The sequence below is a fragment of the Daucus carota genome, chromosome 1, assembly GCF_001625215.2.
Source record: "Daucus carota subsp. sativus chromosome 1, DH1 v3.0, whole genome shotgun sequence".
NCBI lineage: Eukaryota > Viridiplantae > Streptophyta > Magnoliopsida > Apiales > Apiaceae > Daucus > Daucus carota.
In genome coordinates this window covers 23,969,992-24,041,688 of record NC_030381.2, presented here as the reverse complement: position 1 = coordinate 24,041,688, position 71,697 = coordinate 23,969,992, and the positions used below count along the sequence as shown (strand labels likewise).

The window sequence follows — 71,697 nt, the reverse complement described above, 5'->3', positions numbered from 1 at the left end:
TTTCAGCCCTAACCCTAATTCATGTCTCCATCTTCATAGCAACCTCGAGCTAGTCATACTATGAGACTTGTAATGAATTATTCACTTATTACTTTTTTATTCTTCAGTTGTCGCTGTCCGTTCCTCGCTCCATTCCTATGAATTCTAAGTATTGAATCATCTTCTTCTTATAACCAATTCTTTCCTTATACCAGGTTGTCACTTCTTCTTTATCATATTCTTTCCAAGCCGTTTTAGCCACCATCCAATTTCCCGTTTTAGCCACCATCCAATTTCCACACACACATCTCTCTCTGCTATCAAATTTGTCTTTACCGGGAAGCAAAAAAGAACAAATGAATTAGGGCTATATACAATAAAACATAAAATAGTGAATGTGTATATATAGAGATGGGTAGAAGACAGTTACAATACCATTTTATCATGTTATTTTAACTTAACCCTTGCCAATTTAGACGATATTGACAGAAAGGGTTTACACTGTCACCTCAAAATTTGTTAGAGATGCACTTTGTTAACGGATGCAATGTGCAATTTTCTAAGGTAACAAAGTGCAGTTGGTCCAGACGAGATGGATGCATTTTGCTGATTACTACTTAGATCTGATCCTGTTGAGAGAATTTTGACATTAGAAGAGCAAAGTAGTTGTGGTAGAGTACACGGTTGTCATGTTGATAATTCAAGTCAAGTCGATGAAGGTACAACTTGTTGACTGGTGACAAACTAGTCGATAAATTAATAATAATAAATTAAATAATTATGTATATGATTTCTCATTAAAATTCCAACATTCTTGTACATATATTGCTTACGATTTACAAATTAGATATTCTAATTATAAGCATAAGCATCTCTTTAATTTTCATTCCATACGCGCGCCCGCGCACACACACACATATGAGTTTCTTATTATCTATACATACAGAAAGACACACACACAAGTTTCAATCCAATGTAAATTTAATGTATAATGAAAGAAAGAAAAAGAAAACTAAGATTTGCATGTTGCATGTTGTTGCTCTTGACTAGTCTTGAGTTGGATTTTAGAAAATGTTTCTCTTTAAGAAAACAAATTGACCAGATTTTGCAATTTTTGATGAGTTGACCGACTAGTCTGACAGGTTGACCAACTAGTCATCCTAGTCGACCGACTGGTCGACCTCTCTACTCGATCAATTGAATCCGACTAGTCGAGTGCCATGACAACAATGGCCGAGAATGAAAACTAGAACTGTGAATATAGAATTCATTTTTTTTCATACATTTAAATAAAAGTGGAATGTAAAATGTCACTTTTTTTATTGATGTTTGTATTCCTGAATGTTCTTGTTTTTGGATTTTATAACAAAGGAAGACCTACCATTTGATATATCTGAATTCCGAGGCCAAATTGAACCATCAATCTACAATATAAAATCTGTTTCATTTCCTAATTTTATTTACTTGATCTTCTTTTTTTGGACAATGGCTCGTAAACATATATGTGGAGGCCGCCTGAACGCCTAACTGGCCAAAGGCAGTTGCCTAGGCATCTAATTATATGTAAAGCATTCATGTCTATGTATATTTATATAATAATTTCATTAATTTCTAAAAATAATAAATGATACTAATTATCTCTTAATAAACTTAAATAAATTTATAATTTTTTAGGTTTTCGAAGATTTAAGAATGTTATAATTAGCTTGCAAGGGTTTAACTATAATGTGTCATGTTTGGAATAAGACTACTGAAAGATACATTTTAACAGCTACAAGCGAAGTTTACTTCAATTTTTCAAGAGTAATCAGTATATATAGCTGAACGTTAGTTTGCCTGATGGACCTATTGTGCACCTAGGCTGCCTTTCCTAGAGCTTATTGGGGATCACTTTAAGCGGGGAGCTTAAAGTTATTTTTTGACTTCAAGTTGAAAAATGTTTGTTTGTGTAATAAATCAGAAACTTGGTATAAGGTAAAAAACAACGTAATGCTAGAAGTTGGTAGGAGGTACTTTTTTGAATAAATTATTTGATTTTTATAATTTTAAATGATAAAAGCTTAAAACAATCAAATAGACAACCTATCAGATTATTTTTTTGTTATTAATTTTTTAACAAGTCATAAGATCCTCATAAATATAAATTTACCCAAACAGATGCAAATTTAAATTTTGACTTCTAACTTATCACTTTGTATCTTAAGCAATTATTTTCAGACCCAAATTGGCTCTAGCTGACACCTTGACTCATGTAGGTATTGAGATGCAAGATGATCTGTGGTGTAATTATGCACATTTCTAAAGAAGTTTTTTGGAATCTGATTAGAAGAATATGTTTACAGGTTGTTGATAAGCTTCATTGGTATGCTGAAGACGGGGACATGGTGAGGATCCCCCCCCCCCCCCCCCCCCCCCCCCCTCTCACTCTCTCACATACACAGACACACACACACACTCTATGATTATAAATGAATCGAGTACTAATTGCTTGAGATTGTTTTGAGACTCAAGATGATTTATGTATATATTGTTGATTGTCCAGGCTGATTCTATTGAACTTAAGCCTTTGCATGATTCCTGCTAGTGTTATTACACAATGGGATGTTTGTTGTAATCTGCTGTCTGCAGGATGATTTATGGTTATAGATAACTCGTCTAAACTAGAATGATTTAATTTGAACCTAATATCTCTTGAATTGATAATATTTACTACAACGTGACTTCCAGCATTACTTCAAATATGTGTATCTGTGTATGGATATAATCCTATACATTTTCAAAACACCAACTGTGTATTTGCACATCTATGGTTTATGCTTTATAGTAGATGTTAAGGCATAGATATGCATGAAAGTATGTCTGAATAATTCTGTAAAAATACGCTAGTAAAACTTTTGGGCTAGTCTGTTGTGTATTTCATATATCTGATTACCTGTTTTGTTTGTTTATACAGATTGTTGATTTCTGTTGTGGTGCAAATGACTTTAGCTGTCTCATGAAAAAAAAGCTCGAGGATGCTGGGAAGAAATGTTACTTCAAGAACTATGATGTCATGCAACCAAAGGTGAGCTCATCAAAATATTTCATATTGTATATATTTGTTCCATAGTGGTAGAGGTCTATTCCACAGATATTTTGTTAGGGCACAGAAGAACATGCAAGTGGTTTGGTATTTTACTCATTATCTTCTGAAAAGTAAGTGCTCTTGCCTTTATGACGCATGTGCGAAGCAAGACTGGGCAAAAGATTTGTGAATTGCTAGCCAAGTCATAAGTATTTGATTTGGAAATACATCACACTTAACTGCAAAAACCCTCAAAACTAACTCGCAGAGAATTATCAGTTTATTTAGATGACAGGACAGAGTTACCTACTCCCCATTTAGCATATCCTCAGGAAATGCAACTGTTGACTCGCTTAGAATTTTCCTCAACTCTTGTAGATAAGTTGATAAAAAGGAAGGTAGAGATTTGAGGGCCTGAAGATCCACTGTAAATATTTAGACATCAAAGGTGTTGAACTGATTGATCACCTCTGAATTATATCTATTTTGTTCAGTGACTAAGCCAACACACCTTCATATTTTAACTATTTCAACCAGAAACAAATGTCTCTTTGGACGTATATATATTATAAAAAATACTGTCGTGCTCCTGTCAGCGTCTTTCACACACTACATGTGTACAGATATTACAAATTTCAGAAGTGGTTCTATTCATCATCAGTTCCTAATATTTGCTTCTGTCCTCTTATTGCAGAATGATTTCAATTTTGAGAAGAGGGACTGGATGACCGTTGATCCAAATGAATTGCCATCAGGGTCAAAATTGGTGAGAAGCAATTTATTATGTAGTAGATTGAAATTCTCTGTAATTCACTTTACTATATTAATAGCCATTTTCAGAATTGAATGCTGGAAAAATGTAAAATATTAGGAAATAATTTAGTTTTATCATCCTAATTGCATGTAGTCTATCTAAAGAGATATTGGATGACCATTGTCTCGGCACATAACTGGGATGTAGCTTATGTTACCAGGACTCAGGTACTGGTGTTGGACAGACACGAGTGAAGATCCAAGAGTCAGATTCTTGGTTTTAAACTATTTAGGATTCTTGTACGTGTAATGAAAATTGGACACAGGAACTAGGCTGTAAACCTAAGTAAAACTTTATATAGACTGTACATTCGTATAAGTCTAATACACACAAATCATAAGCACTTATTTTGTATGTAAATTGTGAAATAAAATAAAAAGAATAACATAGAAACAAGTCATCCGTGGACCATGATCTCTAGAAACAAGTTGTATGAACACCTTTTGCATTGGGATGTGTAAGATGAGTGTCTGGTTTTGATAAGAAGGATCTGACTCCGATACCATGCCCACACCAGTGTCACGCCGTTGACCCAAGTATTATTGTCATGTACTGTGGACTCGAGTATGAAGACAAAATTGGAGAGTCCGTGTCGCGGAGGATGTAGTAAATATCTCAACAGCTGACTTCTGTGTCTGTCTCTGTAAATATTACTCAATAATCCAATTGCTGGGAGTGTATCTCTGCGGCATCCACCTAAGGTCTTTTGTCATCATATCTTTTTGGTCATTCTTGATAATATCTTTTAGTGAACCTTTTTTCTTTCTGTGCAGTTAATAAGTCCTCCATGAAGATATATCTTAACTGCAATTTCACCTTGGTTATATTCTGACGTTACAATGAACTCTAAATAATAGATATAGATATAAAAATTCGATCCCTAAATCTTTTGAATCTGATCTCAGATTTTGAAATGGTATTTTGTGGTCCTCTTAAGCTGCTTCCTACTAGACATGCGTTTTTCAGTCTCTTTTTTCACCTCTGATGAAACTTTTGGACAGCCCTTTGCATTTCTTCAACCTCCAGTTACATGTTCTTTCACTCTGTAAGCTCCTCTGGTTGTTTGTTTCCCTTTTTGACGTTGTTGAAAGCTTTTCTGTCGCTTCGCGCTTAGGCGCGCTTTGTGCTTCAAGGCCACAAGCACGCGCCTGATTGAAGTTGCTTCGCCTTGGCATAGGTGAGGCACTAAGGGCGCGCTTAGCGCCTAGGCGAGCTTTTCACAACACTGGGTTAGCGGAGTCGAGTATTGAGGAATCTCTTCACATTTGATGAGTTTCAGTGTCAACTAATCAAAGAACAAGGAAGCTCACTTGAAATAATAATTCACTGCTTGAGATTGAAAGTTTGTCCATTGACAGTCAGAGTTTGTACTTTTTATAATTCCTGTTTCAGTTGTTTTGCCAAATTTAACATTGAAAGTTTGTATGGCGTGCTTAAATTTTTAACTATCCCTATGTTAATCTGTAAAAGATTGTTACTTTTCAAGCTCTGGCACTAACTTATATTACTATTTCACATCTTCATTTTATGTGTCTTGACTAGATAATGGGGCTAAACCCACCTTTTGGTGTCAAGTCTGCTCTTGCAAACAAATTTATCGATAAGGCTCTCAAATTTAGGCCGAAACTTATTGCTCTTATTGTTCCTCCAGAGACTGAAAGGTAGTTTATTAATAAGCTTAATACTAATATTTGCTCTCTGCTATCTGTATTTTGTGAATATATGTATCATGTGTTCCTTCTTCACCAGGTTAGATACAAAAGATCCTCCATATGACTTGGTTTTTGAGGATAGTGAATTACTGGCTGGCAAGGTAAGAAAATTGTCTAATGTTTTCTTCTTACTAAATCATTTTAATTTCATCATTTATGATGCTTATTTTTCTTAGCATATGTTTGTGTTTCTTCCTTTTCAGTCCTTTTATTTGCCAGGCTCTGTTGATGTAAATGACAAACAAATGGACCAGTGGAATGCGAAGCCTCCACCACTGTCCTTTTGGAGCCGGAAGGACTGGACTGATAAACACCATGTGATTGCTAAAAAGTATGGTGACTTGCACACGAGGCAAGAAATATTGAAGAGGGATGATACTTTCAAAGATTTGTACACCCATGAGTATCCACCAGAGGATAAAAGGCTTTCTAAGGATATCCCCATGCAGTCATATACAACTGAAAAGGCTGAACAACGAAAAGAAACAGCAACCAGTGTGGCAGAGAGTCACAAAGAAGGGCTCCTTTCTAATTTAGGTGGTTCAGGATGTGAGATAAACGACAGGCGCAAGAATCAATTTGATGAGAAATCAATTAAGAAATGCGGTGATGAAAACCAGAGATTAGGATCAGGTGAGTTATTACAGGAGCAAAAATGGAGAAGAGGATCAGATGCAACATCACTAGAAGACAAACAGAAAAAGCGAGGATCAAGTGGCGTATTAGTGGAAGACAAACAGAAATTAAAAGCATCTGGTGAGATGTTGCAGGAGGACAAGAAGAAAATAGGGGGATCAGGTGAATCTTCTTTGGAAAAACTGAGGCAAAGGGGACCGGTTGAGGTATTCTCAGAGGACAGGAATAAAATTGGAGAATCAGTTAAAAGGTCGGTAGAACTGAGAAAGACTAGGACAGACGAGATATCTATGGACAAAAAAAGAAAAGGTTCACATGACATATCACCAGACGGTAAAAATAAAAGAAGAGAAATTAATGAGGTGGAGGTCAGACATGATAGAAGAGGATCACATGAGATATCACCAGACGACAAAAAAATAAAAGGGTCATATGAGATGTCCCCAGAGGTCAGACAGAAAGTAATCGGGTCACGGGAATTATCACCAATTGGAATGCAGAACAGCAGTTTTCTGCGTCGCCAATATCAGCCCTTGGAGACCACTTCACTTGCAGGCATTCAGCCCGAAAAGTATCAGCACTTTGATGTTAGGGTACCTGGATCACAGCAGTTTGGAGCAAGATATGATGGGGTAAGGGAGGATGCCATGCCCTATAGGTACGAAGCTATACATGACAATCATTATCAAAGCTCATTGTATGAAAATAGGATTTCAGAAGCGCAGTTTCCAGGATATCAGAGGGAGGGCATTGATTATCATGGTTATATGCCACACATTGAGAATCCGCCATGTCAAAGAAGCGGCTATTTTGGTAGCCATGATCCTAGAATTACCACTCCATATGAGAATTTTGGCCCAGCTACTAATCTATCATATAATAGAAACACCACGTCAGCAACACAGCGGTATGCCCCTCGGCTTGATGAGTTAAACCAGCCTAGAGCAAACAATATAGGGCCTGATCCAGCTTTTCCGACAGGTGGTGTGTATGATCCTCGGGCACCCAGACAATACTTGGACCCGAATGGATATCCTCCTGGTCCTTATTTCAGGCAGTAATTCAGAAGGGGTGCTGCATAAGTGCCTTAAAGAAGCTTAACTGTATCTTGGACATGGCTGTTGTTTGAACATAGCTTTTCCAGATCATATTTGTGGATTAACCTTTAGAACACTTGTCATATTGCTGTGCATTAACTTGTTATATTGCTAGGGGCAAGAATGTTGACATTTTTTTATTATCATTTCATTTCTCATTTTTTCATTTGTGAAATGTGTATAAGTTTCTAATTTTTTTTTATTCATCTGTGATTTAAAATATTATGAGGCAGTATCAGTGGGAAAGTGAAAATATTGGTAAAAATCCGTCTCTTATTCAACGCCTCCTATTCATAGTTCTCCCCGTATAGTATATATGTTTTGAAATATAAATCAAATTATATAAATAGGAAAGCGGTCCACTGACTAGTGGTGAATGTTTGAGCATCAGGACCTGACGGTTTAAATCTTGCATTTTTTCAGCAATTTTGGCCGAGCTTGGGAAGGGATATTTTGATACATGTAAGGAGTGGTTCAATCAGTGTATGTTTCCTGCAACATTAAACGAGACTAATGTAGTACTCATTCCAAAAAAGGAGAATGCGGGTCGCATGACAAATTTAAGACTCATTGCTTTGTGTAGTGTTTTATATAAGATCCTTGCGAAGGTGTTGGCAAATAGGTTGAAGATGATCCTACCCGTGCTTATTTCTGAACATCAATCTACTTTTGTTCCTGGAAGAAATATAAGAGATAATGTCCTGGTGGCTTTTGAGCTTATTCATCATACGAAGCAAAAACAAACGGGTAGCATCGGAGAGGTAACTCTCAAATTGGACATAAGCAAGGCTTACGATGGAGTTGACCGGAGGTTTTTTCAACAAAGAATGCAACAGTGGGTTTTTGTGGAAGATGGGTTAGATGGATTATGACTACAGTGCGATACTCGATATGCTTTAATGGCTCTAGCTAGCTCCAGTGGTTCACCTTTGAGGTAGCAGATGGGTTTTTGTGAAAGATGGGTTAGATGTATTATGACTACAGTGCGATACTCGATATGCTTTAATGGCTCTAACTAGGTCCAGTGGTTCTCCTTCGAGGTCTATGGCAGGAGATCTCCTATCTTCGTACCTATTTTTACTATGCGTAGAAGGTTTATCTAAAGCTATTAGCAATGCGTAAGCTGGTAATAAGATCTGTGATTGTAAAGTACGTCGCAAGACACCTGCTATAACACAATTACTCTTTGCAGATGATAGTTTCCTTTTTCATTCGAGCAGACCAAGAGGAAGCAAGTGAAATTAAGAGTATTTTTAACAATTACGTGTTGCTATCTCGCAAGGCTGTAAACTTCCAGGGTTCGGGTATTTTTTTCAGTTCAAATGTTCGAACAGATAAACAAGAAGAAATATCGGATATTCTTGGAGTCTATAATGAATTATCAAAAAGTAACTATCTTGGGCTACCATCTATGGTAGGGAGGTCTAGGGAGTCGGTGTTTAAATTTCTTGTCGATAGAATATGGAAGAGAATCAAAGGGTGGAACGCATAGCTCGGCAAGGTTGTGCTAATTAAAAATGTTGCATCAACAATCCCGTCTTACTGTATGTCCTGCTTTCTTATCCCTAAAACTCTTAGTCAGAAATTGAGCTTATGCTCAATGGCTTTGGTGGAGCTCCAATGCGACTCGCACCAGCGGAATACACTGGATGTCATGGGAGAATATGAGTATGACAAAAGCAAAAGGGAGGGGGGTCTTCGCAGTTTGCATGGTTTTAATATAAGCCATTTTGGGAAGCAAGTCTGGAATTTCATTCATAACCTCACATGTTAGCTGCAAGGGTTTTCAAAGCCAGATATTATCCTCAGACTCACATTCTGTTAGCGAAACGAAGTGATGGTTCCAGTTTTGTGTGTTCTGGCATTTATGCAGCTAAAGATGTTAGCCCTTGATTTGATCAATAGACTTTAAGCGGAGTTTTATCTATTGTTCAATCAAATGTCGGATAAGCTAAAATTGACAACAAATAAACTCAGCTCTTATTGATCACTATAAGAACTGTTACAATACTATCTCAAGAAAAACAATGTTCTCAAGAGCTGCTAGGTTACACAAATATTACTCGTGTTGTGCTTCTTACTCATAAGAATTACAACAAAAGTATATCGAGTAATAAGCACAACAGAAGTATATATCTATAAATAAGTTATATCGTATCAATCTTCTTTCTTTCCTTCTCAAACTCAATCTCTAGATACTGATTGTTCCTTGTCATCAGTTGCTGATACGGCCATCAGTTTCTGTCAACTGCATTGTTCCTTGTCGCTTCATTGTGATGATCTCCTGATGCATAAATGAATCTTCCTACGTAACAATCTCACCTAATTTATACTTTGTGAAATAAAGCATAAATTCAACTAATTCATTGATGCCAAAACCTCCTCAAAATTTGTGAAGCAAGTCATATCATCATCATGAGTTTCAATTCATTGTACCTTTGTGTTCCAAGATTGATTTCTGCGTTTGTTCTCTGATAGCTTGTTTATAGCTTCCATTGATTTCTTCGTAGAAGCTTAAGATCTTTATTTTCTTTTACATCCAAAAACCCATCTGCATCAATGGTAGATGTTATTACATTATCTTGATGTATGATGTTAGATTTTATTTAATATAGTTCTCCAGGCACTTTCTGTAGGATAAATCCTCTTGCCGTCACTCTTGTGAAGGATAGCAAATCTATAAGCTAAGTCTTAGATTATGATGTAATCGATTAGGATTATCTACAAAATCAGTTCTGTTTATGCTTGTAATCATCTCAGTTTATTAAAGGAATAAAATTTTATTGTGATGGTTTTTTTTGTTTGAACTGTTTTGATAATTTATTTGATTATGTTGTTGAAGCTATTCGCATTCTACATTAATGCATATTTTTCTGAACAGATGGATGTCCTTAATGAATTAAGTTTAATTTGAAATTGTTATGATGATGTTTAAAGCTGTGTTGAATATCAAAGTACAGTTCAAGATCACACTTTTCAAGACTACTCAATACAAGTATCGAGAAAAGAAAAACTGATGGAAACGAAGACAAAACTAATTATCAATAAAGAAAGGTCAAATCCAATCAAGTTATATTGCGACTCTTTACTGTGGACTAAATTATTCATGCTTATTGATCAGTTACTGAAAGAATTCGGTCTTAACTGAACTTAATAGTTCATTTCTGATTCAAACACAAGTTCAAATTTATTCAACAATATTCGCTAAGAAATCATAATTTTTCATCAGAAGTGATGTTTAACTATCCACTATCGATACTATGAATAAAGATATTGTATATCTTAATTTCTAACCAAAGTATCATTAGAAAATTCATAAAACACATATCCACCTCTATCTTATCTCAAAATAATTCAGTTAAATTTTTTTACATGACAGATGAGAATTATGAGAGATTTACAAGACAGATTATATACAGAGATGGAAAAGTGGGCGCTGAACGTGAGATCCTGATGAAATATTGATAGAAGATCAGATCTTGATCAAATTATTAGATCCCGATGAGTACTGATGAAAATTATGATACTGATGATTGTTTACTGATGGTGAAATAATCAATGGTGAAGATATTTCGGAATTTCACAATTCAGATCCTGCTTCTTTAAATTGATAAACAACACATGGGCGATGACAATGATAACTATCGATGATATATTGAAATCTGATGACAAACGCTATGGAATTTAATGATGAAATTTCTATAAACATACAGACTGCTATTGAGGAAATCACACAAGAACCTTCACTTCAAAGTAGTGGAGTAGATCATATCTATCCTCAAATCCCACAAGAACCTACATTTCAAAGTGATGTAGCAGATTAAGCAGAAGCTGGAGTAAGCACACAAGAACCTGTTTCTCAAAGTGAAACAGAAGCTCATTCTCAAACTCCAAGGCACAAAAGAACCTGATTCTCAAAGTGAACCAGCATCCACAAATTGTATGTGCATGACAAAGCCAGTTGTTTAATTAATTTCAAATATTGATGATATGGAAATTCATGGAACTACTTTTCAAAGGTACAATACTATACTCTCAAAATGATTATAAATAGATTTTTTTGATAAAAAAAAACCTTATTTATACGACTGATCACAATTCTCTTAGCCACCTCTTTTTTTTTTTTTTTTTGATTTGATGAGAGACTGAGTCTTTTCATGTGAGTTTGTGTGAAAAACATTTAGTGAAAAGATTTAATGAGAGGCAGTCTCCTGTACTGGCAAAAGGAGAGGTAGTTGTGATAAAGAGAATTTTATTCTGACAGGTAGAGTTAGTTATCACTCTTTGCAGTGGTATATGTATATTTTGTGAGAAGTGATGAGATCACTTGAAAAGAACAGAGAAAATTAGGATATTTCAACACGAATTTTCGCAGATTATATTCTTCTACTACTAATAAATGGACACTTACCTTGGTCACTGAAAGCCAAAAAGGGGAAGCTAAAGACAGGTTATTCAAGAAAAGATCAAGTGGTTTTCAGAATATAATGGAAATGAAGCTGAGAACAAAACTAAAGTTTTCAAGAAAGAAGGAATTGCTGACAAAGAATGAATTCAATTTGGCAGAATTCAATTGGAAACTATAAAGAAGCTGAATAAAACAAGGCAGATGTCAATCTTGGAATTAACAGGTATAAGAATTCAAACTCATGATGATGATACAACTTACATCACAAATTTTGAAGAAGTTTTTGGCATCAATGAATCAGTGGAATTTATGCTTCATTACACAAAGTATAAATTGGGAGAGATTGTTACGTAGGAAGATTCATATATGCGTCAAGAGATCATTATAATGAAACGACAAGGAATAAGACAGTTGACAGAAACTGATGTCCGCATCGAAAACTAATGGAACCTCATCAGCATGCGGATACTTGGTCAGTATCAAGTATCATTAGTATCTGGAGATCGAGTTTGACGAGGAAACAAAGAAGATTGATACTAAATAGATTATTTATAGAGAGGTATTCTATCACACATGATATACATAGAAAAAGATTATTATTGATAGAGAATATCTTGTTAGTAATTGTAGTCGCTTAGAGATTAGGTTTTGCTAGAAGCAAGAATACATAACACGAGTAATATCAGTGTAACCTAGAAGCTCTTGTAAACGGCTGTGTTTCTTGAGAGAGTTTTGTAATAGTTCTTATATAATCAATAAGAGCTGAGTTGATTTGTGAGTTGATTGTTTATTAATTCTTATCAGTTCGACATTCGATTAAAAGTAGAGCAATTCCGCTTTAGTCTATTGTGTGAAACCTCGACCTAACATATTTATACTTGTCCTATTATTATAATAAATATATAATTAAGTTAAGTGTATTATTATATTTCAATTAGAAAATATACTTTAAACTTGAATCTTTTCTGAAAATCACAATATATATTACATAGAATTACTGCCAAGTTTTTAAAAATTAAAATTTAATTTTAAAAAATTTAATGCACATAATTCATTTTTATTATTAGCATGTTTTGAGTATATCTTTTTTTTTGATAAGCAACACTAATATATTAATTAATTAAAGTGGGTAAACACCCCACTTTAATAAGCATCCACAAATTTAGGGCTAGGCCCTCGAATAAAAATCTGAATATTACAACCCAACAAAGGGCTATAACTCTTCGCAGAGAGCAATAGAATCCATCCAGAGATAAATATAGATTAAAAACAGACGACCGAACCCTAATCAATGTCAAGGAGGTCGCCTCCCGCCTCTGGATTTTCCTCAGCTGGCTCTGTTGCTGCACTGGCTTCTCCCTCTGCCTCATTGGCCTCCCCATGCCCTTCCTCCAGCTCAACTTCCTCCTCCTGAAGCAGCAAGTATTCATCTTCATCCAACACCTGGAAATTTCCCCCAATGAAACCCAGGCCCATGTCAAGATGCCAGAGTTCACTGACACGCCCGAATGGCCTGTACATACGCACCTCGGAACTTGGAGGCAGCACCATCCTCTGCTAGGTATCGGGCCAACTGGTTCAGACTTGCCCTTATATGCCTTTTCCTGAGGACCAGTGATCGGTCCTTGAGCCTCTGGTTCAGTTGGTGAATCACCCCTGCATGCTTTAGGTCCACAAACCATCTCTAGTCGTCCCAATCTCTGAGTGCTTCCCTTGAGTCAATTTCCAGCTCCAGCCTATTCCGCCCTATCTTATATGCCAGTTGCAAACCCAACATCATCGCCCACAACTCGTTAGCCCTTCTGTAGAGATTGCCCAGGGTGCCAGTAATCATAGCCAGAATGACCTCGTCTTCATCTCTAATCACGATTTCCACCCCTGTGGTGTTGCCATTAGGGAGTGGAGCATCATAATACACAGCATGCACATTGGTCTTTACAAAACCAATGCTAGGGAAGTCCCAACCCAATTCTATGATGAAAAAGAAAGAAGAAGATGAGAAGAGTGGACAAGCGAGAGAAGAGAGGGTCTTAAGAATAGGTGAGAAGATAAGATAGGTGAGAGGTTCTTATCTAAATTCGATCCAAATTTCCAATAAATTTGGATTGAATTTAGATAAGATATTAACACCAGGCGTGTAAAATGCTAGCTCTATTGGCTCCTTAGGCTGCCAATTCATGGGCTGGTAACAGGTTTTCTCTGGGGATATAAGCTACTTTAAAATTTGGGCTTTTTATTAATTCAACCCAATCTGCATGATCATGGTTAAAGCCACTTCCCGCTCTAGCCTTCTGGAAGTCATCTACCAGAGACATATAGTCTGTTTTAATTTGAAGACGTCCCTGAATGGTCCTTTGAGTGATAAAGGATTTAAAAGCAAATAGGATAGCATCTCTTTCTGCTTCCTTTGGGGAGGTAGCATTAGAAGGACCTGAAAATATAAAGAGCAAATTTTTCTCCCTATCCATAATACATCCTCCAATGCCAGCTTTGTGAGTAGAATTAATGAATTTCCATGAAGCATCTGTGAAGGCCTGGAATTCTGCATTCCACCATACCAGGTCTTGATAAAGCCCATGCTTGTTGTGTAACATAGTTGCACCTGCTGGATTTACTTGCCACAAGTTGAATAACTCTTCTGGGAAGTTTAACTCTGCTTGCAACCATTTAAAAATCCTATATTTAGTCATGTTTTGAGTATATCTAATATTTAAGAATTTGTCAGGGAAATACTAAATTCCAATACTACTTCCCAACGGAAAATTTATAATTAATTATTAAATTGTACAAATTTATTGTTAGGATCTATGGGTGATAGACTGCAGTCAACTTACATTTTTATTTACTTGGATTTTTCTAAGTAGAACATACTATCACAACCAGAGTATGTCTTTGTATTGTTTTCATAACTGTCATGTAATTAAAATGTACTTGGGAAGAAGTTTATTATACTGTTCATGCCCCAAGACGCACATCGGAATGACAATAAGAATAAAGGACTGCTACTGTCAGATGGTTGACAACAGTACTACAAAAGACAGACAATTGCAGGTCACGACAGATAGTTTGTATCTGACAGTAACATTGGCTGATTCTCGGCAGACGGCAAGTTTCCGCATGCATGACATCAGGACTTAGCGTTCCTAATAGAAGCGTACACAAGAAGTCATTGTCATCCCAATCATTGTTTGACAGCAATTTCTGGTGTCTCTATGTCACTGTCATCGGAGATACAGGATTGGATTTGATCTTTCATCAAGTCAACCCTGTGGCAGATAAAGATGTTCAAGGTTCAGGATGCTACAGAAAGTTGTTTTTGTAGCACACCTGTAAAGTCTACAATAGAAACTCAAAGATATACAAAAGTCGTGGATAGTCGCTGGAAAGGTGTCAAGTCACTATCCAGTGGGATTTGCAAAGGTCAAAATAGAATGTTTCCTGGATTGCTTTTCATACAATATAATATCTATTTGATTAGCATTTTAGGAAAGTCAAATGGGATGCAAACTACAAGTAGTCGGAAAAGCAAAATCTACTTATAGACTTACAGAATCCGTGGTGACTATGATATGTTTACTCTGATATATATATAGGAAGATATCATAAGCAAGCAAGAAATCTACATCTGTATCTCTTGAGAAGAACTGAAGCTCGAGAAACTTTTTCATGAGGTTGTAGCAAAATAATGAAATAAATAATCCATTTATTTTGTGAAGTTAAACTATTGTGTTCTTCATTGCTTGCATCAAAATATACTGATAAACTTAAATCTTATATTTGTTGTTGAATTAAAATTTGAAATTATTAATATTGCATTGAAAGCCCATTCTACAATACACCCGAGAACCAACATTTATACTAATGAGATGATATATTTTTTATATATTGTTATTTTGAAACTGAATAGTCGATGCGTAATTTAGGTCCCATTTGACTTATCTTAATTTTCAGAAATAAAAAATTTTGAAAAAGTGATGTAAGTCTGTACATTTTCTATAGATAAGTATTTTTGCAATTAAAGAATTTTAAACATATTCTCATTATTTAATTCTAAAAGGAAATATATTGGGGATAATTGACATAATTTAATAAAAAATACTTATTGCTTATAAATGAGAAGTGAATTTTATTTAATGTGTTTAAATATTTTTTGGTATTTACTACTTATTGGATATAAAAAATAAGGCTTTTTTCAAACATATCCAAATTATAAAAATTAATTTTAAAAATACTTTTAGGAATATTTTTTTTTCAAAAATAACGACTTTTAAAAAATGATTTCAAAAATACGGTTTGCAACCGTTGCAAACGACCAACCAAAATCAACCACACATATAATTTTAAAAATTAATATGATTTTCAACAATTTCAACCATATTTACAACCGATCAACCAAAACAATCAAAATGAACTGCAAATACAACTTTAAAATTTTAAGAAAATACGCTTACACTCCCTTAAAATATAATGAATACATTACAACATATCCAAAGAATACATTATAACATTTCCTATGCCTAAGCATTAGAATATCCCCACAACCAAATCATCTTTTTCAATCTTAATGGTTTCATCTGTGCACAAATTCAAACTCCAACCTCTCTAACCAAACTCACCGCCCAATTTCTCCACCTCCATCATTTCTCTGCATCGCTTCTAAATCTAGACTCCACCACATCCCTTTCGGCCAAATACAAATCTAAAGCCGCCTTCGATCTCATCAAATCCAAAAAATACCAAGAAACCATTCTCGAATCTGTCGCATCGCAGCGTTAACTCCAGACACCCACTTAATCGTCTCATTTTCTCAAAAACGATCTTGAAACTCTCTGAATCAAACTACTGTGAGAGCATCAAAGAGTTCTTGAATGAGTTTCAGTCGCGCCTTAATCTAAAGAACTAAAATTTTTGTCACATTGTGTTGAAATCAATTTTTCAAAAATTACATCAAGTTACATTTTTAATCGCAAAAATTGCAAATCATATTTTTAAAAATAAAAATTTTAAGAATATGTTACAAAGTAACAATCTATTTGATAATACTCTTAAAAAGATAGTATTTTGATTAATTTTTCTAAAATTTATTATAAACTATGTTCAAAGTGGCTCTCTACATATTTGTAAAATTAAATTTCAAATATAAAAATAAATCATTAAAAAAAATTAAAAATTTTAATTTCTCAAATTATGACTTAAAAAACAAAAATTAAATCACAAAATTATTAAAAACGACACAAATAAACCATTTCTCAATCTAGACTTATAAGCCCCGCCGTTGTCTTTCTAAAATTAAATTCTTGTTTTCATGAAGTAAGTCGAGTCAAACGTCCCTTTACCTATTTTAATTTTATTGCAAAATGAAAACATAACCTTACTTTTCCATTTCTGTTAAAAAAAAAATAGCAGCAGCACTAAGAAAAAAGTTGTGCTGAAAACCAAATTGAGAGACAACCCCAAAGTGTTGTTATTGCAAGTCCATCGTTATTATATTCCCATTCAAATCCACCCCTTTACTTTCTTTCTTAAATTCTCCTGCTAAAAATCGAATCTTTACAATTCTTGAATCTTGATCATTTGGTTGTTCAAATTAAAGGGTTGCTGAAATAACACTTTAATCATAAATATATACACAAATATAGACACACAATCTTGAAATCTTGATGAAGGGGATGGAGAGTTTGCAGGATCTGATAGAAGAAGTAAAGCTTCGAACTGTGTGGTGGGCCCTTTGTATTTTTGCTGTTTCTTACTTCTTAACACGTGAGTCTCTCTTTTATGTTCTTCTGTCTGCTTTTGTTGGTATTTATTTGCTAGCTCATGTGTATAGTTTATGTTTATATAGTTGTTTGAGTAGAAGTTTGTTAGTAGAAGGGGATGTATTGGATTGAGGAGGCTGTTGGGTTGACATTTATGCATAGTCTCCGTTCCTAGAAACTCGATACAATTTGTTGATATCAATTTGTAAACCATTCCCTTCGGGTGAAGCAAAGACACCCAAAAACGGAGAGAGATAGTTTGTACTGGTTAAAGTGATTGTATGTAAAGGCCATTATTTGATAAAAACACTCTTTTATAAAGAATTAGAAAGAAAAAACTTATAATCTAGCGCTAAAATCTCATTTATATGTTGAATTCAACAAAAACTAGGTTATTTTTAATTCAAAAAAAGCAGAATCTAGCTTGAAATGACGAAAAATATTAGCTTAAACATAACATGATCACATTACATGTAAAATTCATTATGATGAAAATAGATATCAGTTTCCATGCTAGATTCTATGGCATATTCTTCATTAGATTTTGTATGTTACCTTGTCATTTTAATCTTAACCATCTGATATATCTAAAAAATGAAGGGTGATAATGGCGTTCTTTCTTCTTTTATATATAACGGTGTTCTCTCTAGAATGCAGCTCTAGATATAATTTGTCACTACAATAAACATTGACTTAGATCAGACTTTTATAGTCATATTATAAAATTTTCTAACTATTTGAAGTAAAAAAGAACATATAACTGCACTTTAACCCTTGTACGTCTATAGGCGAATCCTGTTTATCATAACTTATATAAATTTTTGTTTGCCGGCTAAGAAACAGGCAATAATCATGTGACAACACTAAAAGACCATATCAACCTTAATTTTCGAAATGTTTTACAGTCGCAACTTGCAAGTTACGTAAATCAAAAGGGATCCAAAATTTGTATTTACATTTTTTGTATGACACTTTCTAGTAATGGTTTCAAAAATTGAGGATTGAGGTATTTTTCTTAACACCTAGAAATAATGAGTTAAAACTTTCTCTATGCACAGAGTCTGGCTTATATAATGCCATCATCTTTATCTTCTCTTTTATATCAACGTGAACTCTTTCTAATTTTTCTCACCGTCTGCCATGCAGATACAAGTAAATCAATGTGGATGAATATCCCTATATCTGTTCTTATGGTCTCTGGTTTACGAATCTTATTAAACGAGATAGATTTCCATTGGAAGGTTCGAAATATCCAACAAAAAACATATCTATCCCACTTAGAAAAGAAGCAGTTATCTGTTAATGATTCCGAGCTTCCTGCCTTGCCAACCCCTCCTAAACGGAAGAAAAAAATTGATTCTCCCATAATAGAGGCTGCAATGGAGGAGTTTATTGACAAACTTCTGCAGGATTTTGTCGTAGATTTGTGGTATTCAGAAATAACACCTGATAAAGAGGCCCCTGAACTGATACGCGCAGTTGTCATGGATGTTCTTGCTGATGTATCTGGTCGAGTCAAAGAGATAAACTTGGTTGAACTATTGACAAGGTTGTATTTCAAGCGTGTATCTCAATTTATTTGATGTAATAGTGATCCTTTAAGTGAACAAAACCCATTATTTTGTCAATGTTTCAGGGATGTTGTGGACCTTGTAGGGGACCATATAGATCTCTTTAGAAAAAATCAAACTGCTATTGGCATTGATATCATGCAAACTTTGTCATCTGAGGAACGCGATGAGAGATTGAAGCAGCAACTTAGGGCCTCTAAGGACCTTCACCCGGCCTTGAAGTCTCCAGATTGTGAGTACAAGGTGTGAGTAAAGTGTTTTCATGCAACATATTTCTCATAATTTTCACTTTCACACTATCAAACATTATATGCTCTTGTAGGCTCTTCAACGCCTTATGGGTGGAGTCTTAGCTGTAGCACTTAAGCCACGGGAAGCTAAAAGCCCCCTCATCCGGTGCATTGCTCGGGAGCTTTTAACATGTTTGGTGATGCAACCACTTTTAAATTTAGCAAGCCCCAAGTAAGTTGTACTGGCAGTTCTTGATGCTTTCTTGGTGTTTCATGTTTTGTGGAAGTTAAAAGGAATAATAACCAAGATATGTGGGTGACAGAGTTCTACAGCTTTCGTATTTTTACTTATCATGTGAGCATCTCTGCGTAGCTAAATACTTAGTGATAATCCTATAATCTGATTCAACAGTCTGCAGAAATTCTGTTATAATGTTCTTTACAACTCGTGGGGGAGGTTGAAATGATTTACTTGATAATAAGTAAAAACGATAGCAAAGTATGGTATGGGACTTTCAGTGTTGTTTACCATCTAGTGTAGTTCGTCAGTGCTTAGTATTGACTATGACTCTATGAGCCCAGATTACTTTGTGAATTTGCTTGTGGGTAGAAAGCTAGCTGGGGTTTGCAGTCACAGTGTTACATAACATCCATTTCTTTTAGTCCTGGTTGGTATGATGGATGCTCGGAATCAAATTCTTCGACATGTGCGCGCGCGAACGCGCTTAATTTGTTCCATGTGATATTCATGATCATTGATTTTTATTTTTCCGAATGAAGTGGGGAACTGAGATTTATTATCAAATCTAATTATTAGCATGTTTACTGGACTTCCACTATGGGGTATATGTGAAATGGAACAATATGAACTTCGTTGTGTTTGTAATTTTTATATTTAGTTTGTTTTAACACATTTAACATTTTGCTCGAACTCTCCACTCTAATAATATTTAGTGGCCACATGGATGAGTATGGATTTATCGGTTTTCTTATATTGGTATAATTTATATGTATGTATGCTCTTTGTAGATTATAACTTTAAAATATCCGTTGTTCCACAGGTATATCAACGAATTGATTGAATACATATACCTTGCTATTAAAGATTATGGTTTTGAACAGGCAGGTGATGGTTCACCTGTTGCAGAAGGTCATATGCGTGATCATGTTCTTGCAGACTCTCAACAACATAGCTCAGAGTCCATGAGTATTAATGGAGCTCCATGCAATCAAGGGACTAATTTTTCATTTTCAAAGTGCGACAATGCAAAAGAATTATCAGTGGCGGGTTCAGGCACCCGTCATGAAGAGTCTGTGCAGCATATATCTGCCGAATGGGCTCGACCTCTTGATGCAGCAAGTCAGCGCAGGACAGAAGTTCTTATGCCTGAAAATCTTGAAAACATGTGGACAAAAGGAAGAAATTATCAGAACAAGGTCAAGAAAGGCCCTAATACTGGAATCCAGGCTGCAAAGAGTTTAGAAGTTAATAGTGTCGTACTATTAAAAGATAACGAAAGAGGATCACTCGCTCACAAACCAGAATTTTCTACAAAAAACCAAGCTAAAGCTTCAGGTCAAACACCATCTGGCCATCTTCCAGATTTTCGTCTATATAGTCAGAAGGAAAATCCAGAGGATCTTTCTTGGGAACCAGGCAGGGTTGCATCTTTTATAGGTGGTTGCAGTGTTGATGAATTTAGTGATGCCCTTGTTGCCACCGGAAACAGGAGTAAGATGAAAAAATCAAATAGCACTTCTGATTTGGTTATTTTACCAGATAGGGGTGCTGATGTTTCAAGCAAAATTGGCGGACCAATCATATCAGAGTTCTACAGTCCTGATTCGGGTGGGCATAATCAAGTAGTTACTGTTAATAGCGCTTCCCTTATGGTGTTATCTAGTGAGCCACATGCACCCAAGCTTAAGTGCCGGGTATGATTAGTGTTCTCTTGTTTCTTGTTAAATGTTTTTGTCGTGTAGGTAGTAAGAGCACTTGCACAAAATTTCAGAGCAGTAATTGTAGGTTGAAAGCAGCATCTCCAGACCATGCACATGTGTGTTATATATATTTCTTTTGTGCCATATGTATCACTTCTGATTTTAGTTTCTTTTCAGGTTATAGGAGCATATTTCGAGAAAGTTGGGTCAAAATCTTTTGCTGTTTATTCAATTGCTGTGACGGATAATGAAAACAACACTTGGTTTGTTAAGCGGAGGTCTTGTTCTGGCTAATTTTCTTTAATTACTAATTAGTTACTAGCTGTAATTTATATTCTTTCATATTCTTTGCTAATGATGAAGGCATTTTACTTTATTTTCTTCACTTCATATATTTTTTCAATTATTCAATTTTTGAAAAGTTGATACAGCTTTCCACCATCTTAATTCTATAATTTGTATTTGTATATCTCATATAAACTAGCAGTACTATGTCAACAGATATAGAAACTTTGAAAGATTGCATCGCCATCTCAAGGACATTCCTAATTATACTCTGAATTTGCCTCCCAAAAGAATCTTCTCTTCGAGCACTGAGGACACTTTTGTGCATCGACGCTGCATTCAGCTTGACAAGTATTTGCAAGTAATTTACTTCCTACCCTGTGTAGCTTTTACAACTCATTTATTATTTTCTGATTTGTTTGGGTGTATACTGTTTCTTTAAGGATCTACTGTCGATAGCTAATGTAGCAGAGCAACATGAAGTGTGGGATTTCTTAAGTGTTTCATCAAAGGTGAGAATCCTTTCTTTTCTTGATGTTGGTCTCTCGTTTCACAGAAAAAGAGCCTCACTTTATGTTAATGTTAATCTTCTGTTTAATTTTGATTAATGATGTGAAATAATTAAATAATATTAAAGGACCAATTTTATGGTTAGATGTTACACATACTGTCACAATGTTTAGTTGATAAAAATTAAACAAGTTCACAATTATATTGCATACCAGTCTTTAAAATTGGCGAATCAGAAAATATAACATAGGTTTTCTTCTTTAATCTGTGTAGGGGTGTGGGACTATCTTTTATTTTTTTTCGTTATTGTAAACTTTTCTACTGTTATATTGATACAACTATATTTTCTTTTGTGAAGAATTATTCTTTTGGAAAGTCTCCTTCTGTGATGCGAACCTTGGCAGGTAAGTTTATTCATTTTTTTGAATACTACAATGTACCTTGATACTCTGTAGTCACTAGTCTCCACATTTTTGATGGAGAAAAGGTTAAAAATATGACAAATGTTTTTGTGGTTGTTTTAATAAGTATATAAGTAGTTATTCACAAATTGCCTTCAGGGTGAAATAACTTGCCTAAATTCCAAAACCACATAAAATGATTACTTGACCTTATAAATATATAATCACTTAACATATTTTGATGCCACATACTATAGTTAATCAAGTATCTTTACAAGTATGATGAAGATATAAGCAAAATACAAATATATCTCCTAAAATCAGAAGTGCATAATTGACATTGGGTTTAGGACTCTAAAACAGCTATCCAACAATAATGACTTAGCCAACTATGTTCATAGTAAATCATTGGATTCATTAGAATATTAAAATATAATACGAAGTATTAAGGTAGAAAAAATCTTATGTTTTTAATGTTAAAATCTCCAAGCAAAAGTTCCTTCTCTCTTCTTGGCTTCTCCTCTCTGGGGCTATATTGATAAATAATCTATGACACAGGATGTAGAATGTTGAATATGGGATAAACTAAATACTACCAACAATCCCCAGTAGAACCATTGAGAATATAGAACTTTTATATTATTATGTGAGAAGAAACGCTAAAGCTCTGATCTACATACAATCATTTAGTGGGGGTAAAAATCCTAGGGCAAGGAGAACACAGAACGAACTTGAATGAGAGAAACGACACTCGAGCAGTACGGAATGACCGAAAATTCTGTCATTTTACCTCAAGTAATTTAACTCTTCGAGAAAATAAGATCAGCATCCCTCAAGGGAAGAAGGACTATTCCATATAACTACGCTAATTAATGATGTTTCTAGTTTCCATTCAATATTTGTTTTTATTTGATCATTTGCCTATATATATTTAAACATAATTTTATTTGAGTTTACCAAAAAAATATTATTTTATTTGTTGAGTGCCACCGCAGTCGAATCCCCATATTTTTAATTCATCAAATCTTCGCATATAGAGATATACAGAGTTCTACTAGTACCATATTTTTGCTGTTTTTATGTGTAACGTCAGAAGTGAAATGCTTTTAATGTGTCGTATTTGACAGTTGTTATGGTCTAAAATTCAAAATTGTTTAAGAAGCATTAGATCATTATTATTAATACATATAAAATGGTTACTAACAGAGGTTGCTAGTTGATTGTGTAATGTGTAGAGAATTACATATTTTGTCATGGAAGTTCTTCTGTTTTCTTTGTGTGAAAAATGTACCATATGAGTTTTGGTGTGTTACAAGTTATGACCACAGATCTGTAGAGGTCCTAATCTTCAAATAGTTTGCTAGCTTATAACCCGTGTCATGCACGGATATTTTTTTAAAATATAAATTTGTCTTCTAAATTTGTATGATATATGGATATTTTAAAAAAAATATATCTGTATAAATATATATAATTTGAATTATCTTACTAATATTTTATACGTTGATATATACACGATTAAAGTCAAGATTTTCATTTCGGTGGAAAAAAAGATTAGTGATGATTTTATAATTATCTTTGAATTTAACAAAAATTAGGAAGTAGGAAAAATAGTTATCAATTTTATAAGGATCATATTTTATTTATAAAACCTTCCTTTATTTGATTTAGACCATAAAAAAAATAAAATTCGTATTTTAATTACAAAACCTACTCACTTCTATATGATCTTTACAAAACATCTTCATATTTTGTTTAGAACATAAAAAGAAAAGGACGTATTCTATTTATAAATCTTATTTCTAATGGATTTAGAACATCGAAAGTATCATTTATGTTTCGCTTAATGACCTTTTAGCCCTTGAAGTTTGGGTGGAAGTTCCGATGCGGTCTCGAAGTTTAAAAACGTTCCTTTCGACCCTCAAAGTATCTTTATCGTACCTTTTAGCCCTTATGGTGTATACCGGTATATAACGGGGTGGACAAAGTTGACATTTCACACGTGAGGGTTAAAAGGGGCATTAAACATTAAGGGTTAAAAGGAACATCTAATGTATTTCAATGTATTTTTTAGTGGTTAAAAAGAACGAGATGTATACTTTAAGGGTTAAAAGGTACGTCCAAACTTTACCCCGAATATGAATTGTCAAGTTTATCCCCCGATTTATACCGGTATTTTTAAAAAGGGCTAAAAGGTACGACAAAGATACTTTGAGGGTCGAAAGGTACGTTTTTAAACTTCGAGGCCGCATCGGAACTTCCACCCATACTTTGAGGGCTAAAAAGTCATTAAGCCTTTATGTTTATATTTGAATATTATATATAAATATCTTCAATTATTATGTAATCTTAACTGTTTATCAAATAATAAGATTATGGTTCGTATTTATTTTGCGGTATTTAGAATATATAAAGAATAAAATTCGTATTTTAGTTACAAAACCCACTTCTACTTAATTTTTATAAAACCTTCTATTTTCCATCGGAACATAAAAAGAGCAAGGAACATCTTCTATTGGCGAAACGTACTTCTATTTGATTGAGAACATTGAAAGAATAAATTTTATTATAATATATATATATATATATATATATATATATATATATATATATATCTTTCATTATTATGTAATCTTGACCGTTTATCAAATAATAAAAGCATGGTTCTTATATATTATGTGGTATTTAGAACATATAAAGAATAAAATTCGTATTTTATTTACAAAATCTACTTGTACATGATTTTTATAAAACCTTCTTTTATTTTGTTTAGAACATAAAAAGAGTCGAGAACATATTCTATTTGCAATACCTACTCCTATTTGATTTAGAACATCAAAAGTATTATTTATATTTTTAATATTTAAAATATTATATATAAATATCTTTTATTATTATGTAATTTTGACCGTTTATCAAACAATAATATCTAACGGTTCGTATGTAATCTGTGGTACTATACCAAACGGCCAAATTATCCTCCTTACGCTTATTACATATAAGTATAAAATGTGTAATCAATTAATCATATATGTTTGTTTCTGGCTAAGATAGCGTGTGGGTAAAATACTGTGACGTCTATTTGCATATGATTTTCTATTGCCAACCATATCTACCAGTCTACATTTCATCCCTAGTTAAGCTTTTGTGAGTTCTCTTATCAGGTATTGCTACTAGCTTTCATAATTAATTGATCAGAGATTCAGAGTCCACTAAGCATGCATTATTTTTTATTTTTTTTTAATGGTGCTGAAGAGCTTGCTTTCTGGTTCTAGTCATCTAGAGCCTGTTTGGCTAGGTTTTAAGCCTAGTGTTTAAAGGCACTCAGGTTGATAAATGTCTGTTTGTATAATAAGTCAGAAACTGACTTAAGCTTAAACTCAAAAGTTAGTAGGAGGTACTATTGTCAACTACTTATTTAATTTTGGTGATTCTATATGATGAATTTTGATATTGTCATTCAAAGATATAATCTCAAATTTACTTTGTTATTACATTTTTAATAACTCATAAACTACCCATAATACAAAATTACCCAAATGCGCACTTAAAATGTTCACTTTTTTGTCTTCACTTGTCACTTTCAGCAACTTTAATTCATGAGTCATTATTTTAAATTTATCCAAATAGGCTCATAATATCATTGATGATTTTAAAACCTTTTACTCAGGCTGTCTTGAATGTTTTTTTTTTTTTTTTGAGTTCTCATCAGTTAATGTGGATGATGCGGTAGATGACATTGTACGCCAGTTCAAAGGGGTATCAGATGGTCTAATGCGAAAAGTTTCTGGTTCATCTTCTGCAACATACGAACAATCTTCTTCAAATTATGGCAGGAACTTATCCCTGAAAGAAGATGAAATAGAAAAATTGATTTTGAGACAACATACTGCAGATTCAGCTAACCATTTCTCCGATGACGAGGAAGGCGAAAAAGAAGATGCAAGCTATAGCGGTGAGAGATCTTTTGCGGATACTGACCAATGGCATTCAGACAATGAATCGGATTCGAGGGAATTCTTGTCAATGATGGAAGAACATGATGAAAAGCTTAAATCTGATGTTGATAAACACAATTCCAAGCTTCAGTCCAAATCAACAAGCACTAGTGGTTTTCCTAGAGCTAATGTTCCAGCAACTTCTGCCCATCTGGAAGATTTAAGCGGGGTCCCACAAGAGGTATTTTGCATAGACTCTTGAATTCTGGTGATGTCGGTGTTTTGTATTTAGGCAATTTTTTGATTTATCCTTTTGCTTCGAGGATCATTGTCATAGTAGAGGAATGAGCACTTGAGGAATTTTGTGCTCTAAATAGGCACTTTTACTCTTTTTGCATACTTAAAGCTATGTTATTTTCCTCACTAAACAGATTTTAATAGGATGAGTTTGGATTTTTATCATTACACTAAGATATAAACCCTGCATCGCATTATTTAAATATTTATCATTGATTGCAGCTGTTGTATCTATTATATTTTTAGCAGGAGTATGATTGTAGAACACATTAAGTCTATGCTCTCACTGGAGATTAGTGGAGCATTTCCAGTGACATAATATAACTTTGGGAGATAAGATGTATACCTAGGAGGCTTGCTAGGCATGTAATAGGTGTACGGCAAAGATGGATAATACTTTGTTTCTGTTTTTTCGGTTAACATGCAAGAAAAGTTTAAACAGACACTTTTTATGATTAAAAGTAATATCAGGACTTCAAGAGTTGAGTTTTTGTATTATAGCTATAAATTGCTATAAAAATATTGTTCAATTTCTGTTAAATTCCAAATACCTTGACCATAAATACATTCCGAACTCATATGCTTGATTAATTTCTTGATTATCGCTGACTAAACAGCCCTTGTCACTGGACACTGGTTTTGGTTTGAAACTCATATGCTTAGTTTTTTTTATCGTTGGTTGATAACTTTGTGCAACTGATGATATATTTACCTACTACTTTTTTTTGTATGTAGTGGGTGCCACCAAATCTATGCGTACCTGTGTTGAATTTAGTAGATAACATCTTTGAGCTGAAGAAAAGAGGCTGGCTCAGGTGAGTCAGTATTGTACAGAAAGCATATTGTTTTTATTCCTTTACCATCTTTTCTTTACCTAATATAATGCCAAGTAGGATTTTATTTTTGTCATGTTTAGGTCAATGAATTTTGTGGGATAAGATGCAAATAGTAAGATTTATTAAGTGATGTTCAAATGTGGTTTTTTTTATGTGCTTTAATAGAGAGATTAAGCATATAGATGTATAGTAATCAACCTTACTATAGCCACAAAAGCTTAAAATGGAAATCAGCTGATGTTAAATTATGGTTGGCTCAGTTTGTTGGTGCTTAAAAAATTAAAGAAAAGATAAAAGCTGATGCGGCGTCTCCAAATGACTTGGTGCCAATGTTGAGGATTTAATGAAAGTTCCCACTATATGTTGTGGTTTTATGTCTCATCATTGTTTAAATCTGTTCATGAGATCAGTGTTAATTTACGGTATATTAGCCAGTATCTAAAGAAGACACAAAATTGGTGTTATTTTTTTCTTTCTTCTGTGTTCATTTTTATGCTTTAGAGTTTAGAGGAAAAATATGTTAAGCTTTCTATTAATAGCTTAATTTGGCCACTGCATGACAAATATGTGCTGTGCATTTTTTATGATTCCAATTTCACTTTCAACTCACTGATTCTATTGAATTATATATGCAAATAATTTGAAATTATTATGTATTACACTGAAACTGCAATTTTTTTGGTGCAGAAGACAGGTCTTTTGGATTTCAAAGCAGGTACTACAGTTGGTAATGGAAGACGCTATTGATGATTGGATCCTAAGGCAGATTCATTGGATCCGAAGAGAGGACATTATTGCCCAAGGAATTCACTGGGTTCAAGATGTAAGTATCATGCTTCGACTTCATAATTTTTTCTTTTTTTGAGTTGTGAAATGAGTCTACACTTCCTTTGAAAAAATAAAGCAGAGGAAGTCTGCATTTCCTAGTTGTGACTTGCCATCATATTAAAAAATGGTTAAATGGAAATAATTATCATCTGTATACATACATAAGAGCCCGAAATATGGTTTTGGTATCTAGTTTAGTTGATAATATTTATCATTGAGATTGAAGTGGCTGCTACTTGGAACTTCAAAAGTCGACGCTGAGTGGTTCCACTAAATACTAAGTCGCATAGTGTTTCTCATAGGCGCTGGAGATGTTTACAAGGTCTTTCACAACGTTATAAGACTCCTGAACTTTTAATTATATTAGTATGTGTAGCAGGATTGATGCAATTAATCTTCAAATTGGAATTTTATTTTCGTTGACAGTTTGGACATTTGCTTGATTGTAAATATTCTACTGATATTGGTATATCTTTTACTAGTCAAATGCCTTAAAGTGTTGTCTCTAAATTTGTAGCCTAGCCGGGTACGGAAGTCAATAACCAGTATTTTGTAACATTTGTATCTAGCTTCCAATTTCATGTGGTGTTTGGTTATTTTTTTTAGGTTCTCTGGCCTGGTGGTGCTTTTTTCCTGCCCTTGAATAGTAAAAGTAAGATAGATAATTTTGAACGAGATGAGGGTAGTTTACGGAGTACAACTCATTCGGCCAGAAGTACGGCCTCTGAAGCAGGGTCTTTTGAAGAGCAGCTTGAGTCTGCTCGGAGAGCCAGTGATGTCAAGAAAATTTTATTCAGTAAGCACCAGTTTTTCCTCGCTCTTAATAGTTGATTTGCAACCTCTGGTACTTTCACTGAACATTTAGCATCCCTTGCAATCATCATGGTATTGTAGTATTCTGGAGTCTGCACCTTTTGAGTAATATTCTTTCGCAGGCAGGCACTTGTGTTTCGTTTATTTATTTTGTTAACAAAAAATTTAAGGTACAACATCCTGAGAATATTAATTTTAGTGATTGTTGATTGGATACTAGCATGTAAGTTGTAAGCATGACCCCTGGTCTTTTACTGCATTGAAATTATACAGAAATTTACCACTTCTGCAAATCTGTGCATTACCTGTTTTTTAAACGTACCCTGATTTTCTAACATCTATATACCCCTGATGAATGAGGAACATAATTTTGACAAAATAAAACCTCTTTCTTTTCCCTTTTAGATGGAGCTCCCGCTGCTCTAGTTGGCTTGATTGGGCACAATCAGTACAAGCGATGTGCTCAAGACATATATTTCTTCCTGCAGGTAAAGTCTCTTGCTCAAAATATTTATTTCTGCGCTGTGTCTGACATTTTGTTGATTTCCTAAAATCATTATGGCTATCTATGCATGCAGTCCAGTATTTGTTTGAAACAACTCACGTATGGAATACTCGAACTTGTACTCCTGTCCATTTTCCCGGAGCTGCGGGAAATTATTTTGGATATGCATGAGAAGACAAATGATGAATCTGTATAGAAAGCTTTGTTTTTCGAGTAATCAAGAAATTTCTGACCTCAAAGCTCTTGACTGGTGTCAACAAAAGTAAGAATGTAGTTTTGTACACCTTTTTCATGTCCATATAGGTTTTTTCCAGTAATGTTTAGATTTTTGTAAACAAGCTTAGCTAGGTGAGGTGTTCAAATTTTTTTGGGTTTGTAATTAGCTTCACTGTTGCCCAGTCTAATCTCACAAAAGTTGGAATAGAGTATGTGCAGAAGTAGTTATGATTCTTACCTCATTCACTCTTTCTTTTTTCCCAGTATTTTCCAGTTCATATGTTCTTGTATATTTGCACTGGTGCAATCATCAAAGTGTGTACGTAATGCGTTGGGGAGTTGTCTACTGCAAATCTTAGTAGAGTAATTTTTTTTCTCTTTTATCTAAAACTAGCACAGTGATATATGAAATTTCGAATATAGTGACAGTACACCTATAGCAACATGTTATTTGTGCCTCGAATCAAATGGAAGTTTTCAACCTCACTGGTAAACAAGTTGATAATGTATGTATCTTCTGATTGATCATCTGCATTTAGCAGGTGTGTGTTCTTCCTAATGCCTTTTGGTTTTTTGATGTGTGTGAGTATTTAAATTTTTAAAATTTTGGTATACACATGCGTGTTAGTATTTTAATTTCTAAAACTATATTAAACAGGGAAAAAAGGTATATTATCATTTGTATTGGTAATAAGTACATAAGTTTTATGTAGCATTAGAGCATGAGTATCATATGATATAAGTCTAAATTATTAAAAAAAAAAAGAAAAAGAAGAAGAGAAAAACTTCTATGTATTTATTACTAAAACTTCACTTCTATTGCGAGCTTAACTTTTGACTAACAAATTAATGTTTTCTTATGTTAATGGTTGGTGTTAATAAATTTTATTGATAGTATATTATTAAAAGTAGTGCCGAATTCGAGACGAGATTAATAAAGATTTATCTCCGACTAAATTCAAAAAATAGTAGAAATTTTCGTTAAATACTAAAGGGGTGTATTTGATTGAGATTCTAATGTATTGTTTTTCATCTATGCATTTTAATAGATTATATGTGTTTTTGATTTTGAGCGGATTCTTGATAAAATGTTGTAAAGTTGATATAACTCTTTTAAGATTTAAACACAATGCTTTGAAATATCATGAATTTTGGCGGGATTTCAAAAAACTTAAAATACACTGGGAAATTTCACAAAATCCATTATTTTATGAAATTCAAAAAAAAATCCATCAACATTTGAATACCATCGGATTTTAAAATATAATTTAAAATTCTTATTAAATACCACCAAATTTTGTATCATAATTTAAAACCTCAATCGAATACTCCAAAGAGGGGTGTATTGGATTGGGATTTTAAAATATTTTTTTTCATTCATGAAATCCGAGGGTATTCGATTGGGATTGTTTGAAATCCATTAAAATCTTGAGGTATTCGATTGGGATTTAAAATTATGCAACAAAATCTAAGTGGTATTCAATTGAGATTTTAAATTATGCTTTAAAATCCGATGGTATTCAATTGGGATTGTTTAAAATCCATTAAAATCTAAAGGTTTTCAAATGATGATGGATTTTTTTGGATTTCATAAAATGATGAATTTTGTGGCATTATTCAGTGTATTTTAAGTCTTTTGAAATCCCATCAAAATCAATAGGATTTTGAAGCATTGTGCTTAAATCCTATAAACTCTGCGACATTTTATCAAGAATTCGCACAAAATCAAAATCACATATAATCCATTAAAATCCATATACTAAAAATAATCCATTAAAATCCCAATCGAATACACCCCCGAAAATTTTAATAGATGTTAAACAATCCCAATTGTATATTCTCTGATTTCATGAATGAAAAAAAGTCCTTTAAAATCCAACACACTCCCCAAATTTAACAACAAAATCATTTTATGTATCCACTCATATAAACATACTAACAAATTAATAATACAAAAAATTATTTTAATCCGATTCCTCTTTTCTAATTTTGAAGCGGAAACCAAATTAAATACATATAGTGACGCATATTTGACTGGCATGAACTATTTTGCTGGCATGAATCATGAAATCATGAATGATGAATGAGTAGTACCATACAAAAACTAGTTGTCCAGGTTCAATGTATAATTCGGACCCCCAACTCCCAAGCGCTCTCATTTTTATCACCTTATAAAACAATCATTATGTAAAGCCTCACTCCACAACCAACATTCATCTAAAACCTTAATCATAATCACCAACTTATAAAAATAAAACATGGGAGAAGTTGATGTAAGCTTCATTCAAGCCATTGAGCACAGACCTAAGCCAACTGTCACAGAAGCTCAAGGCATTCCTCTCATCGATCTTTCGATACCGGACACGCAGCTCCTTGTTGCGCAAATAGCTGATGCATGCAAGAACTGGGGTTTTTTCCAGGTGATCAACCATGGGGTACCCTCACAGCTGCGAGAAAAGGTGTTTTCAGCGTCCAAGAGCTTTTTTTCGCAGGCGAAAGAGGAGAAGCTGAGGGTGAGGAGAGATGAGCGGAATCCGTTGGGGTATTATGACACGGAGCATACCAAAAATGTTAGGGACTGGAAGGAAGTTTTCGATTTTACGGTGGAGAGTCCTATGGTCATGCCAGTTTCGCCTGATCCTCGTGACGAGGAGGTGAAGAAGTTCATCAATCAGTGGCCGAGGAATCCTGAAAATTTGAGGTGCATTCTCGTGTGATTGTGTTAATTGACCTGTTCTCCTAAAACCTTATTGTTACGGTATTTCTGAATTTTTGTGTTTGCGCTAATCCGTTTCTTACTTCTGCAACAACTTACAAGTTATTTGTTTGCATCCCACATGAAAGATCAGAATCTTTAGAAAAGGATCATGCACATGTGACATACTAGATCTTAATTTCAAATGATCCGATTTTTTTAAGAAATGTCAAATATGCTTAATGAGATACCCTTTCCGGAACAAGTGTCGTTTTGACTTTTTACACGTAATTTCAGATTTAAAAATTTTTTGTTTCAAAAAAAAGTTATTTTTCAATTTCTTTTTTCTGAATAAAAATATAATTGTTAAATTTTATTCAGAAATAAAATTGAAGAGTAATTGCGTTTTTTTTAGGTCTCAAATTATGTGTGAAATGTCTAAGAGAAACTTATTTTTGGATAGAGGAAAGTATGTTTTAGATAACAGAGTTTTAATTAACGTGATCACGGTTTTGGATGAACAATTCAGACAATTTAACTAAAGCAACTAGATTGTAGTGTTGAAATTTGTGGCTAATATATTTGTTACCAGGGAGCTGTGTGAAGAATATGCTAAAGAGGTAAAAAAGCTCTCTTTCAAATTAATGGGGCTTATAGCCTTGAGCTTAGGTCTGGCAGCAGACAGGTTCGATAAATGTTTCGAGGACTCAACCAGCTTCATTAGGCTCAATTACTATCCTCCCTGCCCTAGCCCTGACCTGGCGCTTGGTGTTGGTCGACACAAGGACGCTGGTGCTCTGACCGTTCTGTATCAGGATGATGTTGGAGGACTTGAAGTGAAGCCAAAAACTGATGGAGAGTGGATTCGGGTGAAACCTACTCCTAACGCGTATATCATCAATGTCGGAGATATAATTCAGGTATTATGCCTAACTCTGTAAAGTCTGAGTCCAAAGTCACCGGCATAAATTGCAAATATTATGCACACAGGAATAATGAACTAAATCACTAATATAAGATTGCTGGAGATATTGTTTTTGTGTTTCTTTATAGATGGACAGGAAATTTATAGAGCTACTTGCCTACTTTTGTGACCATTTTTAAGGGCTTTTATTAAGCAGGTTTGGAGCAATGACAAGTATGAAAGTGTGGAGCACAGGGTAATGGTGAATTCCAAGCGGGAAAGATTTTCCATTCCATTTTTCTTCAATCCCTCACATTCAACTAGGGTGAAGCCTGTGGTGGAACTAACAAATGATGAGAACCCTGCCAACTACGAGGAATATAACTGGGGAAAGTTTTTTGTGACTCGAAAGCTCAGTAACTTCAAGAAACTTGATGTCGAAAATATCCAGATCAATCATTTTAAGGTATCTGCATAGCTGAAAAATTATCAGAAGTTGAACTACAGTAGCTATTATCGATCTGATGTTATACAGTGGTCAGTAAATTGTTGGTTTTAAACTTTCAGTTACTTAATGTAATGCATATGCATGTACAGAATTATGAGATGTAATATTTCTCAAATAAAAGAGGTCTTCTGTTCTATTTTTAGCCCTGCAAGCAAGCTAAGATACTGCAAATGCATCTTTCGACTTGATCAAAAATTACTCATCAATTTCTATTCATCTTCTTTGATTAATTAAATTTTCTCTAACAATTTAAACTTGATTTTTTTTTGAGTTTGCTTATAACAAAAAAGTTTATCAAAATATAATATACATAGGCAACTAAGTTACCTGTCATTTTCACTCACATATATAAATGAATTTTTTTAAGAAAATTACATTTATTTGCATAATAGGTTGCAACTGGTTGCATAGGCAGCAAAATGATTGCCTGAGCGGCGAATACTAATATCACAAAAACAACCATAAAAGCAAAATCAACAAGCATTGCAACCAAAAAATCAACTAACACAGCAAACTAGAAATCAACACAAAAGCAACCAACTCAAACAAACAAGAAAACAATTCAAAGTAATCAACCAAGACTTACGGTCCATCTCTTTCTTTCTCGAGTTCTCTTCTCTGTCTCTTCCGTCTAAGCAACTGCGAAATCAAAATCAACAACCACTGCAATCAGCAATCATTCTCATCAATTGTTCGATTTCACAGAAATCCGAAACTCTAATAAAAAATTCATCTCATTGAAAGTCTAAGAGAGAGGGAAGAGGCGACTCTATACATGTATGATTGTGTTATACGTATACAACTTGCAAGCTATGGATGAGATGTGAAAGAAATTTTTGTTATAATATGAGAAAGATATACAGAGAGAGGGAGAGCGCGCCGAGACAGAGTTAGGAAAGAAATGAGACAATGAGAAATCGTATTTTTGAAAGTATAATGAACTGAGAAGATATGAATGAAATAGAAACAAAAATAACGTATTCTTGTAAATAAGAACAAGAAAGCACGTATTCCGGATGATTTTTCTAAATAATATGTTTTATAATATTATAAGTTATATTTTTACTTGCAGGTGGACTACAAAACTCTAATGAAATGGGTAGTCCACCGAACTTGACTCTAAATTATGCTCCTCGCATATATTTGTATTTCCACTGCTGGCAGGGAGGATAACATCAAGAAATTGTATACCCCGGATAAACGTGTCCAGGTTCGATGTATTATGTTACTACTATATAGAGTGAAAAATCAGCTTCACCATCTCACCCAGGATTTATTACTCAAAATTATTTAATCAAGCAAAACCTTTAATAATTACAAGTCAACAATGGCAGAAGTTGATCCAAGCTTCATCCAAGCCATTGAACACAGGCCTAAACTCACAGTCACTGAAGCTCAAGGCATCCCATTAATCGATCTTTCTATATCAAACACCCAACTCCTTGTTTCCCAGATAGGTGATGCTTGCAAGAACTGGGGATTCTTCCAAGTTATCAATCATGGGGTCCCTGTAAAATCACGCGAGAAGCTTCTACTTGCATCCAGAAGTTTCTATGCTCTGCCTAAGGAGGAGAAACTCAAGGTGAGAAGAGATGAAGTGAACCCTTTTGGTTATTATGACACTGAGCATACGAAAAATGTTAGAGACTGGAAAGAAGTTTTTGATTACACGGTGGAGAATCCGACTGTTTTGCCTGCTTCTCCTGATCCTGATGACAAAGAGCTCATCATGTTGGTTAATCAGTTGCCCAAGAATCCTATAAATATGAGGTACAGGGTTCACTTGTGTTTATTCGTGTTCCGTCTCAGAATAATAGTCTTGTTTTGACTGAGTTGGTCGTATTGACCAAACTACTAAATGGATGTTATTGTTTTTTTGGGTTTATTCAGGGAGGCATTTGAAGAGTATGCTCAAGAAGTGAAGAAGCTGTGTTACACATTGATAGAACTCATAGCCTTGAGCTTAGGCTTGCCTGCAGATAGGTTTAATAAATTCTTCGACAACTCAACCAGCCGAATCAGGCTCAATCACTATCCACCCTGTCCTGTTCCTGAATTGGCCCTTGGTGTTGGTCGACACAAGGATGGCGGTGCGCTAACTGTACTATATCAGGATGAGGTTGGAGGACTTGAAGTGAAGCGGAAAACTGATGGAGAGTGGATTCGCGTGAAGCCTACAAGCAATGCATATATCATTAATGTTGGTGATATAGTTCAGGTATAATTCTTTGCCTGATAAGTCTAGAACTTGTTACACTATCTGTAGAAGGTGTGTGTTATTTCTCTAATTTCTCAGTCTTTTAATGAATAATAAATCACTTGGCTCATTTTTATACAGGTCTGGAGTAATGATAAGTATGAAAGTGTGGAGCATAGAGCAATGGTGAATCCAGAGAAAGAGAGATTTTCCATTCCATTCTTCTTTAATCCGGAGCATTCAACTATGGTCGAACCACTGAATGACTTAACAGATGATGAAAATCCCCCCAAGTACAGGGCATATAATTGGGGAAAGTTCAACATGAACAGGAGACGAAGTAATTTCAAGAAACTTGCTGCTGAAAATATTCAAATCTACCATTTCAAGGTATCAAAATAGCATATCAACTATGGAAGCTTGTCAGTTGATGATCATGTCATGACTTGTGAGAGGATTACTATGATGTTACCAAAAAAGTTTGTATAAATTTTAATAAAAAATTATAGTCCAGATTTCAGCATTGCATAGATCTGTATAGAGTAATAAGATACAACATACAACCAGAATAAAATTCTTGTGTTATGTTGATTGATCCCTGGTGGTGAAACACTAGCATAAGTATTCCATGAGTTTGCTTTTTTACTTGCAAGTCCTCTGGAAAGATCATATAGACTGTATATGGTTCAAATGAATGAACTGTTCATCACAAGAGATTCAAAGTTGATGGTATAGCAAAGATTAGGGCTGTTTAACGAACCGAGCTGTTCGCGAACAAGCTCGAGCTCGGCTCGTTAAGAGCTCGTTCGGCTCGGCTTGTTAAGTTAACGAGCTCGAGCTTGAACACAAAAAATTGTTCGTTAAGTAAACGAGCTCGAGCCGAGCTTTTAGTATGTTCGGCTCGAGCTCGGCTCGAGCTCGGCTCGTTAAAGCTCGAAAAAATGTAATATTTTCGGGGTTTTTTTTATAATTTATATATGTTATTGAACTCATAATTTATATATGTTATTGAACTCAGAATTTATATATATATATATATATATATATATATATATATATTTTAGTGATGTAACCAAAATTTCGGAAAATAATAATTTTATATGGTTTGCTATTTTAACAGTCAAGTAGAAGGTTAACTAGTACCGCTAACTAGTGTTTAATCCTAATTTAGTGTTTCAATATTTTAAAAAATATTTCTTACCGATCCAACCGTATGGATGTTAACATATATACATTTTAGTGATATAAACAAAGTTTAAAAAAAATTAAAATTATTTGGTTAGCTATTTTAAGAGTCAACTAGCGGTTTGTCCTTATTTTTTTTCTGGCTCGGCTCGACTCGATTCGACTCGGCTCGGCTTGTATTTGTTCGCGAACAAGCTCGTGTTCGGCTCGTTAGTTAACGAGCCGAGCTTGAACACAATTTTTGTTCGATAAAAAAGCTCGGCCCGGCTCGGCTCGTCAGAAAAAAAATTAAAGCTCGGCTCGGTTCGGTCAAAACTCGGCTCGACTCGGTTCGTGAACAGCCGTAGCAAAGATCATAGTTTGTAGTTTAAAAACTCTGGACTGTTTTTCTTGCAGTATAATTTTATGATCTTCTGACAACCATATTATAAGTATTGTCTGTATACTAATTAAATATTAAGTACTGATTTCCTTTTTTTAGCTAATCATTGAGTACTCATTTCTTAGTCAATTGAAATGACCATTTGTACCAGTACAGTGACTGAAGATTGCAGAGACAGCTGCAGCTGTAAGCATGTCATAATTACAGATTCTGAAACAGAGTAACCACAAATAACCACAGAGTATTTTTCCAGAAAAATAAAGCAACCAAAACTAAACCACAGGCACATTCATTCCAAGAACTAATGATTAAAGATTAAACCAATCAACCTAGACCTTTAAATTATGTAAAAACTTAAATGTGTAAATATAAACAAAAGGAATCATGTACATTTTTACTAAAATGGCGCGGAACCAGGATTTTGAAAGACAAGAAATATATACGTCAAGGAGCGGAACCAGGATTTCTAGAGAGCAAGAAATATATACGTCAAGGAAGAACACCAATATACAAGCTCTGCGCATTCATGGAAAAGAGTGACGGGGAGGACTGCTGCTCCATGACAATACTAACAGCTTCACAGAACGCCATGACAAACTTAATCGCAAACTTGAGCAACTCCATGCAGAACTTCCACCTCTGGTACATCATATCTTTATATACGTGTGTGTTTGTTAGTTTGCTCAACTCTCCGCGTCTCCAACTCGAAATACACATTTATATGGTGCAGTTAAATTGGCTTATGGGTTGTCCAAGGGACAGATATAACCTTAAATCTATCTCAATCATAGGGATCGATAATAATATCTGAAAACTTCACCCTTTGTTACCATGACTAGTAAGACTCATCTTATCCATAGGGAGATTTGGAAACACCTACCAACTGGTAGGAATTTAATTAATGTTCTGAATTAAAAATTTCATGTAGAGCTGTATAATTGGTTGGCAATAAATTAACAATGGGGAAAAAAAACAGAACAGAAAATGTGGACATATTCCCCCATAACTCAATTATTCCTTGTATCGTGTTAAATGTTTTTCGAGAGGGGTTGCATATTTTGGCAGATTATAGGTACTCTTCTGCCCTAAAATAAGGACAATATGCTTAAACTACATGGAAAAAAGAAGAAGCTAAATGATTATAAATTCAAATTTTTAGAACCGCGTTGACTATAATGATCGGTTAAATTGGACCTGTAAGACATTATGTTAATTTGCTGAACTTGTAAGATATGGCTATATTGGTTGGTTATAATTTAAAAATGGTATGGTATGTTATTGGCAAAAAACAAATATATGTTATTAATATTTTGGCTTGTTATAAATAGAATATATCACTTTAATATGGTAACAAGTGATGTGTAATCTTCTTAGAGACCTGTAGCGGATCTACAAATAATAGTCATCCATAGGAGGTTGGCTATAATTATAGATAACATGTGGGGATGTTTGGAGCATGAATTTTTGAAGTCATTAGTTGTATGACAACTAGGATTTAGCTAAGAGGTTGATTCATAATACTCTTAGAGCATCTCCAACGGCGTTGACTATAATTGTTGGCTAAATTGGACCTGCAAGACATTATGTAAAATTTGCTGAACCTGTAAGACATTTTGTTTCAATGCTATTGGCTATATTGGTTGGTTATAATTTAAAAATAGTATGTTATTAATCTTTAAATTGTTAAAATAGAATATATCAGTTAAATATGGTAATAAATGATGTACAATCTTCCTACAGATTTTCTTACAGACCTGTAGAGGTTCGAAGAATTTAGCCATCCATAGGAGGTTGGCTAAATTTATAGACAACAGCTGAGCATGGTTGGAGTTACGTTTTTGGAGCTGTTGGCTAATTTTTTTTATTTTAGGTATGCCAAATCAATTTTTAGCCAAGGGTTAGAGCATCTCCAACGGCGTTGGCTATAATCGTTGGCTAAATTGGACCTGTAAGACATTATGCAAAATTTGCTGAACCAGTAAGACATTTTTCCTCAATGGTACTGGTTATATTGGTTGATTATAATTTAAAAATAGTATGTTATTAATATTTTAAATTGTTAAAAAAGAATATATCAGTTCAATATGGTAATAAATGATGTACAATCTTCCTACAGATTTTCTTACAGACCTGTAGTGGTTCGACAAATTTAGCCATCCATAAGAGGTTGGTTAAATTTATAGACAACAGCTGAGCATGGTTGGAGTTGAGTTTTTAGAGCCGTTGGCTAAATTTTTTTATTTTAGGTATGTCAACTCACCTTTTAGCCAAGGGTTTTAGATTGTTGGAAATGCTCTTATACACTTTTTTTTTTTAATTAAGATGCTCTTATACACTTTAAAAAAAGTAGAAAATACAACTTTTTTTCTCCTAGATAATAGTTTAATTTTGATGAGTATTCTTTATACATTTTAAAATACATATAAAATTCACAATCATATAAATTCTATGTTTGTCTTAAAATAGTTGGATCGTCAATTTCAATAAAAATATAAATATATAAATACATTAGTAAAAAATTGTAAAAACTAGGTTGGCGCGGGGCAGAATTATTTCGAATCTTCGATTAGATAAAGAAATATTAATACGGATACCCCCCGGGGTCTCTCCCTCTCTCCCCTCTACCATTCTTTTTCTTTTTTGTTGATGTTATATGTACAAGTTTAGCAACTGAATCGTGAGGCACTCCTTGATCACATCTAATTGATCAACGAACGGCTGAGTACTTTTTTTCTAATTTTCTGTTTGGATAGCGATCAATAGAACAATCGATCGATTCTCTGGCGGATCTCCTTTCTCATCACAATTCCGTCTCTTTAAAAGGTACGTCTTTTTCTATGTTTGTTGTGTGTTTTTCGCTTGTTTTGTTGGCTTTTGTATTTTATTATGATTGTAGATATACATTGTTGCATGTTTGTTTCTCTTCTCTTTTGATATAGAAGTTGTATAGGGTTTTTTCGGTGATCAAATTCATTTGTAACTTCGTTGGATCTTGTTCGGATTAGGTTGTGATTTTTGTTGAGTATAATAGCTTATATTTTTCTAACTTGATTTATCTTAGCCGGATTTGATGTGGTCGTCGATCACAATATTAGTCGAAAACGAGGTGTGTTTTAGTTTTTTATGTGTTCTTTGTGTTCTTCGTAGTTCTTGATTTGTTGATGTGTTTCGTGTGTGTTTGATCTTCTACATTATAAATTTTAGTTTTCAAAATTGTTTTTAGTTGCATGTACGGTAAATTATTGATTTTTTGATTTGAATATGAATTATTTTAATTATGGTATAAATTTATATATTGTGCATGTATATATGTTAGTGTGCAATAATTTTGGGTGGGAAGGAATTAATTACTTCAGTTATACATAAGGTATTAAATTGGGCTTTTTTTATTAATAATCACGTTTTCAATCTTATTTCCAAAAATACTACCTTATCCAATCTTATTTTCAAAAATACTACCTTCTCTAAAATATTTTCAAAAATACTGTGGTTGCATATGCAACCATATATGCAACTGAATTCCTGATTTCAAGTTCCAGTTTTCAAATGTCATTTTCGACCTCATATTTGGAATCGATATATATATATATATATATATATATATATATATATATATATATATATATATATATATATATCGATTCCAAATATGAGGTCGAAAATGACATTTGAAATCTGCAACTTGAAATGAGGATTTGTAGTTGCATATATGGTTGCATATGGGTTGTATTCAGTTGATTCTATTGTAATCTAATGGCCCCGCCAGGGGCACCCATACATCAGTTGCAACTTACAGTTTTCCGTTGCATATGAGGTTGCACGCAACCTCATATGCAACCTCATATGCAACTAAATGCAACTGAAAACTGTAAGTTCCAACTGAAGTATGGGTGCCCCTGGCGGGGCAATTAGATTGCAATAGAATCAACTGAATGCAACCTCATATGCAACTAAATGCAACTGAAAACTGTAAGTTCCAACTGAAGTATGGGTGCCCCTGGCGGGGCCATTAGATTGCAATAGAATCAACTGAATGCAACCTCATATGCAACCTCGTATGCAACTAAATGCAACTGAAAACTGTAAGTTGCAACGGATGTATGGTGTGCCCCTGGCGGGGCCATTAGATTGCAATAGAATCAACTGAATGCAACCATATGCAACTGAATACAACCATATGCAACCATATATGCAACTGAATTCCTGATTTCGAGTTCCAGTTTTCAAATGTCATTTTCGACCTCATCTTTGGACTCAAACCATTAGTTTTCAAATGAGGTTGCAAAAGTTGCAAACAGTATTTTTGAAAAAACAATTTTATGAAAAGGTATTTTTAAAAATAATTCTGGAAGGTAGTATTTTTGTAAATAATTAAAGAAAAGGTAGGTAGTTTTGTAGATTTCCCAATACTTTTTTTCTTAATTTATCATTCTTATGTTTGTTTTTGCTTGGTTTGTTTTTCAGGATCTTGGAGAGAGACCTTACGGGTTTTCTTATCAGACTTTAAAGTCTTATTATCTAAACATCCGGAGATATCTTTGCGTATCTTTCGGTTAGATGATAAACTTTATTGGATGAAAGTAATCCCTGATGCGGCTATTGTATCTATGATACAACTCATCTACGAGTATGTAGATCCTCACAAAAAAAAAGAAAGAAATATTAATACGGAGTTAATCTACGACAAAAATTATTCTTCTCACTTGGACGCCTATTTTCGAATTGTTTATCTTTTGAGATTTTCGTAGAAACATGAAATGTCCACTTAAAAGTTAAAAGAGTGCTCAGTGTGATGTTGAAAGCCAAAAATCAGATAAATTTTGCTCGGATAAAATATATAATTTGAAAAAGATTGTAATATCTTTTAGCAAATACGCAAGGAGAATACAAAGGACACAGCAAACTTAAATATATGGTCTGGGCAAAAAATGACTACATGACTCTTGCCAAGTGCATTATTTTAATACAGTATGGTAATTCCACAGATAATTAATATAATACTATAAATTACCAGACAAATACTCCCTCCGTCCCGAAATCCCATTTTAGTTGTCACATTTTCATTTTTGTTGGTCAAATTGACTAAATTTTGACCAAAGATTATAAGTCTTTCTTTCATTATTTTAAAAAACTCAAAATTACATCTTAAAAGGTTAAAGTAGATTAAAAGTTTTTTCCTGTGATATATATTTTTTATTTTTTCAATTGATAAAATATTAATAAATTTCAGTCAAACTTTGGTCAATTTGACCGGTACAAAACCAAATATGACAACTAAAATGGACGAAGGGAGTATTATACAGCTGAGAGATCTTAACTAAACAATTTTCATCAAATCATACTAGTAGATCATAACAAATCTAGCCGTTTACTTGTTTATAGTAATAATGAAATCCATGAATAATAACAATAATCAAATCAATCAACTTCAACAACTTACCAGTAAATCTAATTGACAATATTAAATGTGGATATCTTCAACCAAACAATATTAAATTATATCCATACTATTTACTTGTAATATCCACTTGGTATATGCTTGTAATATCCACATTCACAACTTCGAACCTGGATAAGAGCTAAAATTCCGAAATCTTAGTTAAATCAGTTTTCAAGATCCTGGGATTGAAAATTTTGAGACTCAGAGATAGATCCCAGTGTATAAATAGAGGATTCAAAAATTTTAGAAGCCTAGAATATTGAATGCATGTCTTCAGCCTTTGCATATTACTAGTACAGTACAAGGCATTATGCGCTTCATAATAGGAAAGTTAAGGTAAGAAGTATAGCAGCTGAAGGCTGTAGAAGCAAGAAAATGAATTAGCAACTAAACTTAAGCATAAAAAATTATATAAAATATAAATGAGCACAAAATGCATAGCAGACTAGCTAAGAAAAGATGAGAAAAGCAGATAATGATGCTGAGAACTCCAGAGAAGATGATAGAGAAAAACATACCTTATTTTACTTAACAATTTTGCACAAACAGAGGACCGGAAATTATAGACACGCCCCGAGTATTAGGTTACGTTACATCACGAGTACGCAGTACATATATACCAATTGAAGGTGGAAAGCGGAAACAACAGAGTATCAAGAGCTTTGCTCATTAGAGAGTGGAATGCAGGAAGAAACACAGGTGAGAAACAAAAGTGAAAAACATAGTTGCCCTATCATCTGGAAATTTCAGATAATAGAATTCGTATGTGCTCGGAGGACACTTTTGCCTAACTTTTTACCAGATTTAGAGACTATATATATGCTTGGACAACAGAAACTGCATGCTTCCTTAACCTCCTACCATATGTCAGAACTGAACATAAAATCACATAGCATAAACTATTTCTCCACTACTGTCGAGATCAAGATCTGGATCACTCTCTAGATCCTCCTCCATGTCATCATCAATGTCCAGACTACCTGTCAGATACTGATTGAGATTGTTTCCTCCATTAGCAGGTATGGTTGCCTCTGCAATTATCTGCATTATTTCATCAACGCTCTGCATGGGTGGATCAGGCTCATTATACTGGTTCAATTTGTTTTCATCAACTAGATCTGCCGGGAGGTTTTTCAGAAACCAGTCGTGGTTTTTAATCTCGTCCATGTTTATCCTCTGTTTCAAATAAGGAATCAGAAAGAATACCATTAAGTCAGTCCTCCGATCTAGTTAAATTATAGTAGAGTAATAAGAATTATAGTGGCATAAGCACTTATAATATGTTCAAGAAAGCAGATTTGGCACATTTTGTATAGACTAAATGGTTTTTAGAATGACAGCATCTGCTCTTTCCCCAGCCACTTCAAAACCAGAAACTGATTATACAAACACAAGAAAGTATGCATAAAGTCTACCCAGGATAAAAGCTCGAAAGATGAAAGATAAAATATAAAATAAATAAAAAATAAAAAGTAAGCATAAAAGTAATCTGTCCTTTAGGAAGCAGAACATGAAAAGAAATTTCCCTCCAGCCGCTAAGGTAAATTCTGTCAGTACTCACAGTATCGAAACGGTGACTACCTTTGCAGGGTCAGCTACAAAGATCCTGGAGATTAGATGACGGCACTCAGCAGATATATGAACATAATCTGGAATTGAATACTGGACGTTTAAAATTCGCTGCACAAAAAAAAATATTAGTAGGAGTATAGCAAGACGGAGTGCATTATAAATTAGAGGGTGACTCGTTACATGAATTGTCTTGCGAAAATTTTTAGGTTCCTCAGGGTCCTCAAAAGGATATGCGCCCACTAGCATGACATATAATGTAACACCGCATGACCATACATCCGCAATCTGAAGTTAATTTGGCAAGATAACCAAATAAATAGGAATTAGACCTTATATTGCAAACAAGAGCATAGTGGTGACTAGCAGCATATAGTTGAAGAAACAGAAAGCCAGTTCATGTCTATGCTGACATGAGCATGTAATTAGTGAACCTGAATTAGAAGACACGCTCGAGAACAGCATGATTTACGCATAAATTGACATGTGAAGCTTATACAAAGGGGTATAGATTATTGAGCACATTTTTTTCCCTTGAGGATTGTGGCTTGACACAAAACTAGCACAGAGAGGGTAGGAGGAAAATGAATATGATAACATCAAATTTCTAAGAATTTTTGAAATACGATTCAAACAAACTGCTGATGCATGGGTCGTAACAACATAATTGACACCAAATAATGGACAATTGTCTAATCACATTTAAATTAGAGTTGATGACTTAATTTACCTTGCCATCATATTCTTTCTTCAGTAACACTTCAGGAGCAATATATGCAGGTGTTCCAACAGTTGACTTTGGTTGTGAGTGCAGGACCGACGACTGAGGAATCAGAAATGAAAGAAAAACTGAACTAATTAAAAACAACAATACGAGAAATAGAGAGGTAACAGAACTGAAACACAAGTACAGATCAGAAGAATGAACTATCATTGGTAGTCAGTTGGAAAGTCAATGGAAATTTACAAAAGATATGAATGATGCCAAAGATAAGATACCTAGTAACAGAAATGAAATAATAAGGGAATTTAGAAACAAATAAAAATTAAAATGTGATACCTTGGAATACCCGAAATCACAAATTTTCAACCGAGGTGCTGGGCTACCATCCAGTAATGTGTTTTCCAGTTTTAAGTCACGGTGACATACTTGCTTCATGTTAAAATTTTAATATCGAATATAAGTGCCTCAACAATACAATTATTCCGGGAATGCATAGAATTTTTTTAGAATACCATAGCATGACAGTAGCTGACTCCAGATATGAGTTGTTGGAAGAAGAAACGTGCCTGCAGCACAATCTAGGAGTGAATGCACCTAAAATATATAGGAGATAATATTGACAACAAAACTAGAGCTTGAATAAAAACCTCATCCTCGCTGAATCGTCCAGCATTGCATATCCGCTCAAACAGCTCACCTCCGGATGCATACTCCATGACAATAGCCAAATGGGTTGGTGTTAAAATGACCTAAAAAAGGGATATTTTGATTTAAGAAAAACTTCACACTTGAAATTTCATGTTAGATAAAATTTTAAATGGTCTCTGGAAAAAATATAATACCTCTTTAAATCTGACAATATTGGGATGCCTCAGCGATCTGTGGTTGATTATTTCACGGGAAACATTTTCATCTATCTGTATAAACAAAAAGTGAAACTAAATCAATCAAAATACATTGATACACAACTGATGCTGTGCTCCAACATTCATCAACTACGACATCACATAGAAAACCATGTGGAGTATAACGACGAAGGTAAATGCAAATATTAATTTCAGCACAAACTTTTTAAGCATCAAAGGTAATCATTGTTTTTGGAAGCTTCTACTCCCTCCGTTTCAATTTACATGTCTACTTTTAAGAAAAAAATTTGTTTCAAATTAGTTGTCCACTTCAACTTTGCAAAATCATATTTCCAAAATCAATTCTACTCCACATATCTCTTATTTATATTTCCTAGATCAATCTCATTCAACATATTATGGTCATTTAATGCAATTAATTTGTGAACATTCACTTTTCTTAAACTGTGTGATTTTTTGAAAGTGGACATCTAATTTGAAACGGAGGGAGTAATAGTAACAGTCAGTTGAACCAAATCTAGGCCACCCTGCCAGACAGAATAACTATTATACTACAATTAGTACATAAGAATACAGCGTCGATATATTTCCAGTCTGTTCCATTCATGGTCTCTCACAAAACCGCCACAAATAATCAACTACATATGCTGAAATAGGGGAGACTGAATTTCGAGGAGGTCTCATGAGGCGCTATGCTAGACCTTAATCACACGACTGAATAACTAACAAACAGAAGCATGTATCCTGGTTAAAAAAATATAAAGACTAAAAAACAGCTAATCTTAATCGGAAATTAGTAAAACACGACCTTCAATCACCTATATCATAATTTCTCAAATACATTTCACTTATCACCTCTTACATATAACCTTGATCTTCTATACAGACATAATTCCGTGATACATATCCTCAAAAATCGACTCTCATCATGAAATGCCTCGAACAGGGATAGCCAAGACCAATTAATACGAAGAGCCCGAGCTCTCGAGAATTAACATACTACTAACACTACTAGTTATTCAATTTCATCATATTCTACCACCTAAATAATTCATATTTTCGAGAAACAAAACGAAAATTTGGGGGCAAATTCTCCACCACACACACCACCAAACCAAACCAACACAAACAAACTAAAGAACAGACCACAAATTAAGAAACAAACAAACCTTGTCACCTCTTTCAATATACTTAACAGCAACAAGCTCATTAGTGTGCTTATCTCTCATCAACCGGGCCACCCCAAAATTACCCGACCCGATATCTCGGACCAGCTCATAACGATCACTATCATGCATTATCGGCATGTCCAGACCAGCTCCAACAGTCATAGCTGGACGATCCATATATAAGTATTGATTGTGAGAGATGTAATAGGGACAAAAGGGGCCTAGTTTTCAGCAGACTCAGTTACATGGTTATCATAAAATCGTGATATCATCGTCATCAATGAGTCAAATTTATTTGACCCGACCCGAAACGTGGCGGGAAATTGATCACAAGCTGGGGTTGGTTGAAGAAGATGAGGTTGAGCCCGTGAAGTGTTTTATTTCTTGGGTTTTAAAGTGGGACACTTCAACGAGATATATATTCTAAAGAGTGTTGATGATATATACACAGTATACGCAAATAATGCAATTATAGAGATGAGGAAGATAGAAAGGAAGAAAAAGGATGATGGAGCTCGTGAAAGTCTGCCGCTCTCTCTAATGCTATTTATCGCATATCTTTTATTTTATTTTTTCAACCCCTTAAATTACACTTTTTGGTTACGTTTGAGTTTGACCGCAAAAATCAGCAAAAATGACCCCAGATCTCATAAAAAAGAAATGCCTTGAATAATATAGTTAGAAAAAATGACCCTAAATATCAGTTATTGACGCCTAATAATTTAGATTTTTCAATTTGAGAAGAAAATGTTAGATCGTGTAGCGTTTTGTTGGTTTGAACCCAACAAAACCCTACACGACGTGTAGTCTTAGGTTAACCCTGACAGAACGCTAGACGATGTTGCGTTTTGAATAAGTATCCAAAACACTACATGATATAACGTTAATAAATGATATTTGGGGTCATTTCTCTGGATTATGATATTTAGGGCATTGGTCAACACTCGAAGATCAGGTGCTTGTTTGGTTGACATTTACTCTCTTCGTCTATATGGATATTATACGTTCAGTGTTTGCATGTATTTATTCAGAAAAAATAAGTAAAAAAAACATGTAGACCACATATGTATTTGTAGTATTGTAGACCAACATCTTAGTCATTTCTTGTTTTTAATATTTCCATATTATTCTCCTTTTTTTTTTGAAGGAAACGAACTTGCATAAATTAAACTTCCTCAGATGCCAGAATACAAGTAATAATCTCTGGACCAGTATGTACCCACTCCTGTAGACCTGACATAGAATATGCAGCCTTAGCTAACAAATGGGCTACATTATTCGCAGACCTATGGACAAAAGCCACTAACACTTCATCAAAGTGTTTAAGAACATCAATACAATCGTCGATAATCATATCAAAATAGGAATTTTCTCAATCTCCATTCACTGCATCCACCACCAGCTTAGCATCACACTCAAAAATGCATTTAGAGCTCCTCCGGTCCTTTATCCAAGATAGTGCTTCCCTCAGGCTTATTGCCTCTACTTCCCGGGGCTGCATATTTCCTTGAATCGCAGCAGCCTTAGCCCGTAGGAACCGACCACTTTCATCTCGAGCAACACACGCAACTCCCAGATGAGCTGTCCCTGGTACACAAGCTGCATCCGTATTTATTTTGACCCAGCCTGTAGGAGGTTTTCTCCACATTCGATCCCCCAGTTGATGGGGTGCTGTACCTTTCCCTTTCTCCGCCTGAGCCTTGTTCCAGTCCGCGAGCATATGGCAAATTCTAGATTTCATACCGAAGGTAGATGTATTCACTCGATCCCACACCTAGCAGTTTCTTCGGTTCCATAAATTCCAGCATATGATTCCTACTAAGCCTATCTGCTCCTTACTTCCTACATGAAAAATCCGCTGCAGGACTGTCCTCACTGAATCATTTGGCCGCAATGTGATCAAACTTCTCAGACCCATAATGTCCCACACATCCGCTGCAAACTTACATTCAAACAAGACATGTTTGTCATCTTCTATACACGTATGGCACCATGCACAAGCTGTACTAATGCTCACATGCTTCGTCACCAATGCAGCAGCTGTAGGCTAACAATTGCGACAAGCTCGCCATAACAGATTAACCATCTTTCCTGGTAATTTCAGTTTCCATAACTTGCTCCAGAACACTTTATCAGGACAACTATTCTCCCCATGTAATTGTCTATAGCAGCTTCTCACTGTAAACTCACCTTTATCATCAAAAATCCACATCCAGGAGTCTGTTATGCTTCTTCTCGGGATAGAGATTTGCTGGATAAGATCTATGTCTCTGTCGTTCAAAATATCTCGAAGGATGTCATCATCCCACTCCCTTCGATTCTCAGCAAACAAACCATGAACTGTTATATTTTCCAATTCTTCTGGCATGGCCGATGTAAGGTATCCATTCTCTCTGTAAGGTAGCCACGGTACATGCCATACCCGTGTACTCTACCCATCTCCAATTTTCCGTCGAGATCCCTGATTAACCACATTCTGAGCTTCAAGAATGCTTCGCCACACATAACTCGGATTTGCACCAAGCTTAGCATTTAGAAAATCTGAATTCGGGATATATCGAGCACGCATGAGATTTGTTACTAATGGGTTTGAATTGTTGATAAGCCTCCATGCTTGCTTTGCCAACATTGAAATATTGAACTTTTTTAAGCTTTTGAAACCCAATCCCCCATCCTCTTTCACCGTACAAAGTCTCTCCCAAGACATCCACTTGATTCCTTTATTCACCTTGCCATTTTCCCACCAAAAAGCATTCATCTTTTTCTCAATACTCTCACATATCTCTGCAGGAATTAGGAACAAATTCATCCAAAAGTTTGGGACAACCTGTGCTGCTATTTTCAACAATGTCACCTTTCCTGCTTTTGACAAAGAGCGATTCTGCCATCCCTGAAGTTTTTGACCAACTCGATCTTTTAAGAAAGAAAATGTTGAGGCTTTTCTTCTCCCTATACACATTGGCATGCCTAGATATTTGTCCGGACTTTGAATGGCTCTAACCCCCAGCTGTTCACATGCTTCTCTTCTATCCTCATCCCTTGTATTTGGAGAGAAAGTGATAGTAGACTTGTCCTTATTAATCTTTTGCCCCGAGATCTCCTCATATCTATCCAGGATTCTCCTCATCACACCTGCTTCTGACTTTGTTGCTTTAAAGAAAAAGTAACAATCATCAGCGAATAATAAATGAGATATAGCAGGTGCCCCTCTGGCTATGGTGCATCCGTGCACTAAGCCCACCTCCTCGTGACGTCTTATGATGGCGCTCAGTCCTTCTGCACACAGGATGTATATGTAAGGTGAAATAGGATCACCCTGACGCACCCCTCGCTGCGGCACTACATCCCCAAACACAGTCCCATTTTGCAGAAAGCTATACGAAACTGAAGTAACTATTTTCATGATCCTGCTAATCCATGTCTCGGTGAAACCAAATTTCTGCATCATGTTCATTATAAATCCCCATTCCAATCTGTCGTATGCTTTGGAAATATCCACCTTTAATCCTGCCACACCCTTTCTTCCCTGTCTGAGTCTTTTCATATAATGATTCACCTCAAACGCAATCAGTGCGTTATCAGTTAAAAGTCTTCCCCCTATAAATGCACTTTGCTTATCTGAAATCAACTTCCCCAAGCAAGGTTTTAGTCTATTCGACATGACTTTGGAGAAAATTCGAACCAAAACATTACATTATGTTTAGTGGGTGAATGTTAGATATACAGTATAAAATACGGACCACCAGCTATAATCAAGGGCATCAGTTATGGTTTTGTGTTTTATATAGTTGCAAGATATACGGTCCTGCAAATCCGTATATGTGATTGTTATAATTTATAAAATATGTTTTATTCCCCAAGTAATCTCATAGAGTTGATTTCTATGTAATACTTATTTTGGTGTAGTCTTTGGAGACCAAATAATCTACTATTGGCTTATAAAACTAATGAATGACTGAGATTACTTAGGGAATAAAACAGATTTTATTAATTATAACAATCACATATACGGATTTGCAGGACTGTATATTTTGCAACTATAATGGTATATCACTAACTATTCGTTCTTTTCTCTAATAAATCTTTATTTATTAATCAAGCTTTTTACCGGACTGCTAGACCAGCGTCTTGTACATCGGTTTGACAACTTCGTGTATAACAGAATCGTCGAACCGTACATTATCGTCCTCAACCATGTTTAGAGGTTAGTTGCAGAATAATCCATTGTAATTGTCATCATCATCTTGCATTTTCATTGTATGCATATGTACATGTGCAATGGAGGTGCAAAACAATACATTTTGATTACCATCATCCTCCTCAACTATGTTTAAGAACAAAAATTAACCAGACCAATGGAGGTGAAACGTAATGGAGGTTGCTGACTTCAAGATGGAGAAGAAGAACGATAATCGATGATGAACGAAGTGACAAACAATTACATAGATGCGCAGAACTATTGAATAGTACGGAGAGATATATAACACAAAACCATAACAGATGCCCTTGATTATTTGGTGTAAGTTCTATGGAGACCCCAAATCTTTGGAGACTTGGAGTACTCCATCTTGACTCTTCCTCCATTATAATCCAACGGATGATACTATTTCAATTTATAAATTGAAAATTCTTTTTCCATTATTCTGTATCTTTAAATTGGCAGTTACATACGAGAAGTTAATCTGCCAGTTCATCTCTATGTTTATCCGTTCATCTTTATAACTATCATCTCTTTTTGTTCAGTTGTTTTGTGATTTATAATTTTGTATTGCTGCCTTTTTCAATTATCTTGCACAGCTTCTTCTCTTTTTGTGTTCTTTAACAGTATAACTTCTATAAATGATTAATTGAGAAGAAGAGTAAGATGAATAGTAGATATTATTTGTTTCATAAAAGTGCGGAACATATCACACATTTACGGAATATTAGTTAAAATAAAAGTACTGCAAACTAAGGAATGGAACTCATTGTGTCTTGCAATAACCTGATAATTGTGTTTTTCAACACAAAAGAGTTCTTCAATATAAAATCTCTTATGTGGAGAAATACACCCACCTGAAATTTTTGAAAGCTCTTATTTTCATTAATTTTCTAGTTTAGTTCTATTTATCTATGTCTTTTATTTCGACAATCAAGAAATTTTTTATAAAATAAAGTTTGTATTCAACCCCCTTCTACAATCTTTCTTAATAGTTGTTCAATAACAAATTTATTTGCATTTACTTCAACTAGAGGTAGGGTAGACCATTCTATGAACTATGGTGGAGCACCTTATGTGTACCGATTAAATGGTCAAAATCATCATCTTCTCGGTTCACTTATACCGGATAAAGGACAAGCATTGAAATTCAAATGTATAAATTTAAAAACGTAACAAAAATCTGCAAAACAAAAAAAAGTTACATATCATAAAGCCTTACAACTCCATGACAATATTGTAACATGTGAATTGACTTCGTTTCCACTAGTGCTTATGAAATTAGAAATTGTTGGGATTCACCTAATTTTGATGATAATATAATACTTAGGCCTCGTCTGCTTTAACGGACTTGTACTTACATCGTAACTCTATCATCCTAGGAACTAGGTTACTGTGTACATTTTATCATGTATATCAAAAACCTGTGTTTGGTAGTATATTCAGATATGTAACTAGAATTTAAAATTTATTATTTGTATTATAAAAAACTAAACTTTTATATGATAAAATAAATCAAAAAATTTTATAAAATAAAGAAGATAAATGTAGAATTCAAATTAAAAATAAAAAAAATTAAAATTAAATATATATTACAATGTAATATATTAACATATCTTTGTCAGACTTTTGGTTTTAAAAGATAAATAACTAAACATAATTTAAGAATTAGATAATATTAAATTAGGATATATAATAAATGAATAAATGACTTGTAAGAAAATGTAAATATGTTACATATCACATACAATTAAAATAGAGTGTGTGTGTGTGGTGTGTGTGTGTATATATATATAAAATAATTAAATAGAACTAAACTCTTTAAAATTAATTGATTTTTATATATAATGATAATATAACTATATTTAACATAAAATTATTATATTATAGAGTTTAATTCGAATTAGTCTTTTTTTATTTAAATTTTGACATAATATTTCTTTTTATAATTATTACATAAATTAATATATAATTTTTGGTGAGGGATAGAGTGTGTAACTCACGGTACCCACATCGGACCTGTGTAACTAGGTTATAGTGTTTTGGCGGAACTGTAAAATTCTTCGAAGTCTGGGTTCATGTGCACATCCAAAACTTTATCCAACCAAACACGATAACTGATATAAGTTCCATGGAAGTGTAGGTTACCGTGTTGGGTTACATCGTACCAAACGAGCCCTTAATGCATTATGTAATTTATTTAAGTGTTGTAGCTATCAACGAATAGCATGATGCCTTCCATATCTGTTAAAAGGAAGCTTATCAACCGATAATTTGTAGCATGTCTAGTTTAGTTTATCTATCAACCGATAAAGTTGATGCTATTAGTGTATAAGTTCAATTATCCATCAATGGATATACTGAACATGTTGGTAAATTGGAAATATTTTATACCTTGTAGTCATGTATAAGTGAAGGATGGTCAATGGATGAAGAAGCTAGCAGGAATTAACGAATGTCATAAATAAGCTTCAACAGATTAAAGTGTAACTTAATCAACAAACAAATAAATATCAACTAGATAAAGAATCTTTCAACAGATAAACTCAATATCTGTTAAAAGTGACTTGACAACATTCTGACAGCTCACATGGGTTGATTACACATTCTTGGACATGGAAGCCTATTTAGGGAACTAAAAAAGATGCAAAAACATTCAAATTCTATGCAAACAAGTTGGATTAAGACAAACAACTCAGTCAAAGATGAAGAAAGTCTAGAAGATTTGTATAGTACAATGAGTGAAGACAAAGCATTCTGAACATAGAAAACAGAACTATTTTATATTTTAGTTTGCATTGTAAACTTGGAGTATATAACCAAGTAACATTATCACTTTGTGTGTATGATAAAACACTAACATTTAAGAAAGTTCTTGAACACGCAAGTGCTAAAAAATCCGCAGCCGTGTATTTGTAACAATATCACAGATTCTTCTTAATATAATTATATAGGGTGGAAAAACAAGCCACCCAAAATTTTAATTATCTTGTGTTTACTTGATTATTTCAATTTTCCATTTTCAGTTGTTCATTAGTGTTAGGTCCAAAGTATCGTAGAAGGGTGGTTGAATACGATACTCACTACAATTTAAAATTCTTTCGAATCTTGCAGATAAACAAATTGCAGTTCTGTAATGGGTTTCGTGTTCCGGATATTTATTGAGTCGGTTTCTGAGGATATGAAAATATTAAACCAACACACAATATTTTCCAAGGTATATCTGTATATTGATAAATACCTCGAAGGGTGCTATATTACTTTTGGTGTGCTAAGCTAAGGGGTTGTGTGGAGAGAGTTTGTACAATATGTGTCAAGTGGTGTGTGTTACAATTGTGAGAATACAAATGGGGTATTTATAGACTTTTCATAAACTAACCCTGGTTAACAAATAGTCACCTTGCGCCACTCTCATTTTCTTGTTTCCCTCAGTGCTAGTGGCGCTTCCAGCAAGTCTTCTATTATAACAGTGTGTAAATGACTTGGCCTATTTTTTTTTTTTAAATCAAGTGGCGCCAATACAGTGTACCACTGTGGTGCCACTATTCTTTATCATGCCTTAGCCAATATTCAAGTGAAGCAACTTGCGCCTCAATGAAATTCATAGTACCCCTGTTATCAGTCTTGGTTAAACCTTGTGTCAATCTTAACCAACTGGCGCTAACACAAGAGGAGAGAAGTGGCGCTTTACTTTCATCCTTGTGCATACAGATTTCAACTGGCGCTCAGCAGGGGTATACAAAGCCATGCCTTAGTTTCTGCAACAGTATGAACATGCAATGGCGCTCTGATGCTTTCCATGTGTCTCTCTTCTCACTCCTGGTTAATATAACCAAGTGGCGCTTGTTGCAACCCCCTGTATACACTATAAGTGCCTTGGTTTAATTTAAACTCATTCCAACTTGCGTTTACTGTGGAGGTTACATCTTTGATTCACATGTGAATTTCCAAGTCTAGCCATGCACCTTTATCCGTAGCACATCTGTACGCAAGATCAGAGGCGCAAGGTTACAAATGACTTTGTACACCTTGCGCCATAAGCATAGCAGATCATACAGCAGTGAATACCAGCAATAATACATCTTCCTTAGACTTCCTTCGAGATTGCTGAGTCCGCTAGCAGTGCAGAGTATTCCTTGTGCTCACTAGTAAAACCCTAGGACACATGACATCACATGCACTTGCAAACCCGAGGTTGTAGTAGACACATGACATCATCCTAACATCCACGCATATAATATATAATATAATATATTATGTTGTGTTTATATTAATAAATAAAAGTATATATAAATATATACACACACACACATATATATATATATATATATATATATATTCCTTATATGAACATATAATAATATATATGTACATATATTTAAATATATTCTCATATATTCAAATATATATTATATATAATTATATGTAAATACAAATATATATAAATATATATATATAGAGATATATTTAGTTATTTATAAATATAAATATAAACATAAATATATAAAGAAAATTATATATATATATATATATATATATATATATATGTATGTATATATAATATTTATATAAACATATAGTAATATATATATATATAAACATATATTTAAATATATATAATATACATATAACTATGTGTAAATATAAATATAGATATATTTATGCACATAATATATATATATATATACACACACACACATATACATATGTTTACAAACATATATACAAATATATTATATATATATATTATTTTTAATTAAATATACATATATACATACATATAAATATATTTGTACATATACAATATAAATGCACACATATATAAAATGTCACTTCCTGATATGGCTTTCTGTGGAAACTTGACATATGGCAGTTGAGCAGTAAGCTTTGGCATAGCTTGCAGATGCTAGACATTTGGCTTGGCTTGACTTTGGAACAAATGACTTGTTATGACTGAATTAATTCTTCGATTGATAAATACTTTGGAAACTCCGTACGTGCTAACGCTTAGTGCACTGGTCTGGTTCACAAGCGACTAACACTGAAGTCACACATTGTACCTTCTTTGTCAACAAACATTGATCAGTCAGTTTTGGGTTAGTTTATGCTTCAGTTTGTTGATTATAAATAACCAACCAAGATATATAGAAATATCTTGCTTCAGGGGTTGCACTGAAATCTTCCGAGTACTTGGACAACATCTTCATTGCTTCCACAATCTTGAATACTTCAATCTTTATTCCTCACTGAGGCATGAATATATTAATGAACTTCTTCCAATGAACTTATTCCTTCAAGACTGTAGACAGCTTCTTCAACCTTTGTCTTCGTAACTTCCGATTCCTGTGCGGGCGTAGTATTATTTACATGTCTTGTTTTATTGTTGAGTTATCATCCCTATGTAACAAATAGGTGATAAGGACCTCCTGAAACATCAGAAGACCAGCTTTAGTTGACTGCGGATAGGTCGCTGACATTAGTGCCCGCTCTGGGTTGTTTCACACGCAAGCGGGTGATTACACTTTGATGCCCGTCGTCTCCACTCCCGCTGGGGGGCACGTGCCCTACTCCGGGAATCCAAGCACAAGATACCGCCATGTCCAGAAGATATAAAGGGGGAAAGCTGAACACGGATGAGGTATGCCCAAAACACCAGTATCATTTTCCTCTGAAATACTCTCGACTGATTGTCATGCCGGATGTGCAAATCGGCCACCACCACCGCTTTTGCATTATTTTGCAGGACCTTATACCACTAAACAGCATCACCTCCCCTGAAAGGCAAGAGACTGCACGGAGCTACGAAGGGGGTGGATTTGAGAAAGTTCCTCCCCTGACCTTTTCCCTGAGCTACGAAGCGTCTGAAAGATTGAGATCTGTTCCGGGAGCACCAGAAAAGAGATGGATCTGTTCGGAAAAGACGGCATAACCACAAAGCTTTAGATCTGATAAAAATGGAGTCAACTTACAACTAGCCCAATATCTACTCAATCTACTGTCAAAATTAAACGAGCCAAGTAGGGCTGTAAAATGATCCGGGTGATCCTGGGTACCTCTCTGCTCAAGTACCGGATCATATTATTTTTAGCTTGTCCAGATTTGGGTTCGGAATCGTTTTATTCGAGTATAAACTGATCCCGGGTATTTGAGATTCGGATCTGAACAAGATATGATCCAGTATCATATTTTCTATTTTTTAACCGGGTAGTTTATGATCCATCGAATATGAGCCGGATATGATCCATTAACATCAAATATCATAATTATTTCAGTTGTTCAAATAATTATCATTTAGTCTAGGTAAACATAATATTATAAACTATAATAATTTTATATTAAAACTTATAGTTATACGTTGGTATATATCATTTACTAAATACATATGAAGATAATAAGCATGATCACATTAAATAAATCATATTTAATGAAGATATAAAATTACAATTTTATAAAATGATGACTATTTACTTGCAAATAAGATGGTGTTAAAATATAATATGTATATGAGTTTGAATCGAATATGAACCGTGGATCATATTTGGTTATTCGGGTAGGATCATATTATGAAAAATTATATGAGACCGAATCTGAGCGGGTATAGGTGTGCACGTATCCGGGATCATATATTATACGGGCTTAATTTTTCCGCCAGATTTGGATCGTTTTCAAAACGGATATGAGACATGTATCATATTTTCGAGCCGGATATGAGCCGAGACACCGGATAGTCTGTATAGAATTATAGCCCTAGAGCCAAGGGATGGAAGCATAGCAGATTCAGTTTTGAAGCTCTTACAGATTCGGGCGAAAAAGATGGTGCCCAGGATCAGAAAGGGCTCCAACCTGGCAACTCCGTTTTGACTCAGTGAGGCAACCCAGCATGAGAGCGAACTCAACGAGCCACCCGACGAGTCAACTCAGTAGCTTAATCAGGAAGTTCAACCTCACTCTCTGATTTATTTATTTATGAAATGTTGAAATCGGATGATCTGCTGTACGTAGAGATTGTTATGCACACCTAATTTGATCTTTTCAACTTGCTATTTAACTCTTCAACTACACTTTCAGAAAAGAGATCAATATATATGCTGTCTATTTTTATTCGTAGTTGAATTATGTCTCAAGTTGTTTTACCTGCAAATTTCTAGCTTGCTTCTGTGCGTCCAGTTTGAGCGTTTTAGTCTTATAATTTAGGCTGCTATAACCATATCAAACTAGCTCACTGATTCGTCTACTTTTACACCCGTTTGATATTGGAGAACCGCATTTTCACATATCTTTTTGCTTAAAGCATGCAAATTAGTGATGACACATGGAATGTGGACACTATATTGCCAAAGTTTAGACATCAAGGAACGATCTTAACATTGGACAAGCACATAAAAATAAATACATAACAGACGCAAGTACCCACCCTGATAGATCTCAGTATCTACACTGTGCATTATTGCTTTGGAATGGCCTCAGAATTTGTTGACTAGTCCACTACTTGACAGTATCCTGGCAGTTCTGATAAATGTTTCACTGGTTTAAGTATTTAATTTGCAGTACTGGGCCTCTTCCCCCTAAAGATGTTGATTGATTTATGCAATATCAATTCTCATGTTTTTGTCATTTTCTAATTAGTGAATATACTTTCCATTACTAGTTGTAAAATGTCATGATGTATTTTATGATCGCTTGATCGCAGCTGCAACATTCTAAGATTTTGATAGCGGTCATTTTAATACACATTCACTATTCTTATTTGCTTCAAGCACCTTCAAGCCTCAGCTAATTTGTTGGTGTTAGTATAACATATTATCATTTTTTAACCGACTGGGACAGTGTCATACCTGTTTAGTCTCAAGCATCTACAGACAAATGATATGATGTTAGCCTATAATCTGCAGTTGTTTTGTGCTTACAATTCTAGGTCCCGAAGAGCCCTGTCATGTACTCTGGATCTATCTCAAGCAGTACTCAGGCAACACGTATTAATTCCTGGGGCTGCCTAATGCTTATGCAAGTTGCAAATTTTGAGAGCTCAAAGAGTCTTGATTAAAGGACACCGGGTCATCGGTTTCTCAGCAGATTAATTTGATTTTTGATCACATTGCCTATATATTTTCTAGTATTTAAAATAAGCCTTGCATGCTCTGCTGGCTTGACACGACATTTAATCTAAACGATTGCTGATTAAGATAATTTTGAGAGCTTTTTAGCTAGAATCGAACATCAGACCTTGCTATGCTTTTATCTACATATGATTGATGAATATTTTTATTCTTGATAAAAATTCGTGCTTATGCAGAATATAAAATACAACCAGCCAATTATATAGTGTTCTCGTATCTGATAATTTGTTCACTTACCAAATACAACAAGTCTACACCTGTTTTTCCTAACATTGGTCCTCATGTGGACATCCCATAAAGAAATGATTGTCACAACTACTTATTTGAGATGAATTTTTTACTTCCCTGAGCAGAATGTGATATTTTATCATCCTACGAATAACTTGCTGAATAATTTTATGCACACATTGGATAATCTTGGTAGGCCTGCTAATCTATTTTATCATAAATTTCACGAAGGAAAAAAAGAGGAGTACAAGCCCAAGTACCCGTCCTGATAGACCTTAATGTCTGCATTCTGCATTATAGCTCTAAAGTAGCATCACAGTCTCTTGATTACTCGCTTGGCATTCCGATCATATTATGCTCCTGCATTTTCTCGCATAAGACTCATTTTAGTACATGTCTCCCCGGTTTATTCAAATTTGAGTGTGTAGAAATAGAGAACTATGATCTAAGCTCAACAACGGAGCTTCTTTTGGTTTACATCAGGTGTAGAGACATTTATCTATGACAATTTTTATAATACTACAGGTATACAACTCAAGGTATATGTAGTATTTGTATAAAATTCTTGCTATACTGCAAGTATCATTCTGATGCATATCATCTGTCCTTAACTATTCCTAGTATTTATAATTACCTTTGCGTGCTCTGTTGGCTTGAAGCAATCTCAAATGTTATACTTGCGATATAAATGACCTGTTTATTGCTAGAATAAGTAGCACTAAGTAAACAGCATTCGTCCAATATCCTTGCCTTGGGATGATTAGAAACAACTCTATAATCCTATCATTACAACTGCAAGATTTATTTTAGTGCTGGAAACATTATTTACAAAAGCATGTTAATCTTTCTGACTTGCACTTTTTATTGATCTGGCAACGATTATACAATTATATCTTCCCATTATCATGATATCTATTTCCTTTAACAAATTGCACTTCTGCATTGGCTCCAAAGCACCTCACTTCTGAAGATGTCATTGCGCAGGAGGACTCAAGTCTCGTTGAAGGATTACCAGGTCACTTTATCCTTAGCAAATAAACCATATATGTTGTTTTATTTCTATTCTTACAACTTTTTAATTGCCTAAATTTGTCCTGGCATGCTCTCCTAACTTGTGGGAATAGATAATCTAGAGCAATTGCCTATAACGAATAAATGAAAATCTATCAACCTTTTCACCTTTTCACCTGAGATTATTATCATCCATGACCTTATTCTTTACATGGTTTAGAGACTCTAAAATGTCTAATTAAAATGCACACTTCTACAATTCTACATATACGCAGTCTTTATATATGTGCAAAATAGGTGAACATGAATAACATGTCTCTATTAGAATCAGTTCCTCGGTCCACTTTTATCAATCTGAAACACATATCAATGCTAATTGTTTATATGGAATCCATGTTAACACTGATTTATGCTGTTTATCTACCCCTACTTCCCGATATATTGGAAGAAGTCGTATAAATACGAGCAAATCAAAATACAAAGGCGAGTCAAGTAGACCTTTTATCAGAATAACAACATTTCATATTCTTGCAAGCATCATTTTTATATGTTTAAAATGCTTTTAACTACTTTTCCAAGTCCAGCTAGTTTCCTAGTAATCATATTGCATATATTTTGCCTTTGCTCTGATTTATTTCAAGTTTTTTTTGGTGAGCGGAAGAACTCATAATCTATCTTGAGCAACATGCCGACTACCCGCAGACAACAAGTTGTTATTTTATCACAAAATGGGCTGACTACCCGCAGACAACAAGTTGTAACCTTCTCACAAAAATGGGCCGACTACCGGCAGACAACAAGTTGCTATTTTATCACAAAACGGGCTGACTACCCTCAGACAACAAGTTGTAATCTTATCACGGAAACGGGTTGACTACCCGTGGACAACAAGTTGTAATCTTATCACAAAAACGGGCCGACTACCCACAGACAACAAGTTGTTATTTTATCACAGAACGGGCCGACTACCCGCAGACAACAAGTTGTTATTTTATCACAAAATGGGCTGACTATCCCTAGACAACAAGTTGCTATTTTATTACAAAACAGGCTAGTCACCCGCAGACAACAAGTTGTAATGCTATCACGAAATCACGTCTCAGCTTGTCACCTTTTACTAAGGGCATCAAATGAGAAAACAAGCTCACATAACCTCAGTAATTGTTGACGGATTGCAACATGTCACCATTTAATGGGCCACCAAATAAGATAAAAACAAGCTCTGTTGACAGAACAACCTGTCAACAATTAGTGGGAAACCGTCTATAATTACTAGAGGGCACAGATATAACACGGACAAAGCCTTGAGAGACAACCAAAAAAATGGCATAATATATACACCTCCAGCATAAATAACTCAAGGATAAATAAACTGTATAGTTTCCTACTCCCGAAACTTGACCAAGGTGCGAAAAAATCCAGCGTCGCCCAAGCATAAACAAGTCAACAGTCAAAACAACGATAAAAACATGAACGTTGTGAATGAAAAAGTATTCAAATATTTTATCTTCTTTTCTTGAGAGACAATGAAAAAATGGATGAAAATCAATAAATACGCGAAATCGAAACAAGCGCAAATATCAACAAAAATAATAAAAGAAGTAGCCAGGAAACCCCGCTGGCTACCAGCCATCGAATTCTCATGCCTGCTTCTGGGGGGGCAACCATAATACACACCAAAAAGCTGAAATCGACCCAAGCGAAAGCGGAAGTTCAGAATATATTACAAAGATGACTTATACGTATAAAGAAGCAAAAGGTAGTGATAATACTAGGAATGAAAAATAGATTACAAGTGGGCAAAAGGTGCTACGCAAAGCAAGCCAAGGAGAGCATTAAACAAACGAACAAGCACAATAAGTAGATAGACGAAACAGCGAGTACATGCAGGCGATCACTGCCACTCCTCCATGGCGGGATAAAGGGAAGGAGCGGGCTCCACGGGCTCAACAGGATCAGTGGCTTCTAGAACCAAATCCTTCACAACATCGCACAAGAGAGACAGACCGACCAGAGTCTCCTTGGACTTCTTCTCGTCTTCCCAACGCTTCTCATAGCAGGCTATCAAGGCATCCCTACGGCGACAATCCTCCTCGAACTCGACTTCATAAAGACGCTGGAGTTCCCTGAGAGCTTCACGCCCGCGAGCGCTGATGGGAGGATTCGCCCACTTGTGGAAACCGCAAACATCCTCGGCACACTCCCTGTAGCGACATCTGATGTTATCCCCGTACCAACGTGTCTTCTCAGCACTCATGCGATAATAGTCGCACATGTTATCCAGAATAGCGTCACGCTTATCCAATGACCGGCTCATGGTTACACCCATGAGAAAGAAATGGTGAATAAATATGCGAAGGGAGAAGAATGCTTAAAACCTCTGATCAGGCCCCCTTTAAACAGATTGGTGAAAAGAGAAAGGGAGTCCATCAAGAGGCCTGAATCCCCACTGAAGACCCAAAAGCTCAACCAAAGTCACTACATGCTTCCCCGCATCATCCAGACGACTGATACGAAGAAGTAGGGGGGCAATGATAAGGACCTCCTGAAACAACATAAGACCAGCTTTAGTTGACTGCGGATAGGTTGCTGACGTCAGTGCCCGCTCTGGTTGTTTCACACGCAAGCGGGTGATTACACTTTGATGCCCGTCGTCTCCACTCCCGCTGGGGGGCACGTGCCCTACTCTGGGAATCCAAGCACAAGATACCGCCATGTCCAGAAGATATAAAGGGGGAAAGCTGAACACGGATGAGGTATGCCCAAAACACAAGTATCATTTTCCTCTCAAATACTCTCGATTGATTGTCACGCCGAAGGTGCAAATCGGCCACCACCACCGCTTTTGCATTGTTTTGCAGGACCTTATACCACTAAACAGCATCACCTCCCCTGAAAGGCAAGAGACTGCACGGAGCATTGGACGGATACAAATAATGCTTTATCAATAGGGTTGTCTTTACATTTAGACTTACAATTAGTATTGTGGGTAAAAATATTAAATTGTATTCAAACCCCCCACCCCCCCCCCCCTAATCCACTTTGTTAACTAGTTACAAAAGAACAGAATAAGAGATTATATGGGTGGTGGGGTCAATCTCCACCCTCCACGCATCGTAGAAATGTACATGGAACCTCTTAATCATGTCATAAGTTAAAACCACCATACTAATGGCATTTAGATTTTCAATGCCTAAAGACTCATAAATTAATTTAAAATCAATTAACATACTCTCTTTCCGATAGTAATAACCACGATATTCATCCACATTACTAAGGACATATTTAACAAGTGCTAGCATTATCCAAATAATATTTTTCATAAATTCACTATTTTTTCCACAAATTGATCTGTCGGGCTCTTAAAATGAACAAACCTTCAGGCGTCTAGATTGGTCATAACTACATTAAACAAACAAAAGGTTACGATCTATAAAGATAAAACAAGTTCACTAATTTGAACTTAAAAATGCTTGTTTAATGTACAATGCTAAAATATTAAATTTCTACATCATGTAGTCAAATAATGTAGACATTATAAGTACACGTTGACATACTTGAAAACTAATACTTCAGCCCCCCCCCCCCCCCCAAACCAATCTAAAATCAAGTAACAAGTCATGCATGCCAACAAAATTTGAATTCAAACTATCAAAAGCAATACCCAACATATATCCATTGTGGATGTTAAGTTTCACTGTTTAATTACAAGTGATTACCAAAATAATGAGAAATTTAGAAGGAACAAACTATGAAGATGTTAAAAAAAAAATATCACAAACTAAATTCGGAAATTTTTGTTATTTAACAATACTACTATTATGAAAAAATTGTAGAAGGGCGGTTGAATACAATCTTTAAATTTACTTGCAGATAAGTAAATTTATTCGCTAAGGTGTCATTTGATAACAAGTGAATGAGAGGATTAGCAGGCTCATTCAAAATTTTATCATGTAAAGGACATTTGATTGTTTTCGTTGAGTTGGATGAGAGTGAAAAGCTTCTGGACGACAGAGACCAATTTTTTGTATTCAACCATCCAAATGGATTGTCTTCTTCATGATTTAATAACACTAATATATCTAATCATTTAAATTATTTTATATATTTATATTTAATTATTTTATAAATTTGAATTATTGAATATATTTTGACATTTAAAAATATTTACTTTTAAATATATGATAATGAGCCCAATTATGAAAAAAATAACATTTGTATTTTAAAATTAAATATTTAAATCATATATTATATTATTAAAATATATTATAATTTTAAACAAATAAAATCCACCGGATATACGTATATGGGTAAAAAAATATATATATATATATTTATGTTTAAATATCAGTCATCTAAAATTTATTTTGAATAATAATATTAATTATTTAGCATCACATCTATATTAAAATATCATAATTGAATATATGTATATTTTAATTTGATTATCACTTTCAATTATAATCATTAAATTTCAACAAATTGATGAAAAATATTTGATATAATATTAAAAAATATTCATTATATGATTAAGTTTCATTTCCCATCAATAATATAATAAAATTTATTTTATAATATAAATTTTAGAGTTATAAATAAATTTAAAATTTCAACAATTATATTGCATTTTATTTTAGAATTATAAAAAAATATAAATTACATAGTAGTACCAATCATTCAATAAAATAATATAATTTAAAGTAATTCGTGCTATAAGTTAGTCATCCAGATAAGTTAGAAAAAAACCAACAAACAACAACATTCATTCAAAAATTTATAGTAACTCATCATTCAGAAATTCAACCCATCCAGAAATAATTATCCAGATTTAACAAATGGCCCCTAAGAACAAAGAAAATTGGATACTAAAATGATATTTGAAATAAACAAAAGCTCTTTCAAAATTTCAATTGGAGTTTTTCTTCTCCACCTGAATAATTTTATATATTGAATAACCTTTCTGTATTTGTTCAAATCAACTGCTTATAAAAAATTGAAGCACTAACGTTTACAAGTTTTTCCTTAGTGCTTTAAGTTGCTCTTCTTCTCATATGTTCTCGATTCTTGAAAATGAGAATATAATGCTTGTTTATATATTCAAGCTTATAGCAATTTTCTACTCTAGAAATAAGAAATTACTATTCTAGAAAATAGCCGCAGTCCTAACTCCTTTTCTTGCTTGCACACTTCAGGAAACATTTATCTTCTTGACATAATAGCTTTGTTGAATATTTACTTGTTCTATAGCTTCAATTGTAGGCTTCAAGTTCTTCAACATATAATTAAGACATTTTATAACTTAGCTTCCAAAACTGTTTGTGCTTTTTCTGTTCAATCCATGTGACTATTGTCCTTTCATTATGTTGTAGTTGTCAATTGATAATCTTCAAATATAGCAGTTGATGAATCGATAAATATCCATTGATATCTTTATTGATTAGTCGTTGATGACTTCTTGAATTATCAATTGATAGCTCATTCTTCACTAGTCGTTGATAGATTGAATAGCAGTTGATGAATCTTATATTCCTCATCCGTTGATAGTTTGATTTAGCTGTTGATCTTCATTTTACTTGTGTAGTTTACATAATTTAGTATATTTACAATTTGACATCTTAACTACACATATGTTGATAGATCACAAACATTATTAGTTGATCAACCTGTTTTATGAGCTGCTAATACTGAAAAGCACTAGGTTGGTTACAATACCTTATTATCTTTTGATGAGTTATCCGATCAACAAATACTGCAGAAAGTATACTATTTGTTGACCAGCTACATTTAAATAAAAGTAAAATTACACTATGTGTTTTTACTTATTATCAAGATTGACATATTCCTAACAATTTTGAAATATACAAATTACTTAAAAAAGCAACTAATCATTTGATTAGATTAACATTGATCAACATCTAAATGCTTCACATATTTGAAAATATATATAGAAGTTGTCATATTTAATCAAAGCAGGAAATGTTGATTAGCATTATGAATTTAAGCTTACATTCAATTCAAAGATGTGAAACAACCTGGCAGAAAAACAACAGAGACTAAGGGTGTAATATGAAAACATATTCTTTTTTCAACTTATGAAGGAGGTTTATGTACAACAAAATGAAGAGCATATTTCAGGATCCTGCACTTCTCATAACTACCAAGTAATTTGTCTAATTCCAAAATTATATATATATATATATATATATATATATATATATATATATAATTTATCGGCACCAAATCTAAGTCATCTTATAATAGGCTATAATACAAAATTTTAGGGAAACAAAATATTTAGATTCTTAGTTAATTTTGTTGCACGAACTGGTTTCGGAAAAAGACTATTTAAGTAAGTCAATTACAAAAAAAGATTGAGATTGCCCAAAATTAATAAAACTATGTCGCGAAAAACAAAAGTATAATTTCTTATTTTTTATTATTTTATTTCAATAAAATAAATTATATAATACTCCCTCCGTCCCAATATACATGTCCCTTTTGAAAAAAATATTTGTCCCAAAATACTTGTCCTTCTCTCTTTTCAAAGCAATGCATGTTCAAAATGTCTTTTCTAAAATACTCTTCAAACACAATTTCTAATGTTTTACTAGTATACATTTACTCACAACAAACTTTAATTTAGTACTACAATCAAGGATGGACAACAAAATTCAATACCTAACTAACATTTTTTTAAGATGCGTAATTTTTTCAAAAAGGACATGTAAATTGATATGGATGGAGTAATAATATTATACATACATACATACATATACATACATACATATATATATATATATATATATATATAATTGGACAAACCCGCATGTGGGCAAACAACAGTTATTTATTCACTATATTTTATAATAAAAATACATTAATTATTAAAAAAAATAGTGTGCATGTAAAGGGTCCATCACCCTATCTCTTAGTCCCATTTTACGAGTGAAGTGAAAACTGACAATAATCGCTTTTTATACCATCTCCTAAAAAATTAACAAAAAAAACAGTACTCCTTCCGTCTTGGCTATTTGTTTAACAATGATTTAGATACGGAGGTTAAGAAATATGTAAAAAGTGGTGAAAAAGAGAAAGAAAAGAAGGTGAAGTGGTGGATCCATTAATTCTAATATATAAAAAAAAGTAAGAGGAGTAAAAATAGTGTGAAATGGGAAGAAAAGTGGGAAATGGTGGGACTCATTAACTACTTTTGATAAATTTTGAAAGGTTTATCTAGTGTCTGCCCATGTGCACATGCTAAGCACCGAAATATATGAATTTGGATGGTTTTGATTGGTGTGGTTGTTGTAAATGTAGGGGGCCCATCATTATTAAAGTATATAAGCCAATCAAAATCATCCAAATTCATAGATTTTAGTGTTTAGCATGTGCTCATGGGCACACCATAAAACCGAATTTTGAACTGTAAAGAATTAAATAAGACAAAAAAAGGTAAAAAATGATTGGGACAATGGAGTATTTAAAGCCAATTGTATGGGAGCATAATAATATAAGAATATATCGGAGTGTACGTTAAAAACGACATTGTCCGAAAGAATCTTTACATCTCAGTCCTAATATTTTGATTCTTTGATTCTCTCCTTGTCTACAAGTAACCTTGTCTCTCTCGATTTTTTTCATCCCCTTCTTCCTCTATCCCTCTCATGTCTCACACACACACACACACACACATTTTCACTTTTTTTCTCACACTCTAATCCACCCAAGATCTGAAAAGCCCTCATTCTTTTCTATCAATTTCAACAAGATGATTTTTAATTCTCAACAACTGAGCTTGAAAACAAGACCCATTTTTAATGCACCCAATACAATCACTGACCTTTTGGGTGATGTGTGTAATATATCTGATCAAATAGACAAGCTGAATGATATTATTCAGAGATTGCAAGATGAGATCATAAAGATTGATGCTTTTAAAACGGAGCTTCCTCTTACTGTGCTTTTTGTTAATGATGGTTGGTGTTTTTTTGTTATTGGTTTGTTTTGATCATCTTGTATTTTACTGTGTTTTTGTTATCTGTGAATTAGTGTGTGGATTGGTGTAGATGTTTGTTTGACAAGCTGAAAAAAATGGGTTTGGAATGTTTTGATTGTCTGATGAATGGCTGTGTTTCTTCGAATATTTCAGTTTGTGTGTGTGTTTTGAATGTTCACCATACAAAATGAATATTGAAATGGTTCTAGAATGTTAGGTTATATGATTAGTGTATGTGCTTGTTTTGGATTGTATTGTTTATGGAAATCGGGTTCTTGATAATCAGTTAATTTGATTGTTCATGTCTCCGAGGTTTAGATAAGTGTGATTCTTGAATGTGATTTTCGGTTTGGCTGTTTTCCTGATTTTGGTTTAGTTATTTTTGTAACAATGTTGGATGATCTGTGGTTTTGCAGCAATTGTTGCATTGAAGGAGGAGATAATGCAGTGTAAGAAATCAAATAATAAAACAGTATTGAAAGAATTTATACCATTAAAGAAGGGCTGTTATGAAGTTGAAACGGACAAAGATAGTGGAGATAAGAAGAATTGGATGAGTTCTATGCAGCTCTGGAATCATTCTGAAACTCATAATTCTAAATTTAATTCAAAAGAAAAGAACCTAGTGGAGATTAATAAGGTATAACATAAAAAAACATAACTCGGTCTTTCTTGTGTTTGTGTACTAGTTGTGCATAGCAGTGTGGCTTACACTTTAGTTTGTATCATTTAGGATTCTGTGCAAGAAAGTGTTGCAGCTACAAAAAATTTATATAAACCATATAGAAGTGGTATAGAAAGAAGAGGATTTGTACCATTTAAGGGTTACCCGACTTTCCTAATGTTGGCAAAGAAGAAGGATCTGGAAGAGTCCCCTATTCCCAGACTTTCTCTGCTTATTCCGGGAATTAATACCCTGAGTAAAGGATTGGTATCTAGTGTTATGTGTTCAAAATCCAGTACTAGCAGAGCTGTATCTTATTTTAGTCCTAAGGCTCAATCCATATCAACGACTAGTTTAGAGCCATTGAAGCAACAAACTGGTAGGAAACGAAGACGGTGTTGGTCCCAAGATTTGCATATACGCTTTGTCACGGCCCTGCAACAACTTGGAGGTTCGCAAGGTTAGAATTTGCAATTTATTAATAAAATTGTCTTACAGCTCATCATTGTTTAACACAGTCTTCAGCTCATATAAACTTGCAGTAAAAAAAATTGTGAAAGTTATTAGTGGTTTCATTGAATCATTTTGTATATGACATACTAGATTCTTTTATATACCACTTGTTCATGATATGAGGACTTAAATTTGAAATATAGGATTATATCCTTGTACAGAATTTCCTCTACTCTATTGAGATGAAAAAATAGTCGAAAGTTCGATATTGGATTAGAAAAAATCATGTTAAGGTTCAAAATTGCAGTACGAAGTTGGCTCTGCAGAATTTCTCAGTAGCTCAACATATCCATAGTTGTATGCACTATGTATGTTAGACTTTAACTATTATGTAAATTAGATCAAGATATATTGATCATCCTTTAACTATATTAGCTATATTTGACTTGTTTGCATAACAGAGATATATAATACATTTATTAATCTGATTTTTTTTGTTTGTTCTCTCGCAGTAGCAACTCCAAAACAGATTAGAGAACTTATCCAGGTTGATGATCTTACTAACGACGAAGTCAAGAGTCATTTGCAAGTAAGTATTTGTCTGGACACTTATTCTAACATATAATTTAAATTACCAGTGATGTTAAGTGGCTTTCTTACAATGCAGAAATACCGACTTCACACTCGTAAAGTACCATCTGGTACAACCCCCACCCCTGCAAATGGACCAGCTGCATCTGCTCTGGGAAGGCTTTGGTCGTGTAAAGACCAGTACAGTGAATCTGCAAAGCAGAGCATGTCGCAGTCTGGTTCTCCCCAGGGTCCACTTCAATTAACTGAAACCACCGGAGGAACTTCGACTGTAAAAACCGATAGCATGGATGATGATGAAGATGATAAGTCCCAGAGCTATTGCTGCAAAACATGGATTCAAACTTCCATCAACTCTGATGTATAATTATATTTGCCATAAATTTTGCAGATAAATCATACACGGGAGAGTAGTAAAGCTTTTAATTATATACTATACAAATTACAGAGCTGTGAAGTTTAGCAGAGGTAGTTCACAGCTCCGATGTTTTAAATTATACTTTTGTTTCATGGTTTTAGCATAAAATAATCCAGTTGCAATGTTTCTGCTGATGATGGACATACCATGAACACTGAGCACTCTTTTTAATACTTCAACTTCAGCCCTCTTAAAAGTTTATGTATGTTTCCCTTCCTCTCCTTTCTGGGATTTTTGTACTGCTTGCTACAAGTTGAACTTTGCAATGTCCCAGAAATTTAGTGCTTCATGTTTGATAGAAAATGAAGAATTTACGCTTTCCCTGATATTTTGGTGTGTTATTTAATTAATTTCATTTATCTATCTTGATAATTGAAGTTCAACAATTATTTACTTCTAGAACATTTGATGAGGTATATATTCTCCTTTATGGTCGACAGCAGGGTGAGTGTTCAAGGCTCAGAGGAGACATGAACGTGTGCGTAGTAGATTTATGCAATTGATCATTACAAATTATCAGGGATGATGTTTGAGGTTCAAAATTT

At 34.2% G+C, this 71,697-nt stretch overlaps 6 protein-coding genes and 1 long non-coding RNA gene across 15 annotated transcripts in view; 5 read left to right on the top strand and 2 right to left on the bottom strand.

Annotated features, from left to right (window-relative positions):
* The window catches only part of LOC108203087 (protein ENHANCED DOWNY MILDEW 2), a 14,999-nt gene extending 7,531 nt beyond the window's left edge, over window positions 1-7,468 (top strand). For 5 of the 8 annotated variants that reach the window (XM_064093451.1, XM_064093453.1, XM_064093457.1 and 2 more), the window contains 6 exons: window positions 2,235-2,363; window positions 2,933-3,043; window positions 3,738-3,809; window positions 5,400-5,518; window positions 5,607-5,670; window positions 5,773-7,468. In XM_064093451.1, the coding sequence (XP_063949521.1) occupies window positions 2,235-2,363; window positions 2,933-3,043; window positions 3,738-3,809; window positions 5,400-5,518; window positions 5,607-5,670; window positions 5,773-7,266 (1,989 nt within the window). In that variant the 3' untranslated portion in view covers window positions 7,267-7,468. The remainder of the gene's footprint in view (window positions 1-2,234; window positions 2,364-2,932; window positions 3,044-3,737; window positions 3,810-5,399; window positions 5,519-5,606; window positions 5,671-5,772) is intronic. The other 3 variants (XM_017371817.1, XM_017371844.2, XM_017371826.2) reach the window with 1 other exon arrangement.
* A 9,626-nt stretch (window positions 7,469-17,094) lies between these two features.
* Window positions 17,095-30,083, top strand: LOC108205050 (uncharacterized). Of its 2 annotated transcripts, none has more exons than XM_017374817.2 (15): window positions 17,095-17,470; window positions 18,613-19,015; window positions 19,103-19,280; window positions 19,360-19,499; window positions 20,329-21,202; window positions 21,386-21,486; window positions 21,710-21,854; window positions 21,937-22,005; window positions 22,362-22,407; window positions 26,117-26,583; window positions 27,375-27,454; window positions 28,166-28,298; window positions 28,910-29,099; window positions 29,522-29,604; window positions 29,695-30,083. In XM_017374817.2, exons 1-15 carry the CDS (start codon window positions 17,371-17,373, stop codon window positions 29,815-29,817), a joined length of 3,132 nt encoding a protein of 1,043 aa, XP_017230306.1. In that variant the 5' UTR covers window positions 17,095-17,370; the 3' UTR covers window positions 29,818-30,083. The 2 variants fall into 2 exon arrangements, with proteins under 2 accessions (XP_017230306.1, XP_017230305.1); XM_017374816.2 differs by having other exon boundaries at window positions 17,096-17,470; window positions 28,163-28,298.
* A 1,869-nt stretch (window positions 30,084-31,952) lies between these two features.
* Window positions 31,953-34,086, top strand: LOC108199910 (protein DMR6-LIKE OXYGENASE 2). Its single transcript, XM_017367969.2, has 3 exons — window positions 31,953-32,538; window positions 33,125-33,452; window positions 33,654-34,086. Exons 1-3 carry the CDS (start codon window positions 32,096-32,098, stop codon window positions 33,912-33,914), a joined length of 1,032 nt encoding a protein of 343 aa, XP_017223458.1. The 5' UTR covers window positions 31,953-32,095; the 3' UTR covers window positions 33,915-34,086.
* Window positions 33,091-34,906, bottom strand: LOC135152689 (uncharacterized). Its single transcript, XR_010292087.1, has 2 exons — window positions 34,531-34,906; window positions 33,091-33,906 (listed from the first exon to the last, which is right to left on the bottom strand). It is a non-coding gene; the product is annotated as an uncharacterized LOC135152689 (long non-coding RNA).
* A 213-nt stretch (window positions 34,907-35,119) lies between these two features.
* On the top strand, window positions 35,120-36,736 carry LOC108199992 (protein DMR6-LIKE OXYGENASE 2). The gene is made up of 3 exons (XM_017368064.2): window positions 35,120-35,714; window positions 35,835-36,162; window positions 36,283-36,736. The coding sequence occupies exons 1-3, from the start codon at window positions 35,272-35,274 to the stop codon at window positions 36,541-36,543; spliced, it is 1,032 nt and encodes a 343-aa protein (XP_017223553.1). The 5' UTR covers window positions 35,120-35,271; the 3' UTR covers window positions 36,544-36,736.
* Window positions 36,737-43,648: 6,912 nt separating this feature from the next.
* On the bottom strand, window positions 43,649-48,030 carry LOC108205083 (serine/threonine-protein kinase SRK2E). The gene is made up of 9 exons (XM_017374867.2): window positions 47,477-48,030; window positions 46,284-46,358; window positions 46,089-46,190; window positions 45,954-46,007; window positions 45,778-45,870; window positions 45,448-45,540; window positions 44,901-45,005; window positions 44,730-44,828; window positions 43,649-44,324 (listed from the first exon to the last, which is right to left on the bottom strand). Exons 1-9 carry the CDS (start codon window positions 47,651-47,653, stop codon window positions 44,034-44,036), a joined length of 1,089 nt encoding a protein of 362 aa, XP_017230356.1. The 5' UTR covers window positions 47,654-48,030; the 3' UTR covers window positions 43,649-44,033.
* A 20,768-nt stretch (window positions 48,031-68,798) lies between these two features.
* LOC108219588 (transcription factor HHO6) lies at window positions 68,799-71,101 on the top strand. Its single transcript, XM_017393103.1, has 5 exons — window positions 68,799-69,006; window positions 69,443-69,666; window positions 69,760-70,150; window positions 70,656-70,732; window positions 70,811-71,101. The coding sequence occupies exons 1-5, from the start codon at window positions 68,799-68,801 to the stop codon at window positions 71,099-71,101; spliced, it is 1,191 nt and encodes a 396-aa protein (XP_017248592.1).
* The last annotated feature ends 596 nt before the right edge of the window (window positions 71,102-71,697 follow it).

What these genes read in the sequence shown, in the direction of transcription:
- LOC108205050 (XM_017374816.2), top strand. Translation starts at nt 17,371, where the DNA reads ATGAAGGGGATGGAGAGTTTGCAGGATCTGATAGAAGAAGTAAAGCTT. An exon ending in CACCCAAGCTTAAGTGCCGG is followed by an intron (nt 21,203 to 21,385) that starts GTATGATTAGTG and finishes GTTTCTTTTCAG; the next exon opens with GTTATAGGAGCATATTTCGA. An exon ending in TGTCAAGAAAATTTTATTCA is followed by an intron (nt 29,100 to 29,521) that starts GTAAGCACCAGT and finishes TTTCCCTTTTAG; the next exon opens with ATGGAGCTCCCGCTGCTCTA.
- LOC108199910 (XM_017367969.2), top strand. Translation starts at nt 32,096, where the DNA reads ATGGGAGAAGTTGATGTAAGCTTCATTCAAGCCATTGAGCACAGACCT. An exon ending in AGGAATCCTGAAAATTTGAG is followed by an intron (nt 32,539 to 33,124) that starts GTGCATTCTCGT and finishes ATTTGTTACCAG; the next exon opens with GGAGCTGTGTGAAGAATATG. An exon ending in ATGTCGGAGATATAATTCAG is followed by an intron (nt 33,453 to 33,653) that starts GTATTATGCCTA and finishes TTTATTAAGCAG; the next exon opens with GTTTGGAGCAATGACAAGTA.
- LOC108199992 (XM_017368064.2), top strand. Translation starts at nt 35,272, where the DNA reads ATGGCAGAAGTTGATCCAAGCTTCATCCAAGCCATTGAACACAGGCCT. An exon ending in AAGAATCCTATAAATATGAG is followed by an intron (nt 35,715 to 35,834) that starts GTACAGGGTTCA and finishes GGGTTTATTCAG; the next exon opens with GGAGGCATTTGAAGAGTATG. An exon ending in ATGTTGGTGATATAGTTCAG is followed by an intron (nt 36,163 to 36,282) that starts GTATAATTCTTT and finishes ATTTTTATACAG; the next exon opens with GTCTGGAGTAATGATAAGTA.
- LOC108205083 (XM_017374867.2), bottom strand. Translation starts at nt 47,653, where the DNA reads ATGGATCGTCCAGCTATGACTGTTGGAGCTGGTCTGGACATGCCGATA. An exon ending in ATATTGAAAGAGGTGACAAG is followed by an intron (nt 46,359 to 47,476) that starts GTTTGTTTGTTT and finishes TTGTTTATACAG; the next exon opens with ATAGATGAAAATGTTTCCCG. An exon ending in TCAGCTACTGTCATGCTATG is followed by an intron (nt 45,871 to 45,953) that starts GTATTCTAAAAA and finishes TTTAACATGAAG; the next exon opens with CAAGTATGTCACCGTGACTT.
- LOC108219588 (XM_017393103.1), top strand. Translation starts at nt 68,799, where the DNA reads ATGATTTTTAATTCTCAACAACTGAGCTTGAAAACAAGACCCATTTTT. An exon ending in TGTGCTTTTTGTTAATGATG is followed by an intron (nt 69,007 to 69,442) that starts GTTGGTGTTTTT and finishes GTGGTTTTGCAG; the next exon opens with CAATTGTTGCATTGAAGGAG. An exon ending in AAGTCAAGAGTCATTTGCAA is followed by an intron (nt 70,733 to 70,810) that starts GTAAGTATTTGT and finishes CTTACAATGCAG; the next exon opens with AAATACCGACTTCACACTCG.